Here is a 72,089-nt window from a genome sequence, read left to right on the forward strand (position 1 = left end):
AGCCAAGGAGGGAGACCTCAGGAAAAACCAACCCTGCCGACACTTTGATCTTGGGCTTCTAGCCCCCAGAACTGTGAGAAAAGAAATGTCTGTTATTTAAGCCACCCAGTCTGCCATATTTTGTTATGGCAGCCCTAGCAAACTGATACAGACATCTTCTCTTCTCTGTTTTCAGTGTCTATATTCATCATCTTTCTGATTTCATCTAGTCGTATGGCTCTAAATACCATCTACTTGCTGACAAGCCCCAAATTTATATCACTAGCCTACCCATTTCTTATAGCCAACTATCTATGCCACATCTCCAGTTGGAGGTCCAAGAGGGATCTTTAACTTAACCTGGCAGAAACAATATTTTCTTACTCCAAGACCCATGCTTTTAACCATTGTATTAAATTAGAGCTATTTCCTCATACACCTCTATTAATGTGAGCTGTGACTGCATTATTAGTTTTTCCTTTGGTCTATTTGTTTTTGTTCTTATCAAAATACTGGTGACTCACACTATACTTGAGATATTTTTCACTTGGAGTGCTGTCAGGGCAAATATTCCTCGTGATGTACTTTGGCAATTGACTTTTTAAAACGTAAATGCAGTTCTTTCACTTTATCCTTGTTAAATTTCATCTTCTTGGTTTTGACCTATCCTTATAGCATGTCAAGATTTTGAAACTCAGTTCTGTCATCCGTTATGTTACACTCTCCCTTATCTTTGTGTTATTTACAAGCTTGACAAACACAACTATTTTCATCCAAGTCTTAAAAAAACAAGTTGAACGGTGCAAGATCAAGAAGAGAGCTCTAGGGCGCTCTAATAGAGAGCCTTCCTCCAAGTTGTCCTCCATTGAATATTGTACACTCTGGCCATAGCTACCTAAGCAGTTGTAGATATAGCTAACTAAACCACCATTTAGCCCTTATATCACCGTCTTGTTCTCTAGGATGTCATATGAAACCTTGTCCAAATGCCCTGCTGGAACCAAAGTATCACCAAATGATGGCAGAGGGTAGCAGTGAGAAAGAAGAGAGATGAGATCTCTCAAAAGAACATGAATTTGATGGCACTTGGGTATGAGGAGAGAGAAGAGACATTCAAGCACAGTGCAGGGCTTGCACCTTAACACCTCATGGATTGCAAATGTGGGTTTTACTTTTTGTTCTACACAGAGATCTTTAAAAATGTGATAGGTTGCCTGACAACACGAATAACTCTCAATAGCATTATGCTGAGTACAAAAGAGTATATACTGTATGAGTCTATGTACATGAAATTCTAGAATATGAAAATTAATCTATGGTGGAAAAAAATCAGATCAGTGCTTATCTTGGGTGGAGAGATTTGACTAGGAAGAAGCACAAAGGAACTTTCCGAGGTGATGGAAATGTTTTATATCTTCTGCAAATATCTTCTCTCATTCAGTAGGCGGCCTTTTCATTTTGTTGATAGTTTCCTTCGCTGTGCAAAAGCTTTTCAGTTTGATGTAACCCCATTTGTTTATTTTTGCTTTTGTTCCTTTGCCTGAGGAGACATATCCAAAAAAATATTGCTAAGAGCATACTGCCTACATTTTCTTCTAGAAGTTTCATGGTTTCAGAGCTTACATTTAACTATTGAATCCATTTTGAGTTTATTTTTGTATGTGGTATGAGAGAGGAGTCTGGTTTGATTTTTTTTTTTTTTTGCACATAGTCAAGTTCTTAATAAATAATAGAGTTCATTCTCAAGGGCTTGAGTGAAAGTTGTCGTCAAGATCAGTAGTGTTGATGAATGGTAAACAGGAGAACAGTGCTAACCTTGACAGACACAGGGAAGTTGAACTGGGATTTGGGGAAAAGAGTAGTCAGAGAGTAAGATGTGTCCAGTTGTAGGCAAGTAGAGTAGAGGTAATGGCTGGACATTTGAGTTGCAGCATGTACTAGGCATCTGAAGACAGGAAAGTGAAGTTTACAGCAGACGTCAGGGCTGGACAAAGTTTAGAAGAGTCCCCTTTCAATGGGTGATAGGTGGAACCATAAGAGTGGGTGAGAACCTTGAAGCAGATAGTAGAGAGGTGAGCAGATGTTCAAGGCGTGAACCTCAAAGACTCTCCACAAGTTGGAAAGAAGAGAAAAAAGATATAGAGAAGTAGGAGTATGTCCCCCAAAACAGGAGAAGAGAGTGTTTTAAGGGAGAGAGGTGTGAATAAACAAAAGCTTGTGGAAGTATAATGTAGAAAAGTGGTCTCCATCTGTTTGTTGAGCCATAGAGAGACCATGAGATGCAAGCAAGGGCTTATGGCAGCCTTCCTTTGACCTGTTTGCTCCTCCGCAGGCAGGTTTTTATATGGCAATCAGGCCACAGTCTATCATGTGTAAACCAAGTGTCGTGTTCTTTAGGTGACAGAATCATCTGGTTGCAATCATAGTTCCGGTAGTCCTACTGTGGTTGAAGCAAAATATACTATCATAGGAAAGACAAATAAAATGTCTTCTTCATACCAGGCAATATTAGACCCTGGGGGAACTGGGAGGGGAGATAAGTGGTAAGCTTTTATTTTTTCATTTTTTTATTTTATTTATTTATTTTTGGCTGTTTTGGGTCTTCCTCGCTATGCGCGGGCTTTCTCTAGTTGCGGCGAGTGGGGGTTACTCTTCGTTGTGGTGCGCGGGCTTCTCATTGCAGTGGCTTCTCTTGTTGCAGAGCACGGGCTCTAGACTTGCAGGCTTCAGTAGTTGTGGTGTGCGGGCTCAGTAGTTGTGGCTTGAGGGTCTAGAGCGCAGGCTCAGTAGTTGTGGCGCATGGGCTTAGTTGCTCCGCGGCATGTCCGGGATCTTCCCGGACCAGGGCTCGAACCCGTGTCCCCTACATTGGCAGGCGGATTCTTAACCACTGCACCACCAAGGAAGCCCAAGTGATAAGCTTTTAAACTTTTCATATTTCTTTTCATTGTGACTTGGTATGACACTGAATTTGAAATCAATATTATATTTGACATTAATTTATAAATATGGGACTCAAATAATATTTAGTCATATTATATTATATTATATTGCTAAAATCCATGGCTGAGTTACATTAAATCTCCCAACATTCCACAGTAAATGAAAATGGTCTAAAACAAGGTAGCACTATGATTTAAAAACTGTTTATTTTCAATTTTTTATTTTTTTAAATTGAAGTATAGTTGATTTACAATGTTATGTTAAAAACTGTTTTATTTTAAATCACTACTTTAAGACAATGTTATACTGGAGACATATCGTTACTTTTTATACTCATATATTAATGTGAATAGTTGTACTGGGAAAAAATAGGATCCTTATCTTAGCTCAGTGTCAAATTTCTGTTTGACACTAGTTGTACATTGATATTAAAGAAATGGGTAAGAAAATGCACTCTTAATCTTTAAAAAAGCTACAATATTAATTCCCCAATCATCATTATTTCCCAAAATTTCTCTTAAAAATGCTCTTAGCAAATGTATTTCCAGAAACTCATGAAATTGCACTTGGGATTTCCTCTGTTCATAAATTTAGCAAGCTACTGGTTTATCCGCTTAGCAAATAAAGCCACAGGAAGGGTTTTGCAAGTTTCATCTATTTCTGCTGTTACCATTTTCCACTAGGCTGCCTAGCTTGCTTCTTTAAGCCTAACTTAAATGTTCCAAATGTTAGCAGTTTTCATTTACAGCTTCCAAGTGATAAGATCTACAAAAATTTCGGAATTCATATATGGAATCAAATTCTTAAGACGCACCCAGAGACCAAGCTATTCAACTTTTCCAAATGCCAGGCACAAGGATCTGTTTACTCACTGACAAATTTCAGTCAATTGTCCAGGTATCTTTTGTTTTCCTTCTAAAAGGTGGGTAAATATACCATGAGACAAAGAAAATCTGTGCCTTAATCACTAATGTGCTTACACTTTATTTCTCCTGGGCACTATTTTAGAACTGAAAGTAACCGGTTGTATTTAAATAAATAAAATTGATCATTGTTACAAACAGTATGTCTTGAGATAGACCAGAATTCTCCTTCAGCATGTTTCAAAATTAGTTATAAACTAGTAAATGATGGGGGATGAAAAGAAGTAACAAAACATCAAAAAGCTTCATCACAAACCTGAGTCCTGCCACCGAAGTATTTTGACGTGAGCTGACAACTTTTTCATCTTGAATAGTATTAAAAATTGTTTAATTAGGATCGCACAGTTTGCTTCAAATTGAAATCCAGTGAAGCTCTTGTTGTATATAACTTGTAAAAGATTTTCACAAGGTAAGCTGTAATCACCCGATCTTGAAAAGGAAGAGATTTCAAGTGAGTCTTCTATTCTCGAATGAAAACATAAATTATATTCTTTTGTATTTGAATCACCCATCTTCTTTTAAACTTCATTTATGACACACTCTCTAACCTACTGTACTAGTTAAATCTTTCATAGACGTCTTTGTTTTCACGTACAGTCAACTCTTGATTACCTCAGTTCAACAATACAATTGAACAAATATTTATTGAACATCTGTAAATGGTACAGCTAATCTAAAACAGCAAACCATTTAAAAAATAATTCATATTTGGTTTAGGAATATGTTATGATTTTATTGTAAAAATACCTTGATTTGTATAGTGCTTTATAATTTTCAGAGTACTTTCACATACATTATCTCATTTGATTTTATGCAGATTCACCTCCCTACTTAGGAGAGGCTGACTTGGCTTAGGCTGATTGATATTAATATTAATTTGCATTCACTAAGCACATACTGGCTGAACAGCAGGAGCAGGCGGCTGCTGGAGTGCGCTGGGGAGAAGGGGCAGCTCGTCTGCGATCACAGCTCTGAGGCGGACAATGGCACTGATGCACATAACAAGGCGGTAATGACCACACATACACACTGGCATATATGCTTTAATTTATTTTTCCATTGCTATTAACCACTGAAACAGGCATTTTGGAGGTTTAAAATGGATAGGTAATTATGATGGGCAAATAGGATGGCATAATCATTGTGTTTGGATGAGTCACTCACTCGAGATCTAGTAGTTGAGGAAACCTTTGTGACTCTCAGTATTGACTCCGGAAAAAGAATTTAAATGGAAATGAACGAAGTAACCACAGATAAGACTTCCGCATCAGCTCAGAAAGTGGGGGCTGATGGCAGCAAATCCATTAGCAGAGGAGCTTTAGATACTGATTTTAGCCAAACAACGAGCAGCAGCCATTTTACCTTTGGTTTCACTGGGAGGGCAATACGAGGTGTGCAGAGAATATAAGCACTGACTTTGAAGATTGGGTTTGAATCCCAGCTCTTGTACTTGTTAACTATGAAATTCAGCTGTACTAGCTGTAAAAACAAACAAACAAACAAAAAAGCAGTCACCTCCAACCCCAGAAGCCTAGAATGGCAGGAGAGGACCACAGGGGTCTAGGCATGGAGAAAAGAAATTTTTAAAAGGATCCAAAGCAGCAAGGCAGTCTGACTTGACTGATCAGGGCTTCTTTCAGGAGAGGAACACACACAGGCGACATGGACCACACATATGGCCTCTATCAGGAGAGGAACACACACGGGTCTCTTAGAAACAAAGAGGCCATTACGACCAGAAAAAATGGCACATGCAGCGGTCATTCTGGATTAATGCAATGCCTTCTGAACAGAGACAAAACATGATGGGGTTAGTTCAAGTTTCTTCAGATGGCAAAGTTCCTGTTAGTCTCTTCATGGCCACAGATTCTTTTGGAAATCCAATGAAAGCTATGTATTCTCCCAGGAAAGAAGCAGATGTACTCCTACCCACAAAATGTTACATGCAATTTCAAGGGGTTTATGGACCACATTAAGCTCAGATTAAGAATCTCTGCTATCCAAGGAGATAGGTTAGAGTGGAATTGGTATCACAAGATGTGCTGGGAGTTCCAAATCTCAAGAGATAACAAAATAGCTGTCCAGTGTTTAGCTCAGTATTGAATGAAATGGGAAGCAGCCAGTTAAACTTCCTCATCAGTACCTGGGGCCTAATCGTCCCAAGCAACAGTGCTATTTCATTACCAAACAACCCCTAGTTTCCACCAAAGGAACCATATTATCTCTAGTGAATGCCTCGTGGGTCCTAAAGGCCATTCTAATAAGGAGGCATAAAAGAAGAGTGAAACTCCAGAAAAGTCATCTTCCCTGTTGGGCGAGAGATGGTTTCAGAATTTCAGCTCACAATCTGTCATTTACCTCTTTATATCTCCACAATTTGCACTAAGAAGAATTAGTATTGGGCCCCAGAGCCACTATTTATTTTATCTACTACCTTTTCCTTCCTCAGCGCTGCCGCCAGCAGACTCTATGGGAAAGATGAAAGAGACTAGTTGAGCACTTCAATGGTCACAAATGGAGTCACCACCATAAATAATGGAATATTTCTTGTTTGGACACTTTCAAGTTCTACAACTCCAGAAATAGCAGTTTGAATGACTTAATTTTCTTCTCCATTGACTTTAATGAAGATTTCCTTCGATTCAGCCATCCGGCAAACGTAAACTCTCAAATAGTACTGTGAGTGTTTGACTTAGGCCAGGAATGTCTGAGCAATGGACTTTGGTTATGCAACTGAAATGTGAATTTGGATTAAAAGCTCTCAGGACAAAGCCCTAAAAGGTTAGGTGCTCATTTTAAAAGTTAGCACACTCCAATACAACTGTAGTGGCATTTCAAATGCTGCAGCTGATGGACCTAAAGCCCACGGACATTTACACTTCTTTTGATTTTGTTTTATTGTTCCCTCAAGGACGCCTTTAGCATCCAACTATCACCCTAGGATGCTTGGATACTGGACCTCTCCCCTTCTCTCTCTTGCCCCTGGTGGCCGAGCAAACCAAACACAGCCTTAAGTGAGTCTTGATAGGCGTCATGTCTGAGTGCCAGCACTGGGGAGACCCTGGAGACCCTCTCAGCCACATGACCTCATTTTATGCTGGAGGACACCTGAGCTCGGAAATGGGAAGCACAGACCTTGAGAAATCTGGAGGCTGGACATGAAAGGGCAAGGCTAAACAAGGGTAGGAGAAAGATGAGGGTGGGTGTCAGAAAGCACCCAGGACATAGAAATGCAAGTTCTCATCCCAGAATCACAGCCTGATTTTAGATTAAGATGAGGACGTCAGTTTTCTTGGCTTGAAGACATCGATAGCTTAATAATCCAAAATTGCCTGGGATGGGCATGAGCTTTGTTAAAGGCACCTTCCTTTCTTTGCATTTCCTGTGTTTTCTATGTTGACCTTAAGATGACATTAACAAAACCTTGTCGTGTATTTAAATGTAAGGACAATTTAGATTAACTATTGTTAAATATTCTCCTTTAGTAATTGTAAAATGAATTGTCGTTTAATCACAAGTTTGTCCTGGGGCTAACCTAATAATTATCATACCCTGAAAATCCCCCTCACTTGCAGGCGTTCTCAGGACATTAAGCCACCAGTTTCAAAATTAATCTCCCTGACCGGTGTCAACAAGAGTGACATAATTGTCAGCATGGGCCAGCACCAGTATACCCTGACACATCGAGATTAAACTCAGAAGAGCCCAAATGTCTTGTCTGGGTAGGAATGGTCTGGAACACCCAGAGAGAATGAGGTGAGACCAAACACAGACTTGCGTACTTTCAGGCTCAAAACAGAACCCCCTTTTGTGCATTGAACTGATACCTTGACTCCTGTGAGTCTGCGGGCTTTTGATTTGGCCATGCTTATTCTACTGCTCTATTCACCTCTCCCACTACAAACACTTGAGTGGTTACACACTGTTTGATTTTTTTTTTAAGCAAAAAGACAAGAAGATCCAATGATGTGTACAATAGCTTATGTTTACTCAGCCCTTACTGTATGTTGGGCACTGTTCTGCTTGCTCTACATGCTCACATCATTTAATCCTCGCAATAACTCTTTGAAGTACGTACTGTTATGACCCTCATTTTACAGCTAAGAGGCACCAAGGTTGTCACCAGTCCAGGGTTATGCACTTAGTAAGGGGCAGACCCAGGGTGTGAATGTGGATCTGGCTGGCCCCCCAGGCTCAGGTGGCAGGGTCTTCTGCCTCCTAATCCACAAGTGTATATATAAGTGTTGCCTTGATAGGTTCATGTCAGCTCTCACGATAACAGAGCATCACAATACTAGGAGGTCACTGGCCTGAGCATATGGTGATCCCAAGGGCTTAGAATTTGAATGCTCATCCCCGTTTTACACCATCTACCTTTTTTGTCCTCACCCTCATGCTTGTGCCCCTCTGACTGAAGTGTCTTCATTTAGGATCTGGAAAATCCAGTCCACCAGTCTTGAGGCTTTTCTTCCCTTATGAGCTGGGGGGTGTGGTGTGGGAGAGAAGAGAAAGAAGACAGGGCCCAGTCTTTGCACATGAAAACTCATGTTCTGTCTTGTCTGGATTCTGTGAAAGCCCAATGGGTTGATTGTAGAAGCCTGTCTCCAACACCACTGGATAGCTGTACATAAGAGTCTGCAGGAACAGGGCAAAGTGAAAGAAGTTTGAAACAGATGAACTATAGAGTCAGCGGCCCAGAGACAGCCCAAGGTCATGCAGTGAAAGGCACCGAATCGAACTTGACTGTTTAAAAGCTTTTTATTTTTTAAAAAAATAAAGGGTATAGGGATTTTTGCCTTCTCCTTCTAGTCCACACAATTAGACAATTTAAGCATCTTGTCCGCATGCTTAAAACCATCAAATAGGTCCTTTGCTAATTGTTATGTTTTAAGATGTGGAGATGAGCCTCAAGAGAAAGTGTGGGTCTTGGAAACTTGGTCACAAGTCAAATATTCCCCCAAAATGTCTGTAGCTAATCAGAGAAATTCAAGTACAGCCCTTGCTGATTGATAGGCGTGACCAAGCAATTCCCCACACTCTATAAAGCAGCCTCCATGCAACCACCCACATATATGCTGATACCTGGGAGAAGCACAATATAGTTCAAGCTCTGATGGAAGTGAGAGAAAGCTTTGAAAAGGCTGTTTTTTCCACTCCAGAAATAATATATTGCCCATGATCATCATTTCTCTATCTCCCTAAAGAATCAGCCTTCAAAGATTTAAATAACTACAAGGGGATTTAGAAAGTCAGACCAGAAAGAGCCACAGGCAAAGATTAGTGTCAGGAAGGCTGACAGGTAAATTGTCATTATGGTGTGCTAGGTGGAGAGAAATGTGTGTAGCCCGTCACGAATTTCCCTCACTAATTTCCCCTAACGATGGGGTGGCCCAACTCACATGATCCAACTCCACGGATTAGGAAGAGGGCAAAAATTATAATAATGAGTATAAATCAAGCTTGCTGCGTCACCAAACATATGATTATTTAACACTTAATGAGCACCCACAGTATTCTGGAAGTGGGTTCATCTCAACAATAGCAGCTTATTTTTTTATTCATAACACTTCATGGAAAGAGAGTAGCACAACATAAGAGTTCAAGTTCACTTCAGGTTTCCAGTTCCTCAGAGGTAGGGAATGATGTTATTGGGGCCAGGCCAGATTTGTAAAGCCAATGAAAAAATCATTCCTTTTGGCTGATCTTTGCTTTGTTGTGACTAAAAAAGAAAAGAAGGAAAACAAGAAAAAAAGAAGAAGCAAGCCTGCCACAGAGCAAAGCAGATCAGGGGAAATGCATACCACATTCAGAAGTGGGGAAAACCACCCCCATAAAGAAAAATAAGGCAAATGCTTTGATTCTGTGTGGAGAAATGTTCATCCAGTGATCATGCCTCTGTCTCTGACACTTGTATCAGGACAAGTGTAGAACGGCGGTCCTGAATGGAGGAGTTCCACCATTTCTGCCCCCAGGGAGCCATGCTGCTCTCGCATCCCCACTGTGCCCACATGCCTGCCATCCCTGAATTTTCACTGCTCCAAGCCCAGCACAGGGTCTGGCCTGCAGTGGGAGCTCGCGGGATTGCTGTTTACATATCTCCTACTTAGACCGCGAGCAGACCCAAGATGTGTACAGAATCTGAAAATAGGCAATATCATTGGGTTTGGGGGCTGGTTTTAATAAGTGTGGGAAGGAGAGGCTAGAAACCATGGAGTGGGGAGCCAATACCTCTGAAAATGGAGAATAGTCACCTGCAATTCCATCCAGAAATCACCACTCTTCACATTTTAGAATAGTCTTTGTTTTTCTCTTGATTTTGATGGTCCATTGGACCATATCTGTCTTTTTTCACTTCTCCCTTTTTCATGGGACAGTGCATCAAGACTCCACAGGAATAAAGGAGCACCCATTTCTTTAACATCTCATAGAACGTCTAGAATCCTCAGAGTGGGAAATGACCTAAGAGGTCATGTCATCCAACTCTGTAATATTTCAAATGAGAAAACTGAGGGCCAGAGGGTGGGAAGTGACCTCCCAAGGGTGCACAGCTAGTAAGTGGCACACCCAGTATTTGAGGCCAGGTCAGGCCAAGTTCAAAGTCAGATGCTTAGCCACTACACTGTACATATGGAATAGGTCTCCTTCCTTTCTCAGGGGAAACAAGACCTGTTTATGAAAATATGACTTCTAGTATTACACAGTAGCACATAAATTTAATGGAGAGAGAGAGAGAAGGGCCAGTCAGGGAGAGCTTGGGCCTGGCAGGTTGGGGATGAGTTAGTCCATCCATTTAATGGGCAGGTGTTTTCTGAGCCAGGTAGTGCAAGTATAAAGCCATTGGGCTGAGACATTTCAGACAGGGAATGAGGTAGAGGAAAGGCAGAAGTGGATATGATAAGCCTGTGTTTTTGTAGGGCAGAGTGAAGGTGGGTTGGCTGAAAGACAGTATAAATTGGTAAGTAGGAGCATTCATGTCCTCACTCCCTCATTCAACTCACACTTATTGAGCAGCTATTATGTCTAAGGCACTGTAATAGTCAGTGGTGAGCAAAAACACACACTTTTCAGCCTTCAGGGAGCTTACAATCTTGTGGGAAAGACAAATTTCAGACAAGCAATCCCATTAATGTAATAATACCTTGAGATAGCTGCTCTAATGGGGAAGAACACACAGCTTTATGAGATCTGGCTGATGACAGGGGAACAGACAAGGAAGACTGCCAGAGGAGACTGATGCTTGACCTGAGATCTGAGAATGAGTAGTCCTCCTCTGGCTTCCACAGTCACCTGGCTTACCTCTGTCCTAGCATCGGGTTGCAATTGCCTGTTTACTTCTCTGGCTCTCCAGCTAGATGGGAAGCTCCTGGAGAGGAGGGACCAGGTCTGTTGTGTTTGCTGTTTTATTCTCACTCCTAAGAATATCTGCTCAGTAAATTGCTCAGTAAATACTGGTCCAGTGAATTTGTGTCTGTACACACATGTGCAAATACACAAGTGCATATGCATGTAGGGGATGGCAGTTGGTAAGAAGAGCCTGGAGGAAGGGCTGGATGGTTACGGGAGTATTTACACATCTCCATAAACTACCGTGCCCTCCTAAGATGCTACACTGAATAATAATGATAAGAGCTACCATTTGCTGAGCACCTACTCTGTGCCTGGTACTTGGTGTATGTGTCATCTTTAATTCTCATGAAAACCCTTTGGAATAGGCATCCCAATTTTATACATAAAGAAATAACTAGGTTCAGAAAGATTAAGTAACATGTTCAAAGTCATTTAGCTAATAAATTGCAAAGATAGGACTTTTGAACAAAATCTGCCTGAGTCGAAAGCCTGAGCTTATAGCCACCATGCTAAAAAATGCTGTGCTTACTTTAAGTTGGGTGCTTATTGCTTTTTGGCAGTCTCTCTGACGCCTATTCCAAATGTCCCTGTGATCCAGCCACACCCGGCAGAAGCAAGAGAAGTCTGGACGCAGGAGCCAAGGAAGGACAGAGGTACGCCTGCCTCCCTGCTGAAGGACCACACCTCAATGGTAGAACTTCAACACACTGGTGTTTTGATCTTTTTCTAGAATTTCTTCTAAACCCTCTATAACCATGGTTCTCACACGTTTCTGTCTCAGGATCCCTTTACACTCTTAAAAATTATTAAGAACCTCCAAAGTGTTTTGGTTTTTGTGGGTCGTATTTATTGCTATGTATCAGATTATAAATTAAAGTTGAAAAATTGAAAAATATTTATTATTTCATTTACGAAGAAGAAGATCAGAAGTCCATCACAAATATTTTTATGGGAAATAATTATATTTTCCAAAACCACACTAAATTTAGTGAGAAGAGTGGTATTCACTTACGTTTGCAAAGCTCTTTAATGTCTGGCTTAACGGAAGACGGCTGGGTTCTCATATCTGCTTCTACATTCAGTCTGCAGCTATGTTGTTTGGGATGCAATATATGTTGGAAAACCTATCACACACAGGTATGTAGCTGGGAAAAGGAGGAAAGCATCTCAGGGATCCCCAGGGTTCCTCCAATCCCACTTTGAGAACCCAGACTTTGAGACTTGCTCTTCTAAAGTCTCCTTGTTACCTGGAAACATTATATTAGGGCCACATCTATGCCAAAGGAAAACAAAAGAGTGCCGGCCTTTTCAGGAAGAAAAACATTTCAGAACTGCCAGACCACCACAAAAATAGACTTGGCTCCATTGACATATATACACAACCAAATGTAAAATAGATAGCTAGTGGGAAGCAGCCGCATAGCACAGGGAGATCAGCTCGGTGCTCTGTGACCACCTAGAGGGGTGGGATAGGGAGGGTGGGAGGGAGACGCAAGAGGGAGGGGATATGGGAACATATGTATACGTATAGCTGATTCACTTTGTTATAAAGCAGAAAATAACACACCATTGTAAAGCAATTATACTCCAATAAAGATGTTTCTTTTAAAAAAAAAAGAATAGCCCTCCATGAACTGAATCAGTCCAGGAAGCTAAACAGCCTGATTGCCCAGGCTCAGAATGGGCTAATTTAAGGACTGGCAGAGGGACATATAATGCTGCTCGGGAATTGGTGGCACAGCTAAATTCTTCCCAAAGTGCCCAGCTGGAGAGGGCCTTCCTTAGCAGTCTTTTTTTTTTATCTCAGATTTTGAGAATGGCAGGGCCAATTAAACACCCACTCCAGTGTTCCAGGCTAACTCATTACGTTTCCATTCATGCGTCATTATTATTAAAGGTAATTGTAGGCAGATGAGAAGAATCCAAAAATGCCCGTTGAGGCCCTCACGCCTTTTTTAGAGAGAACAGAATACATTTTGACAGGAGAGAACCTTGCTGAGTTCTGGGATTCTGAAATTGGAGGTCGGGGGCGGGTGTTCATTTATGAGTTGGCAAAGTACAACCTCCTGACTCCTAGCAAGTAGAGGAAGTTTTCTCCACACTGATTACAAAATAACACTGAATCTGACTGCCAAGAAAATCCAACAGCTGTTTAAGATTCTCTATGATTGGTGGGTTCAGAGTGGGTTGGGTGGTGGGGAAGCATGGTAGCTCCTGAAGGCCCAGGTTTGGAGGGAGTTTAAGGCCTTGCTCCCAAATCTGGGAAACCCAATCATCCACTTCTAATGTCATTGTCAACTGATGTCTGGAGTCCTGTTTTAAAAGGATAAAATGTGAAATATGACCTGAAAAACAATGGCACTTAAAAGCAAACAGGAGAGAGAGAGGGGGAAGGTGGTGGAAGAGTAAGACGCGGAGATCACCTTCCTCCCCACAGATACATCAGAAATATATCTACACGTTGAACAACTCCTACAGAACACCTACTGAACACTGGCAGAGACCTTAGATCTCCCAAAAAGCAAGAAACTCCCCACGTACCTAGGTAGGGCAAAAGAAAAAAGAATAAACAGAGACAAAAGAATAGGGACGGGACCTGCACCAGTGGGAGGTAGCCATGAAGGAGGAAAGGTTTCTACACACCAGAAGCCCCTTTGCGGGCGTAGACTGCGGGTGGCGGAGCGGGGGAGCTTTGGCGCTGCAGAGGAGAGCGCAGCAACAGGTGTGCGGAGGGCAAAGCGGAGAGATTCCCAAACAGAGGGTCAGGGCCGACCGGCACTCACCAGCCCGAGAGGCTTGTCTGCTCACCCGCCAGGGCGGGCGGGGCTGGGAGCTGAGGATCGGGCTTTGACTGGGGTTGGCGCTGTGAACACAGCCTGCAGGGGGTTAGTGAACCACGGCTAGCCAGGAGGGAGTCCGGGGAAAACTCTGGACCTGCCAAAGAGGCAAGAGACTTTTTCTTCCCTCTTTGTTTCCTGGTGCGTGAGGAGAGGGGATTAAGAGCGCCGCTTAAAGGAGCTCCAGAGACGGGCGCGAGCCGTGGCTAAAAGCGCGAACCCCAGAGACGGGCGCGAGCCGCGGCTAACAGCACGGACCCCAGAGACGGGCATGAGATGCTAAGGCTTCTGCTGCCACCACCAAGAAGCCTGTGTGCGAGCACAGGTCACTATCCACACCCCACTTCTGGGGAGCCTGTACAGCCCGCCACTGCCAGGGTCCTGGGATCCAGGGACAACTTACCCGGGAGAACGCACGGCGCGCGTCTAGCTGGTGCAACGTCACGCTGCCATCTGCCGTCGCAGGTTTGCCCCGCACTCCGTACCCCTCCCTCCCCCCGGCCTGAGTGAGCCAGAGCCCCCGAATCAGCGGCTCCTTTAACCCTGTCCTGTCTGAGCGAAGAACAGATGCCCTCCGGCGACCTACATGCAGAGGTGGGGCCAAATCCAAAGGTGAACCCCAGGAGCTGTGCGAACAAAGAAGAGAAAGGGAAATCTCTCCCAGCAGCCTCAGGAGCAGCAGATTAAAGCTCCACAATCAACTTGATGTACCCTGCATCTGTGGAATACCTGAATAGACAACGACTCATCCCAAAATGAGGAGGTGGACTTTGAGAGCAAGATTTATTATATTTTCCCCTTTTCTTCTTTTTGTGAGTGTGTATGTGTATGCTTCTGTGTGAGTTTCTGTCTGTATAGCTTTGCTTTCACCATTTGTCCTAGGGTTCTATCTGTCCGTTTTTTTCTTTTAATTTTTTCTTAATAATTATATTTTTATTTTAATAACTTTATTTTATTTTACCTTACTTTACCTTATTTTATCCTCTTTCTTTCTTTCTACTTTTTCTCCCTTTTATTCTGAGCCGTGTGGATGAAAGGCTCTTGGTGCTACAGCCAGGAGTCAGTGCTGTGCCTCTGAGGTGGGAGAACCAACTTCAGGACACTGGTCCACAAGAGACTTCCCAGCTCCACATAATATCAAATGGCGAAAATCTCCCAGAGATCTCCATCTCAACATCAACATCCAGCTTCACTCAATGAAGAGCAAGCGACAGTGCTGGACACCCTATGCCAAACAACTAGCAAGACAGGAACATAACCCCAACCATTAGCAGAGAGGCTGCCTAAAATCACAATAAGTCCACAGGCACCCCAAAACACACCACCAGACGTGGACCTGTCCACCAGAAAGACAAGATCCAGCCTCATCCACAAGAACAGAGGCACTAGTCCCCTCCACCAGGAAGCCTACACAACCCACTAAACCAACCTTAGCCACTGGGGACAGACACCAAACACAACGGGAACTACGAACCTACAGCCTGCAAAAAGGAGACCCCAAACACAGTAAGATAAACAAAATGAGAAGACAGAAAAACACACAGCAGATAAAGGAGCAAGATAAAAATGCACCAGACCTAACAAATGAAGAGGAAATAGGCAGTCTACCTGAAAAAGAATTCAGAATAATGATAGTAAAGATGATCCAAAATCTTGGAAATAGAATAGACAAAATGCAAGAAACATTTAAAAAGGACCTAGAAGAACTAAAGATGAAACAAGCAATGATGAACAACACAATAAATGAAATTAAAAATACTCTAGAAGGGATCAATAGCAGAATAACTGAGGCAGAAGAACGGATAAGTGACCTGGAAGATAAAATAGTGGAAGTAACTACTGCAGAGCAGAATAAAGAAAAAAGAATGAAAAGAACTGAGGACAGTCTCAGAGACCTCTGGGAAAACATTAAACACAACAGCATTCGAATTACAGGGGCTCCAGAAGAAGAAGAGAAAAAGAAAGGGACTGAGAAAATATTTGAAGAGATTATAGTTGAAAACTTCCCTAATATGGGAAAGGAAATAGTTAATCAAGTCCAGGAAGCACAGAGAGCCCCATACAGGATAAATCCAAGGAGAAACACGCCAAGACACATATTAATCAAACTGTCAAAAATTAAATACAAAGAAAACATATTAAAAGCAGCAAGGGGAAAATAACACACAAGGGAATCCCCATAAGGTTAACAGCTGATCTTTCAGCAGAAACTCTGCAAGCCAGAAGGGACTGGCAGGACATATTTAAAGTGATGAAGGAGAAAAACCTACCACCAAGATTACTCTACCCAGCAAAGATCTCATTCAGATTGGATGGAGAAATTAAAATCTTTACAGACAAGAAAAAGCTGAAGAGAGTTCAGCACCACCAAAACAGCTTTACAACAAATGCTAAAGGATCTTCTCTAGGCAAGAAACACAAGAGAAGGAAAAGACCTACAATAACAAACCCAAAACAATTAAGAAAATGGGAATAGGAATATACATATCGATAATTACCTTAAACGTAAATGCATTAAATGCTCCCACCAAAAGAGACTGGCTGAATGGATACAAAAACAAGACCCATATATATATGCTGTCTACAAGACACGCACTTCAGACCTAGACACACATACAGACTGAAAGTGAAGGGATGGAAAAAGATATTCCATGCAAATGGAAACCAAAAGAAAGCTGGAGTAGCAATTTTCGTATCAGACAAAACAGACTTTAAAATAAAGACTATTAGAAGAGACAAAGAAGGACACTACATAATGATCAAGGGATAGATCCAAGAAGAAGATATAACAATTATAAATATTTATGCACCCAACATAGGAGCACCTCAATACCTAAGGCAAATACTAACAGCCATAAAAGGGGAAATCGACAGTAACACATTCATAGTAGGGGACTTTAACACCCCACTTTCACCAATGAACAGATCATCCAAAATGAAAATAAATAAGGAAACACAAGCTTTAAATGACACATTAAACAAGATGGACTTAATTGATATTTATACGACATTCCATCCAAAAACAACAGAATACACATTTTTCTCAAGTGCTCATGGAACATTCTCCAGGATAGATCATATCTTGGGTCACAAATCAAGCCTTGGTAAATTTAACAAAATTGAAATTGTATCACGTATCTCTTCCTACCACAACGCTATGAGACTACATATCAATTACAGGAAAAGATCTGTAAAAAATATAAACACATGGAGGCTAAACAATACACTACTTAATAATGAAGTGATCACTGAAGAAATCAAAGAGGAAATCAAAAAGTACCTAGAAACAAATGACAATGGAGACACGACGACCCAAAACCTAAGGGATGCAGCAAAAGCAGTTCTGAGAGGGAAGTTTACAGCAATACAGTGCTACCTTAAGAAACAGGAAGCATCTTGAATAAACAACCTAACCTTGTACCTAAAGCAATTAGAGAAAGAAGAACAAAAAACCCCAAAGTTAGCAGAGTGAAAGAAATCATAAAGATCAGATCAGAAATAAATGAAAAAGAAATGAAGGAAAATGATAGCAAAGATCAATAAAACTAAAAGCTGGTTCTTTGAGAAGATAAAAAAATTAATAAACCATTAGCCAGACTCATCAAGAAGAAAAGGGGGAAGACTCAAATCAATAGAATTAGAAATGAAAAAGGAGAAGTAACAACTGACACTGCAGAAATACAAAAGATCATGAGCGATTACTACAAGCAACTCTATGCCAATAAAATGGACAACCTGGAGGAAATGGAAAAATTCTTAGAAATGCACAGCCTGCAAAGACTGAATCAGGAAGAAATAGAAAATATGAACAGACAAATCACAAGCACTGAATTTGAAACTGTGAGTAAAAATCTTCCAACAGGTCTTCGCTGGTGGCGCAGTGGTTGAGAGTCTGCCTGCCGATGCAGGGGACATGGGTTCGTGCCCCAGTCCGGGAAGATCCCACATGCCGTGAAGTGGCGAGGCCTGTGAGCCATGGCCACTGAGCCTGCGTGTCCGGAGCCTGTGCTCCTCAACGGGAGAGGCCACAACAGTGAGAGGCCCGCATACCCAAGAACAACAAAAAAAATCTTCCAACAAACAAAAGCCCAGGACCAGATGGCTTCACAGGGGAATTCTATCAAACATTTAGAGGAGAGCTAACACCTATCCTTCTCAAAATCTTCCAAAATATAGCAGAGGGAGGAACACTCCCAAACTCATTCTACGAGGCCACCATCACCATGATACCAAAACCAGACAAGGATGTCACAAAGAAAGAAAACTACAGGCCAATATCACTGATGAACATAGATGCAAAAATCCTGAAAATAATACTAGCAAACAGAATCCAACAGCACATTAAAAGGATCATACACCATGATCAAGGGGGGTTTATTCCAGGAATGCAAGGATTCTTCAATATACACAAGTCAATCAATGTGATACACCATTAACAAATTGAAGGAGAAAAACCACACGGTCATCTCAATAGATGCAGGGAAAGCTTTCGACAAAATTCAACACCCATTTATGATAAAAACCCTGCAGAAAGTAGGCATAGAGGGAACTTTCCTCAACATAATAAAGGCCATATATGACAAACCCACAGCCAACATCGTCCTCAATGGTGAAAAACTGAAAGCATTTCCACTAAGATCAGGAAGAACACAAGGTTGCCCACTCTCACCACTCTTATTCAACATAACTGTGGAAGTTTTAGCCACAGCAATCAGAGAAGAAAAGGAAATAAAAGGAATCCAAATCGGAAAAGAAGTAAAGCTGTCACTGTTTGCAGATGACATGATACTATACATAGAGAATCCTAAAGATGCTACCAGAAAACTACGAGAGCTAATCAATGAATTTGTTAAAGTAGCAGGATACAAAATTAATGCACAGAAATCTCTGGCATTCCTATACACTAATGATGAAAAATCTGAAAGTGAAATCAAGAAAACACTCCCATTTACCACTGCAACAAAAAGAAAAAAATATCTAGGAATAAACCTACCTAAGGAGACAAAAGACCTGTATGCAGAAAATTATAAGACACTGATGAAAGAAAGTAAAGACAACACAAATAGATGGAGAGAGATACCATGTTCTTGGATTGGAAGAATCAACACTGTGAAAATGACTCTACTACCCAAAGCTGTCTACAGATTCAATGCAATCCCTATCAAACTACCACTGGCATTTTTCACAGAACTAGAACAAAAAATTTCACAATTTGTATGGAAACACAAAAGACCCCAAATAGCCAAAGCAATTTTGAGAATGAAAAATGGAGGTGGAGGAATCAGGCTCCCTGACTTCAGACTATACTACAAAGCTACAGTAATCAAGACAGTATGGTACTGGCACAAAAAAACAGAAATATAGATCAATGGAAAAGGATAGAAAGCCAAGAGATAAACCCACGCACATATGGTCACCTTATCTTTGATAAAGGAGGCAAGAATATACAGTGGAGAAAGGACAGCCTCTTCAGTAAGTGGTGCTGTGAAAACTGGACAAGTACATGTAAAAGAATGAGAATAGAACACTCCCTAACACCATACACAAAAATAAGCTCAAAATGGATTAAAGACCACCTAAATGTAAGGCCAGAAACTATCAAACTCTTAGACGAAAACATAGGCAGAACACTCTATGACATAAAGCACAGCAAGATACTTTTTGACCTACCTCCTAGAGAAATGGAAATAAAAACAAAAATAAACAAATGGGACCTAATGAAAGTTCAAAGCTTTTGCACAGCAAAGGAAACCATAAACAAGACCAAAAGACAACCCTCAGAATGGGAGAATATATTTGCAAATGAAGCAACTGAGAAAGGATTAATCTACAAAATTTACAAGCAGCTCATGCAGCTCAATAACAAAAAAACAAACAACCCATTCCAAAAATGGGCAGAAAACCTAAATAGACATTTTTCCAAAGATGATATACAGATTGCCAATGAACACATGAAAGAATGCTCAACATCATTAATCATTAGAGCAATGCAAATCAAAACTACAATGAGATATCATCTCACACCAGTTAGAATGGCCATCATCAAAAAATCTACAAACAATAAATTCTGGAGAGGGTGTGGAGAAAAGGGAACCCTTTTGCATTTTTGGTAGCAATGTAAATTGATACAGCCACTACGGAGAACAGTATGGAGGTTCCTTAAAAAACTAAATATAGAACTACCATTCGACTCAGCAATCCCTCTCCTGACATATACCCTGAGAAAACCATAATTCAAAAAGAGTCATGTAGCAAAATGTTCATTGCAGCTCTATTTACAATAGCCAGGAGATGGAAGCAACCTAAGTGTCCATCAACAGATGAACAGATAAAGAAGATGTGGCACATATATACAATGGAATATTACTCAGCCATAAAAAGAAACGAAATTGAGCTATTTGTAATGAGGTGGATAGACCTAGAGTCTGTCATACAGAGTGAAGTAAGTCAGAAAGAGAGAGACAAATACCGTATGCTAACACATATATATGGAATTTAAGAAAAAAACAATGTCATGAAGAACCTAGGGGTTAGACAGGAATAAAGACACAGACCTACTAGAGAATGGACTTGAGGATATGGGGAGGGAGAAGGGTAAGCTGTGACAAAGTGAGAGAGTGGCATGGACATATATACACTACCAAAGGTAAAATAGATAGCTAGTGGGAAGCAGCCGCATAGCACAGGGAGCTCAGCTCGGTGCTTTGTGACCACCTAGAGGGGTGGGATAGGGAGGGTGGGAGGGAGACACAAGAGGGAAGAGATATGGGAACATATGTATACGTATAGCTGATTCACTTTGTTATAAAGCAGAAACTAACACATCATCGTGAAGCAATTATACTCGAATAAAGATGTTAAAAAAAAAAAAAAGAAAGCGAACAGGAGCTGTCTTTTTTTTTTTTTCCAAATTCGCCAAGGGGTCCAGAAAGTGGACGGGAGCTTTGGGAGAGAGGCAGGCTCTGCTTTGCCTGTTCTTTGAGGGGTGGGGATCCAGCTGCAGAATTGCCTTGTACTGACAGTAACCACCTTTCCTGCTCAGCAGTGCCTGGGTCCTTCTTTGGCAACATTCTTTCTCCTGCTAGTGCCATCTCTAGGAATACCTGCTGACTTGCTGAGAAGCAGAGAAGAAAAACACGTGAACATGTAAATTGCATGTTCTTCTGCTCTACAATGGCTGCAAGGGCTTTGTGCAGACAATGCAGGGAAATCATTAAAGGAGGGAGAGGTTCAACTATAAAATGTGCAACTCTCTGCCTTCTTCTTGTCTCCCACCCTCCTCCCCATCCCATACATGCAGATGCTTCCCCACCAGGGGTTGTGCGATGATATTTTGGAAGGTGGCAAAACTAGGTAGTCGCGTAAACACGAGTGAGCTCAGCTAGGACGTTTTTGTGGTGAGACAAAATTTCATGTTTTATCTAAGCATCTGTAATTTGGAAGCTCATTGTTGTTCAGGCTTTCTGGTTAGGGATGGCAGAAGGAAGGTCAGAAGAGTCTTCTGAAGATCTGGGAACTCTCTAATGGATGGTCTGCATGGAGAAGTTGTCCTCCGAGTGAGGATTATGGCATTTCTGGGACCGTTGAAGTGCTCTGTGACATTCGCACTGACCTGCTTGGGCCGCCAAAGTGCTACCTGGATACATTCTGTTCCTCTCTGCCTATGTATCTCTCTGTCTCTGTCTTTCTCCTTTTCTCCACCTCGGTTTCACTCTCTCTGTCACCCCACACCCTGCATTTCAGCACCAGGGAGCTCTGTAGAGGGTGGTATCTACCCCACCCATCTGCCTACTTCTGTCCTTGGATCCTCTGTATCTTGGCCGCCATTCACCCTGCAGAATCTCTTGCCTGGCCTGGTTATCCTGGGGTCTGAAGCCCTGCTCTCTCAGCTCCTCTGCTTGGCTTCTTTTCCACTCTCCCTATCAGGCCCAGTCACTCCTTGGCATTCACAATTGCTAACCCAGCCCCTTTCACATGGCCTGGGCCTCTGAGAAGTTCTCCATTGGCCCAGATCTGGCAGATTTCGCCAGATGCTCTAAGCTTGTGATGGCTTCAGCTCAGTCACATCAGAGGTGTGAACAGGGCTCAAACTTCAAAATGGCTTCTTCGAGCAGCAAGATTGTTCACATAAGAATGTAACAGGTTGTGTAAAGGAGAAAGCATGTTTCTTGGAGGCTGCATGGTGTAATAGTTTTAGACTCTCCTAGACCTCTTAGTCCCCGCTTGGACACTCACTAGCTGCGTGATTTGGGGCATATTATTTAACTCTCTCATGCTTCGGTTTCCTCACTTTACAATGGGGGAAATATCCACCTCTACCTCCCAGAGTTGGTGAGAGGACTAGAAGAGATAATGTGTGTTGATTGCCAGGCACATAATAAGTGCTGAAAATGATGCTAGTTTTCTTCTCCTTGCGGCTGAATGTCTCCAAGGACACTTCTATTTTCTACTTGCTTTCTTGATCTGGAAGCAGTATTCCAATTTTCCTGATTCATTAACCATGAAACATAAGCCAACCTGCATATAATGAAGACATGCTCAAGAAATTCAAAGTCTGGAAATTTCCCAGTTTCCTCATTCAATTTAAACAAAACCAAACCCCAAACAATAAACAATCAAAATTATGATGAAGAATCTCTCATTCAACTTTAAGAGCACCAACACACATGTAAATTTTCATATATATACTGTACTAATAGAAACCCCTTAGTTCCCAAAGCTCTATGACCTCTAAGTGTACTTACTTTGAATGGAGGCCAAATGCACAGTAGATGATGGGATTCCAGATCCCAGAAACCCATGTTCCAGCTAGCGGAACATACTGCCCCCAGTGCACTATGAAGGAATGGTGTATGTTGGGGTGGGTGTGGTGGGCAGGAAGGAAAAGTCAAAGGTATTTCAGTAAATCAAAGGCAGAGACAAGACCAGAGCCCTCATGACTGAAGCCCTTGCCATTAGATTTCACCTGTCCCTCCAACAGTCTTTATAGGATCTGCCTTTGTCTTAGGAAGGCTGCCAGAGATGACGACAGCAGTAAATAACCAAATCCCTGTGGCCATTCTTTATCTACTGAGCATGCTTCTAATCTTGTCTCCCTCCTTTAAGCAGCAGTAGCTGCCTTGTCTTCCCACTCTTCTCTTATTTCAGGCTTTCCCCTTCTCCAGGCCTCATAGTGTCCCTGTAAACACTCATCCAGGAAGCCCCAACCTGGCTTGGGGCCTGGAGTTGAACTCCCAGTCCTCAGTTGTGTGACATCTTGTCAGCTTTGGCACTGAGGCCTAGGGTGGGAGAGAGAACTGGATTCAGTGTGCTCTTAGGACAAGAAGCAACCTAATGAGCAGAACAAATGGGAATGACTTTGAAGTCACTGGCCCAGGGTCCTCAAGAGGAAGTGGCTTCAGTTGACTCTGTATAATCCCAGAAGTAGCCAGAGCGGGCATTTTGGGCACCTTAGTGAGGCCAAGGACAGATTCTGTGATAAAGTCAGGGAACCAGCATTCTTAAAGTGCTAGAGGAAAAGCGAGGCGGCTGAGACTGATGAAAGGATGAGGGCAGTATGTATGACGTTTACGCACATCGGTCTCCTTTCCCCAATAATTCATCAGCTAATCACAATGTGGTATTAGCCTCAAGTGTCTCACAATTAACTGCTAATTCTCAATGAAGCTGATATTATAGGATAATAGCTCAAGTCAGAGTCCAGGATATCTCAATGTGAAGTAAAAGCTATTTAATACGTTAAAGAGGACAATCATCAGATAATGTCCATTTCCAATGAATTGATTCCTGCCGCATTAGTCATACCAGTGAAAACACTTTCTTTCCAAAACAATTCAGACGACTTCCGCAGTCATAAACACATCAGTGATACATTACTGATAAAGAACAATTCTTTTATCTCAAAAACACAAAGTATGAGTAAGGAAGGTAACCAGTGGATTCTACTACGTTTACTATTTACTACGTTTACTATTTACTATTTACCACACCCACCCCAACATAAACCATTCCTTCATAGTGCACTGGGGGCAGTATGTTCCACTAGCTGGAACATGGGTTCAGGTCTGAAAGATGATAGTTATACTAAAGTACTTCCTAAATTTCTACACAGATTATTTTTATTTATCACACCCCTCCCTAGCTAGAAAAGATTTCTACATAACAATGATCCATGTTAACAGTGATTATAGTTGTCATTATCCATCATGAACATAATTCTTTGCCCAACAGTTTCACAATATTTTTAGCAGTATTTTTAGAAGTCGCCCTTTTATGGACTGAATGTTTGTGCCCCTACAGAATTCATATGTTGAAGCTCTAACCCCCAACGTAATTTTATTTGGAGACAGGGCCTTTAGGGAAGTAATTAAGGTTAAATCAGGTTATAAGGCTGGGGCATTAATCCGATAGGACTGATGTCCTAACAAGAAGAGAAAACAAAGACCTCTCTCTCTCTCTCTCTCTCTCTCTCTCTCTCTCTCTCCATACATACACACAGAGGAAAGCCCATGTGAGCATATAGGGAGAAGGTAGCCAAACGCATGTCAGGAAGAGAGCTCTTACCAGAACTATAATTTACTTCTTAGTAATAAAGTGGTCAACTCACCAAGAACATTATCAATCTTAAAAACTTATGCAGTTAATAACAGAGCTTCAAAATACACAAAGCAAAGTCAGAACTGCAGGGGGAAATAAATTAATCCACAATATTTGGAGATTTTGATACCTCTTTTTCAACAACTGGTAGAACAACTAGACAGAAAATCTACAGTGATATAGAAGAATTCAACAACCCCATCAACCAAAATGATTTAACTGGCATTTACAGAACACACTACCCAATGGCAGAAGAATCCACATTCTTTTCAAGAGTACATGAAACATTTATACAAAATATGTCCTCTGAGCACAAAGGAATTAAATTAGAAATCAATAACAGAAAGATATTTGGAAAACTCTCAAATATTTGGAAATTAAATAACATACTTCTAAATAATCCATGGGTCAAAGTCCTAGCAAACTAGAACTAGAAGGCAACTTCCTCAACCTGATAAAGGCTATCTACAAAAACCCCACAGCTAACCCCCCATACTTAATGATGAAAGCCTGTATGCTTTCCCCAAAGTTCAGGAAAAATACATGGATATCTTTCATCAGTTCTATTCAACATTATACTGGAGGTTCTAGCCAGTGCAATAAGGTAACAAAAAGGGGGGGGGGCGCATCTAGATTGGAAAGGAAGAAGTAGAACTATCTCTATTCATAGATGACATTGGTTTTTTTTTTGTTTGTTTTTTGTGGTACGCGTGCCTCTCACTGCCGTGGCCTCTCCGATTGCGGAGCACAGGCTCCAGAAGCACAGGCCCAGCAGCCATGGCTCACCAGCCCAGCCGCTCCGCGGCACGTGGGATCCTCCTGGACCAGAGCATGAACCTGTGTCCCCTGCCTCAGCAGGCGGACTCCCAACCACTGCACCACCAGGGAAGCCCCTGAGTTAATTTTTTATATGGTACACTTTGTTTTATATTGATTGACGTTTTATTTATTTATTTATTTGCATGTAGAATTGTTCCAAATTGAACAATTTCAATTTGAACAAATGAACAATCCAAAATTGAAATTAATAAAATAATTGAGTTTTCAATAGCATCAAAAATAATAAAATACTTAGGAACACATTTTAGAAAAGAAGTGCAAGACCTGCATACTAAAAACTACAAAATATTGCTGAGAGAAATTAAACAAAATCTCAATAAATGGGGATATTTATCTTGTTCATCAGTTGAAAGACATAATATTGTTAAAATGTAAATTCTCCCAAAATGATCTATAGATTCAATACACTCCCAATCAAAATCCCAGTAGGCTTTTGTTGAACCCAACAATCAGATCTCACATTTCATATGGGAGTACAAAAAAACCTAGAATAGCAACACAAAACACTTTTGAAAATTAACAAAGTTGGGGAATTTCAAGACTTACTATAAAATGTCAGTAATCAAGTCCGTGTGGTATTGGCATCAAAATAGACAAATCAACAGAATAGAGACTCCAGAAATAGACCCATCTAAATAGGGACAACTGATTTTTGACAAAGGTGCAAATGAAATTCATGTAGAAAGGATAATCCTTTCAACAAATGGTTCTGGAACAATTCTACATGCAAATAAATAAATAAATAAAACATCAATCGATATAAAAAAATTGTACCATATAAAAAATTAACTCGGGCTTCCCTGGTGGTGCAGTGGTTGAGAATCTGCCTGCCAATGCAGGGGACACGGGTTCGAGCCCTGGTCTGGGAGGATCCCACATGCCGCAGAGCAACTGGGCCCGTGAGCCACAACTACTGAGCCTGCTCGTCTGGAGCCTGTGCTCCACAACAAGAGAGGCCGCGATAGTGAGAGGCCCACGCACTGTGATGAAGAGTGGCCCCTGCTTGCCGCAACTAGAGAAAGCCCTCTCACAGAAACAAAGACCCAACACAGCCAAAAATAAATTAATTAATTAAAAAAAATTAACTCAAAGTGGATCACAGACCTGAGTGAAACCTAAAACTATAAAACTTATAGATGAAAATGTAGGAGAAAAATCTTTGTGACTTTCGGTTAAGCAAAGATTTCTTAGACATGGCACCAAAAGAATGATCTATCAAAGAAAATAACTGATAAACTGAACTGCGTCAAAAGTAAACACTACTGCTCTTCAAAAGACACTAACACGAAAATTAAAAGGCAGCTACAGTCAGGGAGTAAATATTTGCAAATCACATATTGGATAAAGGACTTGTATCCAGAATAAATAACTAACTATCAAAACACAATAAGAAAAGATAATCCATTAAAAATGGACAAAATATTTGAAAAGACGTTTCACCAGAGAAGATATACACATGGGAAATAAGTACATGAGAAGGTGCTCAAAATCATTAATCATTACAGAAATACAAATTAAAAGCACAATAAAAATACAATTATATACCTATTAGAATGGCAAAACTTTAAAAGACTAACCATTCCAAGTGTTGGCCAGGAAGAAGAACTGGGACCCTCTTATATTGCTGGTAAGAATGTAAAATGACACAATCACTTTGTAAAACTACTTGGCAGTTTCTTAAAAATCTAAACACATACCTATCATATGGGCCAACCTTTTTATTCCTAGGTATTTACCCAAGATAAAAGAAAGCAACTGTTCAGAATATGGCCAAAATGGTGGAGTAGGAAGACCTTGAGCCTACCTCTTCTTGTGGACAGACAAAAATTACAGCTGTTTACAGAGCAATTACCTATGAGAATGAGCTGAAGATTTGCAGAAAAGATTCCCCACAACTAAAGATATAAAGAAGGAACTACAATGAGATGGGTAGGAGGAGTGGAGATGCAGTATGGTCAAGACCCACACCCCAGGCAGGCAACCCACAAATGGGAGGATAATCACAACTGCAGAGGTTTTCTCCAAGGAGTGAGGGGTTCAAGGCCCACATTGGGCTCCTCAGCCTAGGGGTCCTGCACCCGGAAAACAAGCCCCCAGAATGTCTGGCTTTGAAGGCCAGCAGGGCTTGCATACAGAAGAGCTAGAGGACTGTAAATTGTGTGCACAAAATTTCACATGCTCCATATCCAGCACAGAGGCAGTAATTTGAAAGGAGCTTGGGTCAGACCCACTTGCTGATCTTGGAGAGCCTCCTGGAGAGGTAGGAGGCAACTGGGAATCCCACTGGGGACACAGATGCGAGAGGCAGTAATTTGAAAGGAGCTTGGGTCAGACCCACTTGCTGATCTTGGAGAGCCTCCTGGAGAGGTAGGAGGCAACTGGGACTCCCACTGGGGACACAGATGCTAGAGGCAGTAATTTGAAAGGAGCTTGGGTCAGACCCACTTGCTGATCTTGGAGAGCCTCCCCGAGAGGCAAGAGGCAACTGGGACTCCCACTGGGGACACAGATGCTGGAGGCAGCCATTTTGGGGAGCTTATTCTACCATGAGGACACTGGTGCTAATAAGTGCCATCTTGGAGCCCTCCCTCTAGCCTATTAGCACCCAGGGCTTACCACCCACCAACAGGTCAGCACCAGTCCCATGACCCCCCACCCCAGGCCCCACAGCCAGCCATCCTGGGACCCAGTGCTGTCCACTGGCAGTCTGGCATCAGTCCTGGGACCTCATGGACCCTGCAGCCACTCACCCCAGGACCTAGCCCTGCATACCAGCAGGCCAGCACCCATACTATTGGCAGTCTTAGCCACAGCAATCAGACAAGAAAAATAAATAAAGGAATCCAGATTGGAAAGGAAGAAGTAAAAGTGTCACTGTTTGCAAATATCATGATACTATACATCGAAAATCCTAAAGATGCCACCAAAAAACTATTAGAACTAATAAGTGAATTCAGTAATGTTTCAGGATACAAAATTAACATACAGAAATGCTGCATTTCTATACACTAACAGTGAACTATCAGAAAGAGAAATTAAGAAACAATCCCGGGAGGCGGAGTCAAGATGGCCATGTGGGAAGATGCTGAGTTAGCGTCTCCCCACAACTAGGGTGCCTGCCACTGCTGGTGGGGGACTCTAATGCCCAAGGAGACAGGAGGAACCCCAGCGTGAACTGGTAGGACACAGGGGGACTGAGGGGGGAGGAGAAGTGGAGGCCAGACAGGATCGGTGTCCCTGAGGCCAGGGAGATCAGGAGAGGCAGGTGGGATGGACTCTCCAGGAAGAGCGAGAGAGGAGCAGAGGGCTCAGGCTGGGGAGCCTGCTGAGCTCCCCAGCCAGTTCCCCCGACTCCAAAGCCCCATCCAGGCTGCGTGGGTCCTGGGGGCATAGGAGGGAGGCCAGGGAGATCAGGAGTGGCACGCGAGAGGAGCCATCCAGGAGGAGTGGGAGAGGAGTGGAGGGCGATTGCCCTACCCACTGGGGCCCGGGGAGCCTGCTGATCTCCCAGGCCTGTCCCCTGCAATCCAAAGCCCCCTCCAGGCCATGTGGGTCCTGGAGGCATAGGAGGGAGGCCGGGGAGATCAGGAGAGGCAGGCAGGAGGGGCCCTGAAGGAGGAGCAGGAGAGGAGCAGAGGGCGTTTGCCCCACCCACTTGGGCACAGGGAACCTGCTGAGCTCCCAGGCCGGTCCCCTGCTCTCCAAGTCCCCTCGGACAGCCGCATTGGTCTGGGGGACATAGGAGGGAGACCAGGGAGATCAGGAGAGGCAGGTGGGAGGGGCCCTCCCAGACCCCAGACTGAAGGAGCAGGACAGGAGACGAGGGCATTTGCCCCACCCCCTCGAGCCCAGGAAGCCTGCTGTGCTCACAGATGAAGTCCCATGCCCTCTGAGACCAGGGGTGGGGGGCACGCCTGGGCCCCTTCTGTTCCTTGAGCCTAAGCCCCACCCCCCACAGTCCCCAGGGCCTTTTCCAGCCCTGTGGGTCCTGAGCATTGGCCCCACCCACCACCCAAACCTCGCCCTTGCTTAGGCCCTGCCCTCCACAGCCAAGGCCTCTCCCCTCCCTTTTTTTTCTTTTCCCTCCTCCTCGTTTTTAACACTGGTACTAAAGTAACTTCTGGCTGTTGATTCATCTATATTTTTATTTTTACATTCTTTCTAACATATCTGTTAGTTAGTTTCCTAGTCTACTTTTTTTTACTTTGTTATTGTTCTCTTTTTTTTTTTTTTGCCACCCCACGAGGCTTGCAGGATCTTGGTTTGCGAGCCTGGGGTTGGGCAGAAGCTCCTGCGGTGGGAGCTCTAAGTCCGAACCACTGGACTAACAGAGAACCTCAGACCCCAGGGAATATTCATAGGAGTGAGGTCTCACAGAGAGGTCTCACAGAGGTCCTCGTCTCAGCACCAAGACCCAGATCTACCCAATAGCCTACAAACTCCAATGTTGGAAGCCTCAGGCCAAACAACCAGTAAAACAGGAGCACAAACTCATAAAAAAAATGAGATGGCAAAAAAATACGTCACAGATGAAGGAGCAAGGTAAAAATCTACAAAACCAAATAAATGAAGAGGAAATAGGCAATCTACCTGATAAAGAATTCAGAGTAATGATAGTAAAGATGATCCAGAATCTCGGAAATAGAATGGAAGCACGAATTGAGAAAATACAAGAAATGTTTAACAAAGATCTAGAATAACTAAAGAACAAACAAACAGAGATGAACAACACAATAACTGAAATGAAAAATACACTAGAAGGAATCAATAACAGAATAACTGAGGCAGAAGAACAAATAAGTGACCTGGAAGTCACAATGGTGGAAATAACTGCCAAGGAGTAGAACAAAGAAAAAAGAATGAAAAGAATTGAGGACAATCTCAGAGACATCTGGGACAACACTAAACGCAACAACATTCGAATTATAGGGATCCCAAAAGAAGAAAAGAAAAAGAAAGGGTCTGAGAAAATACTTCAAGAAATTATAGTTGAAAACTTCCCTAACATGGGAAAGGAAATAGTCACCCAAGTCCAGGAAGCACAGATAGTCCCATACAGGATAAACCCTAGGAAAAACACACCAAGACACATATTAATCAAAATAACAAAAATTAAATTCAAAGAAAAAATATTACAAGCAGCAAGGGAAAAACAAAAAATAACATACAAAGGAATCCCCAAAAGGTTATCAGCTGGTTTTTCAGTGGAAACTCTGCAGGCCAGAAGAGAGTGGCAGGATATACTTAAAGTGATGAAAGAGAAAAACCTACAACCAAGACTACTGTACCCAGCAAGGATCTCATTCAGACCCAATGGAGAAGTCAAAAGCTTTTCAGACAAGCAAAAGCTAAGATAATTCACCAACACCAAACCAGCTTTGCAACCAATGCTAAAGGAACTTCTCTAGGCAGGAAATACAAGAGAAGGAAAAGACCTACAATAACAAACCCAAAACTATTAAGAAAATGGTAGTAGGAACATACATATCGATAATAACCTTGAATGTAAATGGATTAAATGAGCCAACCAAAAGACACAGACTGGCTGAATGGATACAAAAACAAGACCCATATATATGCTCTCTACAAGAGACCCAATTCAGACCCAGGGACACATACAGACTGAAAGTGAGGGGATGGAAAAAGATATTCCATGCAAATGGAAATCAAAAGAAAGCTGGAGTAGCAATACTTGTATCAGATAAAATAGACTTTAAAGTAAAGACTGTTACAAGAGATAATGCGGGACACTACATAATGATCAAAGGATCAATCCAAGAAGAAGATATAACAATTATAAATGTTTATGCACACAACATAGGAGCACCTCAATGCATAAGGCAAATGCTAACAACCATGAAAGGAGAAATCAACAGTGACACAATAATAGTAGGGGACTTTATCACCCCACTTACACCAATGGACAGATCATCCAAACAGAAAATAAATAAGGAACTCAAGCTTTAAATGACACAATAGACAAGAGAGATCTAATTGATATTTATAGAACATTCCACCCAAAAGTGGCAGAATACACTTTCTTCTCAAGTGCACACAGAACATTCTCCAGGATAGATCACACCTTGGGGCACAAATCAAGCCTCGGAAAATTTAAGAAAATTGAAATTGTATCAAGCATCTTTTCTGACCACAGTGCTATGAGATTGGAAATCAATTACAAGAAAAAAACTGTAAAAAACACAAATAAATGGAGGCTAAGCAGTACACTACTAAATAACCAAGAGATCACTGAAGAAATCAAAGAAGAAATTAAAAAATACATAGAAAAATATGACAATGAAAACACGATGACCCAAAACCTATGGGACACAGCAAAAGCAGTTCTAAGAGGGAAGTTTACGGCAATTCAATCTCACCTCAAGAAACAAGAAAAACCTCAAATAAACAATCTAACACTACACTTAAAACAACTAGAGAAAGAAGAACAAAGAAAACCCAGTCAGTAGAAGGAAAGAAATCATAAAGATCAGAGCAGAAATAAATGAAATAGAAACAAGGAAAACAATAGCAAAGATCAATAAAACTAAAAGCTGGTTCTTTGAGAAGATAAAGAAAATTGATAAACCCTTAGCCAGACTCATCAAGAAAAAAAGGGGGAGGACACAAATCAATAAAATTATAAATGAAAAAGGAGAAATCACAACTGACACTGCAGAAATACAAAGGATTATAAGAGAGTACTGCAAACAACTATATGCCAATGAAATGGACAACCACGAAGAAATGGACAAATTCTTGGAAAGGTACAATTTTCCAAGACTGAACCAGGAAGAATTAGAAAATATAAACAGACCTATCACAAGTAATGAAATTGAAACCATAATTAAAAATCTTCCAACAAACAAAAGTCCACGACCAGATGGCTTCACAGGTGAATTCTACCAAACATTTAGAGAAGAGCTAACACCAATCCTTCTCAAACTCTTCCAAAAAATTGCGGAGGGAGAAACACTCCCAAATTCATTCTACAAAGCCACCATCACCCTGATACCAAAACCAGAAAAAGATATCACAAAAAAAGAAACTTATAGATCAATATCACTGATGAACATCCATGTAAAAATCCTGAACAAAATACTAGCAAACAGAATCCAACAGCACGTTAAAAGGATCATACACCATGATCAAGTGGGATTTATCCCAGGGATGCAAGAATTCTTCAATATACACAAATCAATCAATGTGACACACCACATTAACAAATGAAGGAATAAAAACCATATGATCATCTCAATAGATGCAGAAAAAGCTTTTGACAAAATTCAACACCCATTTATGATAAAAACTCTCCAGAAAAATGGGCATAGAGGGAACCTACCTCAACATAACAAAGGCCATATATGACAAACCCACAGCAAGCATCATACTCAATGGTGAAAAACTGAAACCATTTCCACTAAGATCAGGAACAAGACAAGGATGTCCACTCTCGTCACTCTTATTCAACATAGTTTTGGAAGTCCTAGCCACAGCAATCAGAGAAGCAAAAGAAATAAAAGGAATACAAATTGGAAAAGAAGAAGTAAAACTGTCACTGTTTGCCAATAACATGATACTATACAGAGAAAATCCTAAAGATGCCACCAGAAAACTACTAGAACTAATCAATAAATTTGGTAAGGTTGCAGGATACAAAATTAATGCACAGAAATCTCTGGTATTCCTGTACACCAACAATGAAAAATCAGAAAGAGAAATTAAGGAAACACTCCCATTTACCATTGCAACAAAAAGAATCAAATACCTAGGAATAAACGCACCTAAGGAGGCAAAAGACTTGTACTCAGAAAACTATAAAACACTGATGAAAGAAATCAAAGATGACATAAACAGATGGAGAAATATACCATGTTCTTGGATTGGAAGAATCAACATTGTGAAAATGACTATACTATCCAAAGCACTCTACAGATTCAATGCAATCCCTATCAAACTACCAATGGCATTCTTCACAGAATTAGAACAAAAAATCTTACAATTCTTATGGAAACACAAGAGACCCCAAATAGCTAAAGCAATCTTGAGAAAGAAAAACGGAGTTGGAGGAGTCAGGCTCCCCGACTTCAAACTATACCACAAAGCTACAGTAATCAAGACAGTATGGTACTGGCACAAAAACAGAAATAGAGATCAATGGTACAGGATAGAATGCCCAGAGATAAACCCACACACATATGGGCACCTAATTTATGACAAAGGAGGCAAGAACATACAATGGAGAAAAGACAGCCTCTTCAATAAGTGGTGCTGGGAAAACTGGACAGCTACATATAAAAGAATGAAATTAGAACACTTCCTAACACCATACACAAAAATAAACTCCAAATGGTTTAAAGACTTAAATGTAAGACCAGACACTATGAAACTCTTAGAGGAAAACATAGGAAAAACACTCTTTAACATAAACCACAGCAAGATCTTTTTTGACCCACCTCCTAGAGTAACAGAAATAAAAACAAAAATATACAAATTGGACTTAATTAAACTTAAACGCTTTTGCACAGCAAAGGAAGCCATAAACAAGACAAAAAGACAACCCTCAGAATGGGAGAAAATATTTGCAAATGAAACAACAGACAAAGGATTTATCTCCAAAATATATAAACAGCTCATGGAGCTCAATATCAAAAAAACAAACAATCCAGTTAAAAGATGGGTGGAATGGGCTTCCCTGGTGGCGCAGTGCTTGAGAGTCCGCCTGCCGATGCAGGGGACACGGGTTCGTGCCCCGGTCCGGGAAGATCCCACATGCCGCGGAGCGGCTGGGCCCGTGAGCCATGGCCGCTGAGCCTGCGCATCCGGAGCCTGTGCTCCGCATTGGGAGAGGCCACAGCAGTGAGAGGCCCGCGTACAGAAAAAAAAAAAAAAAAAAAAAAAAGATGGGTGGAAGACCTAAATAGACATTTCACCAAGGAAGACATATAGACGGCCAAGAGGCACATGAAAAGCTGCTCAACATCACGAATTATTAGAGAAATGCAAATGAAAACTACAATGAGGTATCACCTCACGCCAGTCAGAATGGCCATTATCAAAAAAGCTAGAAACAATAAATGCTGGAAAGGGTGTGGTGAAAAGGGAACCCTGCTACACTGTTGGTGGGAATGTAAATTGATATAACCACTATGGAAAACAATATGGAGGTTCCTTAAAAAAACTAAAAATAGAACTACCGTATGACCCAGCAATCCCACTACTGGACATATACCCTGAGAAAACCATAATTCAAAAAGAGTCATGTACCACAATGTTCATTACAGCTCTATTTACAATAGCCAGGACATGGAAGCAACCTAAGTGTCCATCGACAGATGAATGGATAAAGAAGATGTGGCACATATATACAATGGAATATTAAGAAATTGAGTTATCTGTACTGAGGTGAATGGACCTAGAGTCTGTCATACAGAGTGAAGTAAGTCAGAAAGCAACTTTGCAAATCAACTATACTTCAATAAAAATATATTAAAAATTAATATACAGAAATGTTGCATTTCTATACACTAATAGCGGACTATCAGAAAGAGAAATTAAGAAAACAATCCCATTTACAATTGCATCAAAAAGAATAAAATACCTAGGGATAAATCTAACCAAGGAGGTAAAAGACTTGCACTTGGAAAACTATAAGCCATTGATAAAGGAAATTGGAGATGACATAAACAGGTGAACAGATAAACCATGTTCATGGACTGGAAGAATTAATATTGTTAAAATGACCATATTACCCAAGGCAATCTACAGATATAATCCAACCCGTATCAAAATACCAATGGCATTTTTCACAGAACTAGAGTACATAATTCAAAAATTTGATTGGAAACACAAAAAACCCTCAACTATCTAAAACAATGTTGAGAAGCAGGAACAAAGTTGGAGGTGTGATGGTCCCTGATTTCAAACTATACTACAAAGATACAATAATCAAAACAGTATGTTACTGGCACAAACACATATATCAATGGAACATAATAGAGAGCTAGAAACGAATCCACACTTGCAAGGTCAATTAATCTATGACAAAGGAGTCAAGAATATACAAGGGAGAAAAGACAGCTTCTTCAATAAATGGTGTTGGAAAAACTAGACAACTACATGCAAAAGAATCAAGCTGGACTACTTTCTCACAACACATACCAAAATAAAATGGATTAAATAATTATATGTAAGATGTGAAACCATAAAACTCCTAGAAGAAAACATAGGCAGTATTCTCTTTGACATCGGACTTAGCAATATTTGTTTGGATATGTCTCTTCAGGCAAAGGAAACAAAAGCAAAAATAAACAAGTGGGTCTACATCAAACTAAAAAGCTTTTGCACAGCAAAGGAAACCATAAACAAAACAAAAAGGCCACATACTGAAGGAAAGGGAAGGAAATTTTGGGGGTGCTAATGTGTTCATTATATTAATTGTAGTGATGGTTTCCTGAGTGTATATATACATCAACAGTTATCAAAGTGTACAATATTGAGTATGTTCCCTTTATTGAATGCCAATAAAGCTGTTTTAGAGAGAGAAGAGAGAGGAAAGAGAGAAGGGGGGGGGAGAGACAGAGAGGCAGAGAGAAACAGAGAGAGAGAGAGAAAGCATGGAATTGGAGCCAGGATGTCCCTTCCACCTGAAAGCAGAGGTCCAAATCTAGCACCAGAATAAATTTCCCACTCACTCAGTCTGTGAGCAAATTCCAGGTTTAGGCTTTTATCAACCTGTGTTTACTTTTACTTTCACTGGCACTGCTGAGGATTAGGGGCCTCCTTTTGCAAGGAACTTCCTTGGGGAAAAATAGCCCTGAGCCTGTTACCTTTCTCACATCCAAGTCCATCCTCAAGAACAACTGCATCAGTCTTGGGTGTACAGATGCATTATTGTAGGTGTGAGACTGATCAGGGTGCATGTCACATGACAAGCAGACCAGCATGTCCATGCAATACATGGTCTGGTATCCAGACTCATCCAGTGGGTGGGAGACAAGTCAGATTTTGGACCATTTCGTCCTGCTCTTTGAAGACTCAACCGGGTAAGCTCTGGCCCTGGTTGCTGGGACAACTGCACTCTCTTCTGATTCTTTGGTCCCTTCAGCCCCTCAAGGAAGCAGATTCCCATAGGTAGGTTTCCAAGTTATGAACTGTAGCCCAGAAAAAATGCTCCAAGCACCCAGGTCCCCTGTAATGACAAGTCCCAGCTAGGTCCTAGCATTCATAGACTGTACTTGGTGAAGAAAGCTTCTATAGCCTTGATTCTTGGCAAACAGGGCAAAATTTATTGACAGAATGAATAAAGTAATGATAACAAATGTTTTCTTTTACTTGTACCTTGTCAGGCATTTTTGTGGTGATGCATACACAGTATACAGAGCTCCTTTACATACATTATCTCATTGGATTGTTGCACGAACCCTTTAGAAAGCCATCATTGTTTGTCCTATTTTACAGATGAGAAATGTGAGACTTGGAGTACATGAAGTTATTTGCCCAAATGAACAAAGCTAGTGAGTGATAGACCCATGACTCACATCTAGGTTGGCCAATTCCAGCAAAGTGTGCTTTTGAGACTAGAGAAGACAGTGTTTATAAAATGTTTAGTGCAAGGTCTGGCCTGGCTCTCAGATTCCTCCCCTCCAAACTCCAGGTGTTTCCTACTATACCTACCATTAGTGAAGGGAGAGGATATTACCTCTCTCTCTCTTATCTCTTAGTCTTCCTCTCTCCACCCACATCCCCACATGTGGGTCCCAATTCTCATCTTTTATTTAACTGGTCCTATACCATCCACCTTCATGAGACATATGATTTTTGCTTCCTCAGCACTTATCAACCCTTCAAAGTGACACCTTGCTTAGGTTGCATATATAAACGTCGCCATTTATCAGGATATCTATAGACTGCATCTTATTGATTAGAATTTCCTATTTATCTCTGTGCCTTAACATCAAATATCCTAACAAGAAAATACTTATTGACTCTACTCAAAACTATATCCCTTACTTCAATAAGAACCTGAGCAGTATCAGAAATCCAATTCATAATACTTCTGATGGGCTGGATCTGGGAAGACTTCACAGTAGAATTATCATTTGGGTTGGATCTTTGGGGAAGGCGGAGTTCAACAGGTAAAGCTGGGGGAAGGTGAGGCTTTAGAGGCAATCTGAGCAGAACAAGAGGGGGAAGCTGGAAAATAGGGATAAATTTGGGGCGGGGGACTAACCCTACTAACTAGAATTACAGGAGGAAGGGAAGAGGTGGTAGCAATTGAGGCGAAGGTGGTGGTGGTAGTGGAGAAAGAGAAAATGCTGAAAAGCTAGCCTAGGGCCAGATAATGAGGAGGGTTCGTAAAAAATTATTCTCTAGGTAATGGAGGAGCCATCAAGACTTACCAAAGTTTTCTAATGGAAAGCTAGAATCTAAAATACTTCTATAAATGGTGATCACATATTACTAAGGAAGATCATAGTCACATTTATCGTGGCCATGACCAGACATCCTGCCTCTCACCAGGGAATGTGACATCATGTATCTTTCACTTGGAGGACTACAGGAAAACAGTTGCCCACCCTCCCCAAAGAAAAACTAGCTTACAGAGTGTGTCATTATTACAAAGTATTCAAACCAGCAGGTGTTTTTTTTTTTTTACTATATAATTTCACCACAGATGAAATCTTTTCACTTTGAGTGGGAGAACAGACTCTTTGATGTTGGGAGTAAAATGTAGGGTCCTTTGGCAGGGTGTGTTTGTTTTCCACTCGAGGTTGTGGCTCTGTGCCTTCCCTTCTTCCCCAAAATCCTTCTCCCAACTTCCCTACACTCGATTAACTGCAAACTTTCTCTGCACAGCCTTCCACAAGCTGGCAGTATATTTCTACAACAGAAATACTTCTTTGATTCATGAATCAATCTCAGTATGCAGCACAGTGACGGCAGTCATTGTCTCTGGATGGTGAGATTACAGATGATTCTTTTTTTTTCTTTTTTGCTTATCTGTATTGTCTGGTTTTGCTGCAGTGAGTGTGCATTACCAAATGAACAGAAACATCATAAAAGCAGTTCTAAAGAAGATTCAATTTCATTATAACGTCAAATAAATGGAGCTGGGTACAAAACTGCATGAGCAGTATAACCTCAACTTAGTGAAATAGATAAATGATTAGAAGAACAGACTGGAAGGAAATGTACCAAAATGTTAACGGTTATGTCCGGATCAGGATTCTGTGTGCTAGGGGCTCCTCGGGTGAGAAACGGAAGCACTAAGGGTGCAAGATATAAGGAGGCACTCACTCTCAGGGTCATGGGAGTGCAGCTTTGGCACCTGACAGTGAGTGCATCTTACGTTTGGACCCTAGACACTTTGCTTGCCTCATCCTAGTCTGGGCCCTGCCAGGGTGGCTGAGATGTGAAGGTTTCAACTCTTTAAATAACCCTTTTTCAAATGACTATTGGATTGTGTACTTGTAGGGAGAAATGTAGTCATTATATTATCCATTTTCCCTAGTCTATCAGTAACCAGATAGCTTTATGACTTCTCTCTCCAGTCTTGTTTCTAAGTTAGCTTGCTTTGCAACTATTCTTTACCAATACTCTGAACTCATTTGGCATCTGGTAAATAACTCTTCCCATGGATCAAGCCAACCATCTGCTTCTCTGCTCCTATATAAGAGCAGCTTCCGGCCTCCACTGGGGCTTTCCCTCAACACTGCCCAGCAATCCTGTCAATGTCTCTTATCAGCCCCTTCTTTCGTTCTCCATGAAAGTTACTCCAAACCGCATTCCTTCTTCTTAAACTACTTCTCACATCATTTCCCTCATTCTCGCTAAATGACTTTGCCTCCTCTATCAGTCTGGGTCCTTGCAGGCATCAGATGTCATATGCAAACTGGATAGTGAAAATTAATTTAATGAAGGGATCATTTAGAAAGGTGGGGGCAGAATTTCAGGAAACCAATATGACAGAGCACAGACTCTGGGGCTAGCAACAGTGTGAAGTGTTAAATGTCTGTGTGTTCAGGGGCTAGGAAAACAAGCAGTCACCAGAACTTGGGAGGGCAACTGACGGGTGCTATGGACTTTCGTAGAGAGAAATAGTTGGCCTGAAGCAACCCAGTAAGGGAGGAACTAGGGGAACAAATACCCAGGACTCACTCTTCTCGCATTCTTCTGTCTCCTGCTAGTCACTTCCACTGACCAAACTCAACCTGAAGTGTCATGGAGGTCAGCCTCTTGCTTACAGAGCACGATGGAAAAGGGTGGAGTGTGGATCTGGAGGCATAGATCTCCTATTTCACAGACAGTAGAGACCATTGGGTAGGAGTTCCCTCAAAACCTGCAATTATTTCCTGAATCCTCATGTAGCCCTTCCTCTTTCTTCCCCATCCCAATGGAAGTGGTGACCACAGTCATCTCTGGAGTCAGTCCATGGGTGAACTCATCCAAACCACTGCATTAATTATATCTATATGCTATCGACTGCCCATCTCTATTATCCATCCTAACCTCACTCCTCTGCTCAAGACTGTTTATTGGATATAGCCACATGAACGTCCCACTGGCATCGCAAACTCCACATGTTTTAAATCACACTCATAGTCTTCCTGTCATCTTTTCATCAGTGCTCCTCTTCCAGTGCTCCTTATCTCAGGAAACAGCATCAAATGCTCTCATGGCTTTCTGCACAAGCCAGAAAGGTAGGCTCCATTCTTTTTTTTTTTTTTTTTTTTTTTTGCAGTACGCAGGCCTCTCACTGCTGTGGCCTCTCCCGTTGCGGAGCACAGGCTCCGGACGCGCAGGCTCAGCGGCCATGGCTCACGGGCCCAGCCGCTCCGCGGCATGTGGGATCCTCCCGAACCGGGGCACGAACCCGCATCCCCTGCATCGGCAGGCGGACCCCCAACCACTGCGCCACCAGGGAAGCCCTAGGCTCCATTCTTGATGCACTCCTCTCCTTAAACTGCCCTCTCTCAATTCAATCAATCCATCTCCTGCTGTCGAGTCTAGTTCTTCATGTATTTTGAATTCCTCTACTTCTCATCACTACAGCAATTACTTTGTTCACACTCATTATGTCTTACAAGATCACTATAATTGTTCCCTAACTGCTACCAGTCTGCTGTGACACATCCCCACATCCCTCATCCTCACCTGCCAGAGTGCCCATTCAAAAATGTGACTCTCATAACGCAACTATTCCCCATGGTCTGCAAGATAAAGTTTAGACTCCTTAACTCAACAAATAAAGTTCGTCGTGGTCTGGCTCCTGCATATTTGTTCATATCTCTCCAGGTTTATCTACTACCTCTCCCCTAGCAACTACTGTACACTCAAGCTATACCAACTATTTTCAGGTCCACCAATTCTCCAGGTTTACCTAATAGCTATTGCTGCCGTTTTCTTTCTCCTTGGAAGATCTATCCTCCATCTGTGCCCCCACCCCATGCCTCTCCTGGCTAGCTGCTACACAGTCTGCAAGATCCAGCTTAGACTTCCCTGCTTCCAGAATGCGCTGCCTGACCTATCATTGCACCCACCGTGGTTTAATGTAATCTTTGATTTACTTCAATAGTCTACACCAGGAATCAGCAAGCTAGGGCCTGGCTTCTGTTTTTTGGTTTTCTTGCGGTACGCGGGCCTCTCACTGCTGTGGCCTCTCCCGTTGCGGAGCACAGGCTCTGGACGCGCAGGCTCAGCGGCCATGGCTCACGGGCCCAGCCACTCCGCGGCACGTGGGGTCTTCCCGGACCGGGGCACGAACCCGTGTCCCCTGCATCGTAGGTGGACTCTCAACCACTGCGCCACCAGGGAAGCCCCTGGCTTCTGTTTTGTAGATAAAGTTTAATTGGAACACAGCCACGCCCATTCATTTACATACTGTCTATGGCTACTTTTGTGCTTCAGCCACAGAGTTCAGTAGTTGCAATAGAGAGTACATGGCCCACAAAGTCAAAAGTATTTACTCTCTGGTCCTTTCCAAAAAACATTTGCCAACTGCTACTCTGGATCAGTGGTTCTCAACCCTGGCCACATAGTCATATCACCTGAAAACATCCTGATGCCCAGGTCACACACACCCAGATATTCTGATTTAATTGCATTGACAGTTTTAAAAGCCCTTCAGGTGAATCTAATGTGCAAGTTTGAGGACCTCTGCTGTAGACTGTCAACTCCTTGAGTGCAGGAACTGGGTCTTTGCCTTTCATCTCTCTAAGTTCTATCACAATGAGGAGCTCATGGTAGGTAGTCAATGAATGATTGTTGCATGAGTAATAGTAAAAGCAATAATAGGCAACATTCACTGAGTACTTACTGTGCTCCAGGACTTATGCCAAGTGTTTTATATACATTATCTCTTGTAATCCTCACTATAAACCTGCAAGGTAACACTATTATTGTCCCCATTTTACAGATGAGAAAATTGAGGTTCAAACAGGTTGGCTGCCTTATCTAAAGTCACACAGCTAGTAAGGAATAGAACTGTGACTTGAAGTTAAGCTGCTGTGATTTCAGAATCTCCGTTCTTAAACCAATGTACTTTAAAGAGTCTCAAGCAACTCGTTAGGGAAGAAAGTAAGTTGGTTTGTTGAGAATGAAGGAGTTGAGATTGTGGGTAGAGGAGCCTTTTTTTTTAAAGCAGGGACATGGGAAGATCATAATATAACACTACATAATACATCAGAGAGCGCTGATGCTGGATTATCATGGCAGCACTGATTAAATAAGGTCTTTCTTGCCCCCTTACTTGTCTGTCTCTGCTTTGACATCTGAGGAGGTCAGAAGCCATAGTTAGCTAAGCAAGGGTGGGGAGTAGAAGTGCAAGGCATGGAACTTGAGAATAAGATGACCACTATCTCCCTTTCCACTGCAGGCTCTATTTGAGGGAATGGAGACAGTTTTGCTTTAAATGAAGATAGGGATTTTGACTTTTTTTTAATTTTAAAATTTATTTTGTTTCCAGCTTTATTGAGATATACTTGACATATAGCACTGTGTACATTTAAGGTGTACAATGTGATGATTTGACAGACATACGTATTGTGAAATGATTACCACAATAAAGTACTTATATTTCTCTAACTTATTATTTATATACTTAGCATACTACCCTCAAGGTCCGTCCATGTTGTTGCAAATGACAGGATTTCCTTCTTTCTCATGGCTGAATAATATTCCTGTGTGCGTGTGCGTGTGTGTGTGTGTATCTCACATTTTCTTTATCCATTCATCTGTTGATGGACATTTAGATTGTTGGGATTTTAATCTTAAGTGGGACCGGACTGGACTCTTTACTGAAAATGGGATATATTTTGGGACCAGAAGTGACGAGAGAACTTTTCATTATCCAAGAGTGACCAGAAAAGTCACAGAACTAGCCCTGGTTTTCATCCAGGGGAGGAATAAAGCATAGGTCCCACAGAGTGGATCTGAATGGCCAGCGGGGGAGTTCCACTTATTCAATGGGACAGATACACATAGTACACACTCCCAGGTAGTAGAGTAGGGAGAACACTGCTCTGAGAGGCTGAGAATAGGGATCACTGTCCAGACTCCCACTTCTGGTGACTATGTGACATTGGACAGGCCATTTTACATTCCAGAGCCTCAACTTCCTGTCTGAAACTTGGTGGCTTTATCTGCCTCACAAAGGTGTTAGGACAAGACGAGGTAGCAAATGTGAAAGAGCTTTGCTGTACATGTGTAAGAGATTATTAACATGTAAAATGCACAAACTTTACAGAAAAACAAAACCTCAGAATCAAGGGAAAAGCTAAGCTACTAAGGCTTATTTCAGGATGACTCTAATATATATTAATATAAATATATATCCCTCTCAGTCTCTCTCTCTTTATATATATATGTGTGTGTGTGTATATATATATATATATATATATATATATATATATGGAATGAGGTGCAAATGAACAAATCATTACTGTAGTTGTCAGACAGTTCATAAGAAAACCCTTAGTTGGTTTTTTAATTGTTGTTTAGTTTTTCCAAAATCCAATTGCTTTTTATAGTTACACATAACCAGAGATGCTGTTTCCATGGCTTCTTGATTCCTCATGCTGTTTGACATGATTCTAGAAGCAATGCTAGTGTCTCTCTCCTTATTATAAAACACAAAAAGAGATATAATCATATGAGTACGTACATTTAAACAACAGTGATGTGTGTGTGCGTGAAAGAGAGAGAGAGTGAGAGAGAGGTTTTGAGCTGGACTTTACCAATAATTGGCTATTGCCAATACTTCTGAAGCCTGGACCATTTGTTTCATGGGCCCTGCTGCTACAGTATTACTGCAGGAACCCATTTCCAGGTACTCAACAAGAAATTTTTAATCTTTGGCCTTCAAAAATAATGAATGGCCCATTTTTTCCCCAGAGCCTCTTTCCTTTCCAGGTCGCATTTTCCTCCATTCTTGCAGGAGACTCCCATCCAGACCCAAATTCTGTTTCAGACTTGAGTTGTGGGAATGTTATACGCCTATGATTTCTCATCACCAAAACCCAAGATGGTTGCAGCTAAATCATGAAAGTCATAACAAAGAACCATCCCATTTCGTCTCAATCTTGGCTAATGTTAAGCAGGGAACTGAGCTACTGGTCACCTGCCAATTGCTAAATCTCTCTTGAAAAACAATTACCAAAGAGCAGAGGTTTCAGGGAGTTAACTAATGTTCCCTGAGACATTGTGACTCAGGCATGGAAATGGGTACAACACAGGCAGATCTAAGTTCACACCTGAGAGTGACATCTCATACCCCTTATCTTTGCCTCTTGAAGCCCTAAGGTATAGTTTTGCACATCTTTTATCTTCTCTCCTAGATCCTGTTCGACCCATCTGTGTAGCCTAAAGTGTCTAGCACAGTGTTTAGCACAAGAATAAATAATAGTTGAATAAATGAATGAATGATATCTTGATATTGGCCAGTTCTTGGAATCTGCTGGGCTGGAGAAGTTCGTTTACCAGAATAGCTTTGCTTTCCTCTAAAGGACTTCACAGGCTGCTAAAGTACCCGGAAAGTCACTAGAATCACTGTGTCTTGTGACTGTATCTTCAGTTTAAGCTGCAGTTGGTAATTCACACAGTCAGTTCCATTCAATTTAGTTCATCTTCATTTCCCTTTGGAGAATGAATGGAACATAGCAGTTTGTGTCAACTCTGATTGGCTGGTAGTGGCTGCCTGGAGCACCTTGGTCAGAAGGGTTCTGAGAGCAAATTTGGGCCCAAGGGGAAAAGACTGCTGGCAATGTTCTCATAGATGCAGTGGGGAGAAGTAAGCATAGGTGACCCACATTCCCCATCTCCTTTTTAGAGTTTTCTTTCCCTCAGGGCCTTCCCCCACACACAAAATATCACTGTCCCACAGACAGGATATCAGTTCATAATGGATCACAGTATACTGCAGAATCAAAAGTTTGTGCATTTCTGCTTAACCTCTTATTTCTCACGAGCAATTGATATCCACAAGACTTTTTGTCAAATGGGACATCCATGAGGTTCCAATGTGATAATGGATGTGAACGGGACTGGCAAAAGTAAACAACACTCTACAGGTGGAAAGGGCTGTTATTCCTTCACTTTATTCTAAGGCAGCGGTCCTCCAAGGTCTCCCTGGAACGGCAGTACTAGCATCACCTGGGAACTTGTCGGAAATGCAAATTTTCAGGCTGCATCCAAAACCTACTGAATCAGAAACCGCTGTTCCAGGCCCCCTAAATAACTCAGATAGCTAAACATCTGATTAGCCCTGGATTCTGCCTTTTCCTTAAAGGAAGGAGGTACTTTATTGCCAGGATTAGGCCCCCAAATAGGAACTCCATTTGGGGCAGGCATCTTTCAGTCCTCTAAGGAAGTACTTACTCTTAAAACAAAACCAAAACAACCCCTCTAATTCTTTTCCCAATCCACCCAACCAAAATATCACTAACCCATTGGGAAAAGCATAACATTTTATTATGACTAACATGGTATTTAACGTGAAGCTTTTGTCCAAACATGGTCCTAACACAGACCTACCTTTGGTTTTACAGAACGATAATTTTATCCCCCTGCTAAGTGATGAGGGTCTTTGGAATGTGGTGCTCACACAGGAGTGCTTATTTTCATCAGCAAAGCAGTATAACGTTGACTGTCTGCCAAGGCATGGGAATAACTTCATGATGACCACAATATCAAGTTAGGCATGAAAATACTCTTGTTCAAAGAGAATTCTACTTGTGATATAAACAGCTAGCATTTATTGTTATACTACTAAGCATGTGCTAAGGGCTTTCCATGAATTCTCTCATTTAATCTTAATGACCATCCTTGGGGAAGTTACTATTATCATCCCCATGTTTCAGATGAGGAAACTGAAGCTCAGAGGGGTTAAATAACTTGCTACCTAAAATCAGACAGTGGAGTTTGAAGTTGAAACAGAGTCCATATTTTTGAAAGCCTAAGCTCTATTTCTTAACCACTCTGCTCTAGGAAAACTTTGATTCAGATTCTCTGGCGTAGCCCATTTTCCTTCCCTACTTCAGCCAGGGCAAACAATCTCTTCTCCATTCTCCAGTCCATTAAACACACACACACACACACACACACACACACACACACACACACACACACACACACACACACACACACACACACACACACACACACACACACCCGGAAAGAAGGAAAAAGGAAGTGGCCTGACTTCCTGGGGATCCCATTAGCATTTGGAAATAGACAAGTCGAGCATGAGGGATTTTAATAATCCTTATTGTCTTCCTGCTATCTTATCTAACTCTGAATCAAGTTACTGAGGAAGGTTGTGGAATCTCGTTTTCCCTGATGACTCTTAAACATTAAAGAGCTAATCTTTTCTTACTGGAATGCTTGAGTTCAGCCTTCCCTCAGGGTTCACCTAAGTCTAAGAATCTGGATGAATGAAAGAATTATCCATCATCGAATATTGCTTATCTTTTGAAAAATGTCATGATAAAATTAATATTTCCTTTTGAGAGAACAAAACACATGGAATCTTAGTAACAAGAAAAAAATATCTGCCCTCAAGAAGACTACAATTGAGATGAAGAAGACAGATTAATTCTTCATTTCTACCATTAACAAACACTGATAGAGTTCCTATTATGCGTCAGGCACTGTGCAAGGAAATGTGGGAGATAAGGATGTGAAATTCTCAATAGGGATGTTTTCCTAGACTCATTTGGACATGGGTGCATTTTCTTCCTATTTTATCAAAGTGTCAGCACCAAAAAGCTGCATCAGAATGTCCCGTGCACCTTTAAAATATGCTTTCTGCTACCAGGAAGCTTAGAATCATGAAAGAGTAATAGTATCCATGTGTTGGTGCTTCGTATGCAATATCGCTAAACTTCACCACGACACTGCAGCATGGATACCATTCCCTTTTATAGAAGAGGAAACTGAGGCTGAGACTTATGTAATTTGCCCAAGGTCACACAACAGGTAAGTGACTGAGCCAGTGTTTGAATCCAGGTCAGTCTATTTTGTTGGACCAAACCAAATGGAATGGTGGGGGGCAGTGGCTAGATTGCAGTGGATGGGGGAGATATTCGTAAGCAAGGAGACGAAGAAGGGGAATACAGATGATTCTTTTCCAAGCCCAGCTATCAAGTTTGGGAGAGAAAAGTGTAAGAAATATGAGGATTGGGGGAAGTTTGTTGTTCTGACTTACTTTGTGAGTGGGAGTCATAAAAGAAAATGCAGTGCCTGCCTTCTAGGCATTTACAGAGAGAAGCACTCCTCAAAGTTGTCGTACAGAAAACCACTCCCAAAGACCTGATATAGACACTAACTGGTCCAACTGACTTTATTTGGTATTCAGTAATGTAAAGAAGGGAGAGCCATCATCAGAAAACAATGAAGGAAGCAGGTATGGGAGGCTCAGAATAGGAAAACTGCACCTTCCAGATCTCTCCACCATGGTTTTGTAGCATGTACAGCTTGCCATTCTCAAGGACTAGCTTGACATCCACCTCTGGTAAGTAAGCTCCTAAAATTGCCCTTAAGATGTCTGCCCCCAGTGTACATGCCCTCCATGAACCTTAAGTGTGAGTGGAATCTGTGGCTATAGTGAGATATCATTCCCACATTTATGTTGCATTATATGGCAAGGGGAGATTATCCTCCATGGGTCTGATTTAATCAGGTGGACCCTTTAAAAGCAAAGTTTCCTTCAGCTGGTTGCAGAGGAGGAAGTCAGAGATTTGAAGCTTGAGAAGAATTTGAAACACGACTATTGCTTTGAACGTGGAGGAGACCACGTGGCAAGGAACGTGGGCAGCCCTAGGAGCTGACTGTGATCCCTGGCTGACATTCAGCAAGGACACAGGGACTTCAGTCCTGCAATCTCAATGAACTGAATTCAGCCAATAACCTGAATAAGCTTGGAAGCAGATTGTTCCCGGATTATCCACATGAAAACTCAGCCCAGCCAACACCTTGGTTTCAGATTCGTGATACGCTGAGCAGAGAAGTCACTTGAGCTCTACCCTACAGGAGTGCACGCTAACAAATGGGTGTGATTTGAAGTCACTATATATATGGTAATTTGTTGAAAATGAACATACCACCTCTTCTGACAAGGCTTCCCTAACTAATCCCAGTTTAATATGGTCTGCTGAGAACAGGGACATGCCTTATACATCACTATGCCCCTCACTGTGCTGCACGCAGGCCTTCACACAATGAACAGCACTGAGCAGATGAAAGCTGGTGACTAGAAAGATCCGAGAGTAAACATTCCCTTTAAACAGTAATTCTTGCTTTATCAAACCACAGGAGGAGTGCTCCATGGGAATGAATGAGTGAGTGAATGAATTAGTGAGTACCTCTTGCCCTTAAAGTGACTGAATGTCTACATATCTAGTCACGAGAACTCATCCATTATGCAGAGTGAGGCACACCTGTAAGTATACACCAATTACCAAGTCCAAACAGTACCCAAATCTGTGATGGCAGCTCTGCTTCCTACACCACTTAGACCTACTTGATTTACCTTGGCTTCAGTCATCCTTGTCCTTCACTTGTAACCCTGAGACATGCAGATCACCTATTCCCCTTTGTCTTCTTCATCTGTCCACAATTATACAGATGTGGCAGCTAATTGCCCTTACACTGACATAGAATTTGGGGATATATATCCAAAGGGAGTAATAACAATATATAAACGCTGTGGGAGGAATAAGGCTTTATGTTCTTTGGAGAACACATGACTGCTAATGATTTATTTTATACATGCATACCTACATACATAGGTGTATATATGTACGCACACACACAAACACACACACACACACAAAGCCTCACACACTTTATAGTTTACAAAGGTCTTCCACGGCCATTGGGCCATTTGAACCTCACAACTCCCTGAGGCAGACAGGGCAAAGATTCGTATCTTCTTTTTTAAATGAAGAAACTGAGGCTCAGTGAAATCATTTGCCCAAGTTCCCACAGCAAATTAGGAGAATTGCTGAGAGAGCTGGCTCACCCATGTCTACAGGTGTTGCCTGTAACAATTACTTAAGGACGCTTCTGATGAGCTTTTCATGAACACCTAGAAATGCTCATGAGGACCAGCTTACAGTTCTTGGCTAACTAAAAGTCCTTTACAGAGATTTTAAAGTCAAATAATCTCCTAATCGAAGATGTGAGAATCTGACTTCATCTCACCTCACTCTTTCATTCAACAAATGTTTATTGACCACCTACAGTGGGCATTGTTCCTGATTCAGGAGATACAGTGCTGAACAAGGCAGTCATGGTCCCTTCCTTATGAAGTTTGCATGGTCAAGTCACTCACTGAACTACACAGAAATACTGCCATTGACTTCAGTTAAGGAGCCCATGTTCTTCCCTTTTTGACTCCCTTAGGTAGAAGTAGCTTCCATCTGCTGAAAGGGAGAAACACTCCCTGGGCATACAGAGGGCTTTAAATGTTCTTTGTGCCTCACCTGTTTTTCAGAAAGCTGTAAGGGAATGCTTCCAGGGTATGTCACTGCAAACTCAGTTCTTCTCAACTGCTGGTATTAATTCTTCCCACATCCAAATCAGACTAAGAGTGTTCCTGGCAACTGACAGACAACATATAAATCCCAAGCATAAATGAACAACAGCATCCCTAGAGCAATGCAGACATGACACCAGCCTCTCTTGTGTTGGGCTGGTGGTCCAGGATGTCAGCCTTGTCAGACTAGGGCAATTAATACTAGCTGCTGCAATCTACACATTCTTCCCATCCCCTTAATCTGTGTTTTAGCTCAACAAACGTCATGTTACAGTCTGATGAAGGTTAATCAGATCTCCTTGGCAGTTTTCCTCCAACAAGTGACTCAGAGATCCTGGCTACTTCTATACTGCAATGCCGCCATCTCAGGGATTTTACCTTCCAGCTGCACGGATGAGGAGCAGAGCAAGAGAGATCACACCATTTTGAACTACCTTGGGGACTTCCCTGGTGGTCCAGTGGTTAAGAATCCGCCTTCCAATGCAGGGGACGCGTGTTCGATCCCTGGCCGGGGAACTAAGATCCCACATCCCACGAGGCAATAACTAGAGAGAAGCGCATGTACCACAGTGAAAGATCCCGCATGCCGCAATGAAGATCCCGCGTGCCGCAATTAAGACCCGACACAGCCAAATTAATTAATTAATTTAAAAATATGTGAAAAATAACTACCTTGGACTGGAAATGACACATCACTTCAGCTTACATTCCCACTGGTAAGAACTTACAGTAGCCCTCTAAGAAAGGCTGCCAAATGTACTCTTCCTGCTAAAGGAAGAGGAAATAGGGTGGCGAACATGGCATTGTCTTTGCCACATGGTCCAGGGGAAGAAGTGACTCTCCCACTTTCCCTTGTGTACTGGTATTAGTCAGGGCTCTTTTCCTATGTGGTAAGCCCACTCAAGTTACTCCCAAGGGAAATGGAGAGAGTCTTGCTGCTTGGATTGGAACTGGCCTCAAAGATGCCAAGCACAGAGACAGCTACTTTCTCTGGGGATCACTCAGAGGCTGCTGTTTCTCCTCTTGGGCATGCCTGTTTCACAGCTGCCTGTGTGCTTCATCCACCTTTTTAGCCATCTGATTTCATAACAATTCTACCTTGTACATAGCCTACAATGGCCACTCCAGCCCTCATCTCCCTGATGACTTTCCGGCTCAGCTGTCCCAGCACAGATTCTCAGTTCCCCATACTAAGTTCCTGAGGACAGAAATCTACTGGCTCAGCTCCTGTTTTCAAACCAGGCCATCTGAGCCACTTGGGTCCCTGGCCAGCCTATATATATGAGACACAATTGGGCCAACGGCCCATCCTGGTCACATAGGGTACAGAAAGGAGACCAGGCCACACAATCCACTGACCAGTCAACAAGGCTATGGGACAGGAAGTTTCTCTTGAAGTTTCTCCTGCTGTGGGCAGAGTGGAAAATGACTGACATATTTCGTACAATTACATCTTTAGGACAATGTGTCCATCTGACCACGGGGCAGGAAGCTCCTAAGTGCCATGGCTGTGCAAGGCCAGCAGACTATCCCAGAATCGGCTTGTAGGGATGTCGCATTTTAGCTCACTCAGTCTCCATCCCACCCTCCTACTTTCAGAGGTTGGAAAGCTAGAAACTACATTTCCCATTCTCTCTTGCAACTGGGGCTCTGAATGCAAAATAGATACTACCAATTGGATGCACTTGTTTGGTTTTTTTGAAGACAAAAGTGAAATGGAGGCCATCTCTCTGCCCTTTTAGTTGTGTTCTGCTAGCAAGCATGGTCTCAGAGATGCGAGATTTTTCTGTACTGGTGGCCTTCTGTCCATTTTCTAGCTTCCTGGATGTTGGGAAGCAGTTGCAGCCGAGGCACCTGCCAGAGTGCATGGTCTAGTGCCCAGCCACCATTTCCGTGTGGGCCTAGAGGCAGTTGGGGTAGAAATGGTGGCCGTAGCAGCTTCCTAATTTCATCTTCCTGATTCCAGGATAACAGCAACAGCAGTGTGTTCTTGAATTTGATGAGTCCATTGGTGGCCTTGTTCTGGGAGTCATTTTTTTTTTTTTTTTTTTACAATTTCTTGCTATATTTATTTCCCAGGATTTTTTATTCAATAGGGTTTAAGAGTTTCCTCCTCTTCCTCTACTCTTTACTTTTTTATTTTTTAATTAATTTTTAGTGGAGTATAGTTGATTTACAATGTTGTGTTAGTTTCAGGTGTACAGCAAAGTGAATCAGTTTTATATATATATATATATATATATATATATATATATATATATATATATACACCCTCTTTTTTAGATTCTTTTCCCATATAGGTCATTACAGAGTATTGAGTAGAGTTCCCTGTGCTATACAGTCAGTCCTTATTAGTTATCTATTTTATATATAGTAGTGATACATGACAATCCCAATCTCTGGGAGTCATTTTTGGATGCCCAGCAAAGAGTCCCCTCCTTTAGCCCTTCAAGTAGTTTTTCAGTATGAATTCCCTGTATAAATTTCTGATTGGTATACCTTGAGTGGTTTCTGTTTCTTGCCCTGAACCCTGACTGATATACCAACTGTGTACTGCACCCATATGGAATGGAAAACAGGGCAGACTGAAAACAAAACTGCATTCATCAACTTTGGTTTTTTGCATGTAAGATGCTGATGAAAGTCTATAATTGGAAGATGCTTATGCATCACATTCCCCCGCCCCCCCTCCCAGATCTTAACTCTGAAAATATAAACAATTTCATTAATCAGTAAAGAAACTTTATCCAAATATGCTACAGCAAATTTCCAAGTTAAAAAATTTTTATTTTAGATTCAACTCAGCAAAGAGTGATTGAGTGCCTTCTCTGTGCCAGGCACTGCACAACAGGTAGCTGATGCAAAGATAAGTAAAAGCTGGTCTGTGTTCTCTGAGAGTATACTGCCTCTGTGTTGGGGAGAATGACTTTACTACAAGGCAACACTTGATAAATACCAAGGAAGAGTTCTAGTCAAAATGCAATGGGAACACGGTGGAGGAAGAAAGAGATAAACTCTGCCTGAGGTGGGACAGAGAATGAGTCCTAGATGAGGTGTCAACTAAGCTGGTCTTGAAAGATGAGTAGGATTTTGTCAAGAAGAACAACACTGCCCTTCCAGCAATCCACTAAGTTCTATCTTCACTTTTTTTTTCACTTCCAAGTGAGCATATTTTTCATCATGGCTTTTTTTTCTACCTTTACTTTTCTACGGAAACTACATGTGAGCCATGCATGCATCTTGGGGCAAGCAGGAAGTGAAAAATCATGGAGATGAATGGTACTGTGGGATGTGTGAGCGGGTGCTGGCAGTCTGCATTGGCGGCAACCATTAGAGCTAAGCACTTGCTGAAATTACTTTCTATCAGGCAGACAAGATGTAATCAAGTTAAAGGATACAGGCCTTGGGCAAAACAACAAAGAAAGAAACCAAGTGTGGAAATTATTTTCTAGGGGCCTCACAGCAAATCAGGAGAAATTCTAGGAAGAGCAGGACGATATAGTTGAAGGAGCAGGGTAGGGAGGGCAAGGGAACGTGAGTTCTGGTCCTGATTCTGTGACTTTGAACAGGCCACTTTCCCTATCTATAATTTGATGATCTGTTTATTTGCCTTTGGATAACAGAACAGGGAGTAAGAGCAGTCAGCAAACACTCAGCTAGATTCTAGAAGCCTAAAAACTGAGCAACTAAAGAGGCCTTAAAATGAATTTACGTTAATCCCAGTCCTCACCATTCCTACCTTGCCTAAAACAAGAACGGCCCAGGAATTCCTTTTACAAAACTTTTCCCCATTGAAACCCTGGCCTGGAGAATTCAGTGTTTGGATTAACCCCAATTAGACTCTATCTGCTTATGTAAACAAGTCAAACTCTTTGGAATTTCATGTCTTTAATTGTTAAATGGCAACAGAAACATAGCCATGGAAAATGGCATCTTCAGAGAGATCTAATGACTTAGCTAAAGTCGAACAGCTAGTAAGTGTCAGAACTCAAGTCTACCTCACTCCAGAGCCCATGTTCTTATCACTACCCAAATAATGCTGAAATGGCTAAAGCACTTACTACCTGAATCTTTTCAACCTCTTCTTGAGGTGTGACTAAGCATTCCTGTTTTTTTTTAGAGGAGATAAGTAAGGCTCATGAACTTCGTATTTGTTTTCTATTGCTATGTAACAAATTACCACTAACACAGTGGCTTAAAACAACACCCATGTATTATTGCACAGCTTTCATGGCTCAGGAATCTGGGGACAGTGTGGCTGGGTCCTCTGCTCAGGCTTTCACAAAGCTGTAATCAAGCTGGGGCCAGGATCTCATCTAAGGCTCCAGGTCCTCTTCCATGGTCACATGGTTGTTGGCCAAATTCATTCTCTTGCTGCAGAAAAACTCATGGCAGCTTCCTCTTCAGGGCCAGCAGGAGAGAGTCTGTCTTCTTCGAGTCTCTTTTTTCAGGGAAGGCCTGGAACCTCTTTTAAAGGGCTTACCTGATTAGGTCAAGCCCACCCAAGATAATCTTCTTTTAATTAACTCAAAGTTAACTGACTAGAGGCCTTATATACATCCGCAAAATCCCACCACCTTTGCATATTCTATTGGTCAGAAGCAAGTAACAAGCTCCACCTACATTCAAGGGGAGGGGCTTATATAAGACTGTAGGTATCAGAGTATGGGAATTATTAGGGCCCTCTTAGAATTTTGCCTATCACAAAGTTTAAGCAAATTTTCCAACTGATCTTTTCCATGTTTCTATCAGGGGTACCCAAATTATTTACTATCTCTGGAGCTACAATTATAATAAATGTTTCTTAGTACCTTTTTACCTATAGCTGTGTTCTGATTGCCATTTAACAATTTAAGACATGAAGTTAGAAAAGCAAGTGGTAACAGAAACACTGCCTATCTTTCAGGGCTGCTGACAGGATTAAATTCAATAAAGTATGCTAAATGCCTCACACATAGTAGTACAAAGTAGGTGCTCAATGAGTAGTGGCTATGGTAAGGAAGAGTGAAGAGGCCCACCCTGCTACTGGAGACTTCCCAGGTCTCTGGGAAGATCCGTTATGGAGGCCCATATCCACTACTTCTTTTTTTCTGGAAACACAAAATGAGTTGGTTATGCTGAGTCCAGGGGACTGTTGGGGGAAGAGTCGTAAGAAAAGATCTAAAAGCCTTTGGAAAACATAATGCTAAATGGTAAAAATAAAAATAATACATCATCCCTTTGAAGACAAGGTGTGAGATATATGCTATTTGCTTCTGTCAGACAATTTGAATATAAAAAGCGTGTTTTGTTCCTGCATTTATCTTCTTTAAAGTGAATAAGGTAGATAATAAGATCCCTTTTGTTTGCATAATAAAAGCAGTTTTTTTAGTGTGTGTGTATGTGTGTGTGTGTGTGTGTGTGTGTGTGTGTGTGTGTGTGTTTTGGTGAAGAGTAATGGAATGACCCTCAGGCCTTTAATTATTCTTACCTATTCTCTCCTTTTTTTCTTATTCTTCTTCTCTTGGGTGCATGACCACTTCCCAGCTCTATATTATTTGGTTGTCCCAAAGGGTGTGCAAAGCGAGTGGTATGGATGAATATTTCAAGTAACAAAGAGAACTTTTGAAGAAGCATGTTATAATCTTTTTTGCTGTTATATGTTCAGTTACTATAACAGAGCGGAGAAAACAGAGCTGTTATATGTTCAGTTACTATAACAGAGCGGAGAAAAAGAGACTCTAGCAGAGGACACAGTCCATAAGCCAAACCCAGTAGGTAAATTTCCATTACATGAGTAAATGTTAGTGAAACAAAATTTAGTCAGATGAATTTTAGGTGTTTTCTTGGCTAAAGCCAAAACAAAATTATATTACCATTATTATTTCCAAAGTCTTTCTGGACAGTACAATGGTTGGATGTTATCACAGCAGATAAAGTGATGACACTTTCCATTAACTGTGCATCCTGGCTTATAACCAGTCAAATGTAAGGGCCTGACCTAAATGTTCACGGTTCTTGTAACTGGTAAACCCAATCATGTGGAGCTGCTGCGTGTTCTCTTAGCTTAACCTGCAGTGTCTGATGAATGGGTCGACCTCCAGGAAAGTTCAGCCCAGACACTGTACTCCATGGTACAAACTCATATGAGGGTCGGCAGTTATCTGGCTAATTCCATCAATGCCAAGAGGCAGTCTCAATAATCCAGATATTATAGCATTTACTTCAAGGATTCAGTTATTTAGTCACCCAAAACTGTACCTCAAGAAGCATAATTATCCATACTTATACGTCTCTATTGATATAATAGTGCATAAAACTTGCCCATTTCTACTCTCCCTCGAACACAGCAGACAGAATACTCACAGTCATGTACAGCTTTGGGTTTTCTCTTTTAAACCAGAATAGGAAGATAGCTAGGAATCTGACTTGAAAAGAATTTCCTTTTCCCCCCAAATGGTCATTTAGCAAGGTGTCCTTCAATATTCCATACGATCTCATCACCTCCCCTTTTATCAGACTGTTAAATAAAGTCCTAAGGAACAAGTCTGTAAAATGAAATGCTTTCCTTCCTCTTCATATCACATCACTAGGGCACCAAGATGGGGGTTTCAGTGATGCCATAACCAACTCCATTTCAAGGGGGAAAATCAGAAAAGGAGGCTGTATTCAGCATAGTCACCCACATAGTTCTAATAGCAACTCTTTCATTATTTCAGGGAATGCATGTGTGCTTGAGGAATGGAGTGACCCATGTTATCAAAATTCCTGGGGCAAAGTTTATATACAATGTAATACACCATAAGTAAGTCCCAACTGAAGAAGAAATGAAAGGCCTAGAAAGGTTACTATTCTTAACCATATTTAACAGTACCTAATTCTAATATTAATAAGGAACCCAATGACCGTGAATATTAAAAAGATGAGACTAAGCATTAGGAATATTTCTCCTTTCTCTGTAACTTATTAGCACTTAATTCTATTATTCACTAATGTCCCATAGGGAGGAGACTATCAGGATTGATCTAGATTGAGAAAATGAAAGAGACTTTTTCTATTTTAAAGCAATTTGGCATATTGGGGTAGCTAAAACAGTGACTTTCTTCTGAGCTGTTCTGGAGACAGCCCTTCCCAAGAGAAGAGTGCTCAGTAAGGGGAGATGCATCTTTAAGCCTCTATGCACATATATCTATGGACTCTTTCCTCAGAGGATGCCCTGATCGCTGTCTCCTCCTAAAGTATAAGGATGCAGGATGAAAAGGAATGGACACAAGAGAATCTAGGGAGTTGTGAGGAGAACCTAGGAGGAAAGAAGAGAGTAGAAGGAGTTGAGCACAGGTATTTTCCTAACACGCTGACTGGGCATGTGGCTGTCAGTGCGATTGTTTCCTTGCCTTTAAGTAGGCCAGGGAAGTTCCACGATGCAAGGTGGAGAAGCAGAGTTCCACGGCACCATTGTCTCCTGCAGTGGGAGAACTGCAAAGAACCTGAGAGGTCATGTGTGAGTCCCCACACTTGATAGATGAAGAAACTGATGTACAAGCACAGTAACGGGCTTGCTTGGGGTCACAGAGCAGATGAGGGGCAGAGCTGGGGCTTGAACTAAATTGAGAGCTTATGAGGCCAGAGAACACATGATCTCTGCAGTCTCCACTGGACTATGTGTGGTGCTTTGCCCATGGAAGGCCAGTGAACAGCTGTTGAGTTGCGCTGACTTCAGATGTCTTGACACTCAATGACTCTCATGAGTCCCTGTGTCACTCTCCTTCAAAGTTGACTCTGTGAACTACACATCAAAGTGATGACCAACAAGTAACATATACTAGAAATCTGTGGGGAGTGGGGACAAAGGAAACTGACGGTCTAGACATATTAACCATAGTTTTTCAGGAAAATCTTTTAAAGGAAAAAGTAGAGGAAAAATGTATAGGAATAAAGTAGTGATACTCAACCGGAAGGGGTGCAGGTAGGAAGGGGTATATGCTTTTCATGTCAAATGCCCCCAAGGCATGTTGTTTTTTTCAAATGTCCAAAGGTCATCTTAAAAATTTTTCTGGCTGGGCTTCCCTGGTGGCACAGTGGTTGAGAATCTGCCTGCTAATGCAGGGGACACGGGTTCGAGCCCTGGTCTGGGAGGATCCCACGTGCCGCGGAGCAACTAGGCCCGTGAGCCACAACTACTGAGCCTGCGCGTCTGGAGCCTGTGCTCCGCAACAAGAGAGGCCGCGATAGTGAGAGGCCCGCGAACTGCGATGAAGAGTGGCCCCCGCTTGCCACAACTAGAGAAAGCCCTCGCACAGAAACGAAGACCCAACACAGCCAAAAATAAATAATAAAATTAATTAATAAAATCCCCCAACATCTTTAAAAAAAAAATTCTTCTGGCTGATATGTGGAGAATGGACTCTAGGGAGGCACGAGTGGATGTGGGGAGAAAAATAGAAATAAATTATGAAATGAAAGGCAGTTGCTCACTGGCTTAAGGAAAACAGCTGAAAAAATACAGCTCCTTTCATGATATATAAATATATTGAAAAGTATTTTTCTCAATTGATTTGAGGGCATAAAATTTCAGTGGTTTAATAGGTGTGTTTTGTTATACCAGCAATTGATGGACCTTAAAAAGTGATGCTTGGGGGCTTCCCTGGTGGCGCAGTGGTTGAGAGTCCGCCTGCCGATGCAGGGGACACGGGTTCGTGCCCCGGTCCGGGAAGATCCCACATGCCGCGGAGCAGCTAGGCCCACAAGCCATGGCCGCTGAGCCAGCACGTCCGGAGCCTGTGCTCCGCAACGAGAGAGGCCACGACAGTGAGAGGCCCACATAACGCAAAAAAAAAAAGAAAAAAAAAAAGTGATGCTTGGGGATGCTGCTACCAGTGGGCATCATTTGGAGACAGAAATTCCAGAATGCCATTCTAGCATATTCCTTTACAAAAATAACCTTGCCCATTTTCTATTCACTTGCCCACACCCCTTCCAAAAGATTGCAATGCAGTCCATCCTCAGAAAGCTTCTTATTTGAATTTATTGAGAAAACACCCCCTTATGAATTAGACTAGCCTACATTTCCTTCCCCAGTGATCTGCTGGAGCCAGAGTCTTTCTATACATTTTAAGGATTTGGCTTTCCATTCACCTGTTATTTTCCAGTGCAATAGTTTGCGAATGGTGGCCATGAACCTAAGTGTTCAGAGCAACTGCTTCAGGAGTTCTGCAAATATTTGACTCTGAGGCTTTCTGTGTGTGAATGTACATATATATATATATATGAAAATAAATAATATAAAATTATATTAAAATTTATAGCAAATTTAGCCTAGGCACTCAGATGTTGTCTACACCGAGTTTTAACATTTTGGCTTTTACCAATGCTTTAGCTTAAGCTACCAGGTTGACTATTTCTGTGCATTTCTTATAGTAAAGCCTGTTCTACCATCTTTGTTTTTTTCTAATTGAAATATATTTGACATATAACGTTGTGTGAATTTAAGGTGTACAACATGTTAATTTGATAAATTTCACGTTGTAATGTGATGGCCATGTAGCTACAATTAGCACCCCTGTCATGTTATATAATTATCCTTTCTTTTCAGTGGTTGGAATAGTTGAGTTTTAGTCTCTCAGCAAGTTTGATGATTATAACACAACACTGCTGTCTTTTCACTGCACTGTGCATTAGATCTCTAGGGCTTAGTCACTACTTATTGCAAGTTTGTATGCTTAAACAACATCTGTCCCATCCCCCCTACCCCCCAATCCCTGATAACCACCATTTTACTCTCTGTTTCAATGAGTTTGGCCTTTTTGGATTCCACCTGCCATCTTTGTTGACTGAAGCATATCTCCATATTGCAAGGCAAGCTATGGTTATCAGTCAGGTCAGGCTGCCATAACAAAATACCATAGACTGGTGGCTTAAACAACAGAAATTATTTCTCATAATTTCAGAGGCTGGGAAGTACACGATCGAAGTGCTGGCTGATTTGATTTCTGATGAGAATGCTCATTCTGGCTTACAGACGGCTGCCTTCTTGCTGCATCCTCACATGGTGGAGAGACAGAGAAAAAAGAGAGAATATCTTCCTCTCCTAATAAGGTCACAGTCCTATCAGATTAGGGCTCTACCCTTATAACCTCATTTAACCTTAATTACCACCTAAAGACCCTACCTCCAAATACAATCACATTGGGGTTAGGACCTCAACATAAGAATTGCGGCAGAGGGGGGCACACACAATTCAGCCCAGAGCAGCTATTAAAAGATTTCCCCATTTTTAGCTAGTTTACTATGAGTCACCTCTTTCCTGACATTGAAGAATGGAAACATAATTCAGAACTAAAATGAGCACTACTATTATTCCCATTTTACAGGCAAGGAAACTAAGGCTCAGAGAGATAAAGTGACTTGTCCAAAGTAGCATAGCTAGTAAGTCAGAATTTGCAGTTGATTTTGTCTGACTTCAAAACTACCTCTTGTTGCCCTCCCCTGCACTCTTCTCCCTCCGGATAGGGGCCTACCGCATGAGCCCAGGAGCTGCCCAAGGGTCTCATCTATGAAGCACTTCCAGCACCTAGTGAAGGGCCTGGGATGAAGGAGGAGGTTTGTTTATTTAACTACCGATGGTCTGACAGCTTGATCCCCAAAATTATGCACGGGGATGGACATAAAGACTTTTAAACATACCCCTCTCCCCAAAATCCTATCTGTCCTGAAAGGAAAAAAATAAACACCACCTTTGAGGAAATACAAAAGAGTGTACAAGGCCATTGCCCTGGCTGGGGAGGAGAGCATCAGTGACTTTGAAGGGCACAGGTTGATAGGGAAATGCAGGAGAGAGACCTGAGGAGCCTAGACCCCCTCAGTCAAAGGCGAGGGCCTCTGCCGGAGGTAAGGGGAGTGGTGAGGCCTGGGTTTGCAGAGAGCAGAGAGCGGAGGCGGCATCCACGAGAGGGAAAGTGCCGGAGGGCAGCGCAAGGGGCAGAGGTGCAGCCCGGCAGCCTGGGTGGAGCCGTGGATCAGCAGGGCTGTCCCACTGGAAGTTCAGACAGGAGAGTTTCTAGAATCGGGGCCAGTGTAGCTGAAATGGCCTACACTAGAAGTTTGATCCATTGTCTGGAAGAAGAGGAATGTTGGAGGGAACCAGGGCAAGTGGAGAGTGAAAGGGACGTGAAACAAGAGCAGCTTCAGTAGCAGAGGTGGGAGGAGACGAGGGGATCGTGAATGAGCAGGAGAAACTGCGGAGTTTGAGATCATGCGGGTGGTGGCAGCAGTTCTGAGAGATGCTGAGGCCTTTGCTGCGGTCCTATGGTCCAAGGGAAGGGAAGGGGGAGGTCATTGAACATAAGAAGGTCAAGGAACTCAGAGACTTGGGTGTTTGCAGGGTCATCACAAGAGACACAGAAGTCCCCAAAGATTCTGGCAAAGGCAAGTGTAGACAGACTATGACCCAGAAGCCAAAGCCCTAGAGACTGGAGGCAGTGGGCAAGCTCCGGAGGCTTTTCAAAGGTGGCCAGGATGTCAGGTGGCTGGGGACAGGGTTGAGCAGATCTCAGTATCAAGGAAGCACTGCTCTTTTCAGTTAGAGTAACAGAGACAAAGAAAGTGGGATTCAAATTGCGCCTTCTCTAGTCTCTGGGAAATGTCTGTCTGGAAGGCTGGTGGGGTGCTGGCTGGGCAGGTTAAGGGCCACCCACCCACATGTCCCCAGATCAGAGGCTGAAACCCTCTGCACCCTGGCATTTACACCCTGCCTATGGCTCCCCCTTTGCTTCCCAGAGTTGGGGGCTGGGTCCTGGGGAACGGACAGGAAGCGTCCAGTTCCACAGCCAGCTCCAGTTTGAGGATCCACTTGTGGCTCACCAAGAAGCCCTCTGTGGCCAAAGGCAGTACAGTGTAGGAGTCGCGTGTTAGAGCTCTAAGAACAGACTGCTTTGTGTTCGGATCCCAACCGTGTGGTGTAAAGCAAATTAAAATGAGTTCTCTGTACCTCTGGCTGTAAAGTGGGCATCATAAATAACAGCTACCTCGTGGGATCCTCCATTTATTCAGCAAATATTTATTGTGTGCCTACTATGTACCAGGCATGGTGCTAGGCTCTGAGGATACAGCAGAGAATAAAGCAGACAGAAATCTTGGTCCTCAGGGAGACAGACAAATAACAAGATAATAAGTAAATATGTACCATGTTACATGGTGATAAATGCTATGCATGTATGAGAGGGGGCTAGAGTGTTATGGTGGGAAGTGGGGATTGCAATTTTAAATAGAGCAGTCGGGGAAGGCCTTATTGAAAAGTTGATCTGAAGCAAGCCATGTGGATGCCTGCGGAAAGGACGTGCCAGGCAGAGGTTCACCGCAAGTGCAAAGGCTCTAGGGTGGGAACCTGCTGACAGGTGTGGGGACAGCAAGGAAGCCAGTAAGAGTGGAAAGCGCTGAGTGAGGGGATGCTTGGGAGGATTAGATGAGGTGATGTGTGTGAAGCATGCAGCAGGGGCCCGGCACTAAGCGGTCCCTCTGCACCCTGGGGTGTGGCAGGGAAGAGAAGCACTAAGAGGACCACAGGCAGCTGCCCATTTGGCTGCACAGACTAGATCTGAGTCCCCTGGCGGAGGTGGCAGGGTCACTCTCCTGCTGTCTGAGAAGAACACAGTCTGGTTTGGGTCCAGTGAGGACTCAAGGGATGTCAGTGCCGTTTTCACCTGGAAGCTGGCACCTAGGCTGATGGCCCCCTCACACATAAGTCACACTAAGGATGCCGGCAGGGAGGAAAGGGAGTGGCCTTGGAGCGACTTGCCAGGCCGTGTGGGGCAGAGTGACGTGGGGTCTCACTTTCACTCTTTGGGTAGGGACCCTCAGGGCCTTTCAGGTGCACAGATAACTACCAGAACCATGACTCAGGCCTGGGCTGCCTGGAATCCTCATCGTTCTATGAGGTAGAGGCTGCCATCCTTCCTAGTTTACAGCAGAGAAATCAAACTCAATGAGGTCAAGTACTCTGTCCAAGATCTGCCAGGTGACGAGAGGTGGTGCCAGGGGAGGAGCCCCACTCTCTTGGAGTCCCCATTCTTAGCTACTTGGCGCTGTCACGTGCTATGAACTACTCCTAGAATGAGAAGCGACTGAGAGTTTTCAGGCAACTGAGTGGCTGTGTAACCTTGGGCAAATCACCTTGCTTCTGTTCTCTGGGTTTCTCTCCAACTGCTAGATGTGGGGAGCTGGACGATGACCACAGCAGACTCCTCAGGGTTGACTATAGACGGATATGGGGCTGCACGCCACAAAGATGAGCCCACGGGGTACCCAGGCAGACCAGGTAATGATGGTATGAAAATCCGGAAAGGGACTTCCCTGGTGGTCCAGTGGTTAAGACTCTGCGCTCCCAATGCAGGAAGCCCGGGTTCGATCCCTGGTCAGGGAACCAGATCCCTCATGCTGCAACTAACACCCGGCACAGCCAAATAAATAAATATTAAAAAAAGAAAAGGAAAGAAAATCCAGAAGGCCCAGATGGTCTCTTATGCTGGACACCCACTTGGCAACTCCTGGGCTGCCAGGCTGACCCTGCTGAGGAGAAAAAAAATGGTCTATCTTCTTGTCCAAAAAAATACAAAATAAAAAACCCATAAGCCCTGCTTTCGGCCCAACTCACATAAGTATGAGGAAGATGAATGGAAAATGAATGAGTGAAAAATTCGACCAAATGCTTGGTCATCTGGTAACTGATCCTTATAGCTCCGGGGCAGCGTTGCCACTGTTGGAAGCGGGAATGGAATGGATGGAGAGGATAGAGCTGCTGGTGGGGTGGAGGAAGAGGGCCCCAAAGATGGCGGGGGCTTTGCAGCAAGAGTGTCTGTTGTGGGTGCCTTTGTGCCAAGCTCGAGCTTTGTCTCTTGTACCTTCAGGGTCCACTGCTGGACTGCTGAGTGCAGTCAGGTGAAATCATCATCATCGAGCACTCTTCTAAGCATTCTCCAAACGGTGCCTCATTTAGTCCTCCCAACAACCCCGTGAGGTAGGATCTATCTTTCACTATTTTACAGATGAGGAAATAGAGGCATAAAGATGTTAAATGACTTGCATAAGATCCTGCCCTTACTAAGTGGCAGAACTGGAATTCACACCCAGGGCTGCCTGATGCTCGTACCTGGACTTTTCACCAAAGCCTCCTTCCTGTCTTAAGGGGCTGAGGTGGACTGCAAGATTGCTGAAGACCCTATCTGCACCCCACTATTCATTCCCCTTGGTTCCTAGGGACACAAAGCTTGGGCTGGCTGGGAGCTGGGTTCTGGGAGGCCAAGGCTGTGGCAGGGAGTCCTGATCTGAGACAATGGGGAAGGAGCGTTGAGGCCAAAACAAGGACCAAAGCTGAAAAGTACACAGGATGGCTAAGAGCCAAAGTGCCAGGAATGTGTTCAGAGGGCTTTTGCACACAAGGGAGCCAGAGGTGGGTATGCAGGTTGGGATACGGGACGAGGAGATGGATGTATCAGTAACACAAGCTGGCTGGGAGCCAGGAGGGGTGGGGGAAGAGAGAGGCTCCCACTGGCTGTTCCATTATTTAAGGAGCACTGACCACCCCTCAGGCAGCACACGAAGGGATGGATGGCACGACCTCATTTCACCCTGACAGCAATCCAGAAAGGTAGGCACGTCATATCCCCACTTTGTCAGAGGGGAAACTGAGGCTCAGAGAGATTAAGTGACTTGGCCAAAGCCACATAGCAGAGCTGGAAATCAACTCAGATCTGGCTGACTCCAGATTCCAGGCTTCTGGTGGCCAATCCTTCTGACCTATGTGCGGTAAGTACAGTTGACCTTTGAACAATACAGATCTGAACAGCGTGGGTCCACTTACACATGGAAATTTTTTCAGTAGTAAAGACTATAGTACTACACGGTCCACAGTTGGTTGAATCCGCAGATACAGAGGAACTGCATATATATGTAGGGACAACTATATGTTATACGCAGATTTTCGGCTGCGTGGAGGGGCAATGCCCCAACCCCTGCCTTGTTCAAGGGTCAACTCTATATACTGGTGAGTGGCCACCTTGAAGGCCCAGAGGCAGAGGGGCCAGACCTTTCCAGCCCTGAGAATAAAGGATCTGATGCCTGTAATACCTGCAGCAGACAGGTCAGGATTTTTTGTCCTTTGCCAACATATCTCCAGGCAATTAAGTTCAATCTCCCAGAGGACAAGAAAAATTCCCATTTCTGATTCTAATTTATCAGCAACTAAAACTTTCAGAAAAATCTATAGAGTTTAGTTCTCATTTTGCATAAGTGGATAAGTATAGCCTGTAGGCAGACTATAGAGATTTTATTAATTTATCCCCTATATTAATTCACTTATGGCCTGTGGAAAGTATAATTAAAAATGAGATGTCACAAAAAACAATGAAAAGAATTGAGCAATGATAGAGAGATTTTACTTTTCAAACCCATTGACAAGGGGAAAAAAAACTGTCAGAAGTTCTAAGACCAAATGAAAATAACAAGTACCTGGCCAATCACTAAATGCACCATGAGGTTAAGTTGTTCACAAGCACGAAAGTGGCAGGAAATGAGCCTGGAATCACTAAAAGCCCTATTTTCAGCCTAGCACTGGTCTTGCTAGATGACCTTGGGAAGGTAGCCCTGCTAGATGTTCTCCATTTGTCCCTCCAGATCTGCTCTCCACCCTTCTCCATCCTGCTCTGTGCCCCAAGAGGCAGACCCAAGAGGACTGCACCTGGGTTCCCTAGCCCTCTGGCTTCTGGTTGGATTTGGTCAATGAAAAGCTCTGGCAGAAGACTGAATGGCTGAAGGCGAGAGAAAATGGGGTATTTATTTCCCTGGCTCCCTTACTGTCTGGGTACTATAGACTGAATGTTTGTGTCCCCCTTCCCCCCAAATTCCTAAATTGAAACCTAATCCCCAATGTGATGGTATTTGGAGATGGGGCCCTTGGGAGGTGAATAGGTCATGAGAGCAGAGTCCTTAGGAATGGGATTAGTGCCCTTATAAAAGAGACCCCGGAGAGTTCCTTCACCCCTTCCCTCATGTGAAGACACAGCAGAAAGACCACAGTCTGTGAACGAGGAAGCAGGTCCTCACTAGACACTGAATCTGCCAGCGCCTTGATCTTGGGCTTCCCAGCTTCCAGAACTGAGAAATAAATTTGTCTATAAGCCACCCAGTTTATGATATTTTGTAATAGCAGCCTGAATAGACTAAGACACTGGGCCACAGGTTGGCAGAGCTTGCAATCTTTCACCAAAAGCCACATCTTCTGCTACGTACTCCCCCTCCCACAGCTACAGCTTTCATTGGGTTCTATGTCTACTCCCTCCCATTGCTCCTTCTGGCTAGGGGTGGGAACAGCACCCTGCTCTGCCTAGACCCAGGGTTTTTCACCATCCCTTGTGGGTTCCCTTTACCCAGCTAACAAACACTTTTGTAAGTAGTCCCCTCCTTAGACTCTCCTCAAGTTACCCCTTTAGGTACACCGTCTCATTCCTCCCAGTGCCCTGATAAATGCACCACTCATGTAACATCTGTTGGCCTCAAAGTCTCTGTTTGGGTAATGGAATTTTGTTTTCCAACCATCCCAAAGAGATTCAGTAATTTACCAAATATTTATGGAATGCTAGTATGTGCCAGATGCTCAGAGGAGAAATGAGAAAGGCAGTGATGCCCTTGGTCCTACGAATATGAGATGCTATTTCAGTCTCCGGAGGGAACGGTGCTTCATTCCATCCCACTCCTCTCCAGCATTTCCAGCAGGGAGCTCGGAACCGGGGATGGGCTGGACTCACTCAGCAAGGAGCACCTGCCCTCCTAAGGTAGAGTTCCTGCCCAATAAACCCTGAATTCTGGGATAATAGGTTGAGGGCCAGGTGTAGAATAGAGGTGCTGCAAAGGCTGGAGATAAACTTCTTTTATAGGACCTTTATGTGATAATAACTATAATTAAATGTGAAAAATAAATGCACAGTTTTGGAATCCAGAAAACTTGAGTTACAAGCCCAGCACTCTCACTTGCATGAAGAATGTCTCTAGAGACCGAAGTATAGGACCTGGCATACAGTAAATACTCTGTTGATGATAACAACAATGGCAACAACAATAATAGCAGGGACAACAGCTAATAGTTATACGGTGATTTCAATATGAATATGACATGCACTGTTTGAAAGTCATTTGCATGTATTAACCCCATGAATCCTTACAACAACCGTATGAAATGGATCTTATTATTAACTCTATTTTCCAAGTGAGGAAACTGAGGCATGGAGAGTATATTAGCCATTTCCTATGGCTGCTGTAACAAAGTACCTCAAACTTGTTGGCTTAAAACAAAAGGAAATGATCTCTCACAGAATAATTCTGGAGGCCAGAAGTCCAAAACCAGTACTATAGGGTGGAAATCAAGGTGTCAGCTGAGCCACTCCTCAGAAGGCTCTGCAGGGGAATCCATTCTTTGCCACTTCCAGCTTTGGTAGCTGCCAGAACTCCTTGGCTTTTGGCCAAATCACCCTAATCTGCCATTACTCCACGATCACATTGCCTTCTCCTCTTCTGTTTATGTCAAATCTCCCTCTGCCCCTCTCTTACAAGGATACATGTGATTGCATTTAGGACCCACCTAGATCATCCAAGATAATCTTCTCATCTCAAGGTCCTTAATTTAATCACATGGGCAAAGTCCCTTTTTCCACATAAGGTAATATATACAGACCCAGGGATAAGAACCTAGATATTTTGGGGGCCATTATTCAACCTATCATGGAGAGGTTAAGTAACCAGCCCAAGATCACACAGATACCTATTATTTTTTAAAATGTATTTATTTAATTTATTTATTTTTGGCTGCATTGGGTCTTCATTGCTGCACGCAGGCTTTCTCTAGTTGCGGCGAGCGGGGGCTACTCTTCGTTGCGGTGTGCGGGCTTCTCATTGCGGTGGCTTCTCTTGCTACGGAGCACGGGCTTTAGGCATGCAGGCTTCAGTAGTTGTGGCACGTGGGCTCAGTAGTTGTGGCTTGCGGGCTCTAGAGCACAGGCTCAGTAGTTGTGGTGCACGGGCTTAGTTGCTCCGTGGCATGTGGGATCTTCCCGGACCAGGGCTCGAACCCCAGTCCCCTGCATTGGCAGGCGGATTCTTAACCACTGCGCCACCAGGGAAGTCCCAGATACCTATTATTATTAATTCTGTATTACTATATGATTTTGGATATATTACTTAACCTCATCTGTGAAATGGCAGTGAAAATCTCTAGCCTGTGGTACAGAAAGACATAATTATTAAGATCTTCAGGGAGAATGTGAAGGTACAAAGGCAGAGCCTCTGTCTATTTCAGCTTAGTGTCTACCCCAGCCCATAATAATCATCTAGGACAAGTTTGCTGAAGGAACTAATGAATTCATTAATGAGAGCATAGTGCATTCCCACTGACCTCAGTTTACAAAGTCCTTTTCATTCATCATCTCATTTGACCTCACAATAAGCCTGTGAGAGAGATAGTGTGGGCCCTACTATCCCATTTTTATCCGGGTGAAACAGGCTCAGGGAGGCTAATAACAATAATAATACCAGCTAGCATTATGGAGTGCTGGCTGTGTGCTAGGTTCTGTGTAAGCCCTTGCTCAAGGTTGCATGGCTAGTAAAGTTATGTGATGGTAAATGATAGAGTGAACAAGTTAAAAAATAACCTGGGCCTCTCAGAGCCCAGGCTGTGCAGGGAGGTGGTGACCAAAGGCCCTGAATTTTCCTCCTGGAGATGTCTGATGAACCCCATGTTTGTGGAATGTTAGGCCATGTGTTCTGATTTGGGGTTAGGAACTTTAGTGTCAGAGAGACCTTGGTTCAAATGTGGGCTCCGTGGCCTGACCTGGGCTAGACTCCTTTGCCTCTCTAAACCTCAGTTTCCTCACCTGTAAAATAAGGATGGTAATGGTTCCCACTTCACTGGGCTGTTGAGAGGACAAAACAAGGTAGTCTGTGTAGGCACTTAGTGCAGGGCCAGGCTATGATGTTCATCAACTGCTAACTACTATTACTGTTGTCATTGTTATTAGTATCGTCACTATCCATTATATTATAAAGCCAACTAGGGTTTGGAGATTTCCCCTGCCTGAGTGATCTTGGGTAAAGGATGTGGTATCCCTATCAAAACTCAAATGTCCTGGTACTCGGTACCCCAAGCTATTCTTCCATCCTTTCTTTCCCTTTCAAGGTTGCCTTTATGGCTGTTCACTCGAACCATTTTCCCTGGGTTTAGATGTCTTCCTGAATCGGAGACAAAGTGGTAGCACACAGAGGTGCTCCAACACTGGGCTGACTCTCTCCTCTCCGTGTCCTTGGCCTCCTCTAGGTCCAACATCTTCCCGTTGCCTACCCAGTCTGCCACCTAGACACCACCCAGGGTCCCACAGTGCTCTGGGTTATGCCTTCCCCTGGCAAAGAGCTGTCTTGGAAGCCTGGAAGTCTTTTCTTTTAGTGAAAAGAGAGATAAGTCATCCCTGGAGCCCACGTGCCTTCTTCCTGAGGATAGGCCTGTAGCCAGCCACCTGTACAATACTTGGATATTTGGCATGGCCATCGCTCTGGGGGGCCTTATTTACATCTTGCTCAGCATCCCTGCCCCCACCCCTGCTGTTTCACAGGAGATGAGGCTTCTACTGGGACAAGTGAGTCACCTTGCTCGTCACCCTACACCGTCACCAGGCTGGCTAGGGACCGGGCCAGATGTACAATCTGGGAAGCTTTCCAATTCTATCTTTTAATAAAAACCCAAGTTTCAAACTCCAAGCTGGCTGCAGGGGAAGGGGCCGCCTGTTCAAAGCTACCTTTGAAGCTCATTCTAATTTTTTCTTAGAAATCTAGTATTCTGTATATTATATTTTATATAATATAAATAATATTATGTATCAATATTACTAATAACTAGTTATTTAAGACTTGCTATATATAAGACACTGAAATAAACATATATTATACACATGCTCTTATTTAATGTTCATAAGGACCTTGTGAGCCATTTTACAGATGAGAAAATGGAGGCACTTCTCCAAGGTCACACAGCTAGTAAAAGGCTGAGCTAGAATGCAAACCCAGGCCTGTGGGATTCCAGAATATGTGCTCTTGACGCTTAACCGCTGACACGAGCTGAGATGATTGAGTCAATCTCTTTTTATTACCTCTCCTTAAATGGCTTTTTAAAAGCCAATTTGCAAAAGAAGTCCAGTTTCTACCAGAGGCAGGCACTGTATCTCCTGGGGCTCTGTTGCTTTCTCATCACTCTTCCTCTCACCTCGCTAACAAATTTTCCCTCAGAATCAGGGCTGTGGCTTATAGTTGTGCAATTTGTGAGTGTACAAGGCCATGTGGCTAGAGAGTAAGACATGAGTTGAGAGAATTGAGCCGATCTCTCTTTACTCCATCTCCTTAAATGGTTTTTTAAAAGCCAACTTGTAAAAGTTGAGGGGACACTTTTCTACAATTCACATGAAGGCACTACATGGGCTAGCCCTGTTCTTATTCAGATCAAAGTTGTACCATAAACAGTTTCCACTGGACTTGCTTACTTCTTTGGGTTTTTAGGATTTTAAAAAGTATGAAGGAGGGGGCTTCCCTGATGGCACAGTGGTTGAGAATCTGCCTGCTAATGCAGGGGACACGGGTTCGAGCCCTGGTCTGGGAGGATCCCACATGCTGCGGAGCATCTAGGCCCGTGAGCCACAACTACTGAGCCTGCGCGTCTGGAGCCTGTGCTCCGCAACAAGAGAGGCCGCGATAGTGAGAGGCCCGCGCACCGCGATGAAGAGTGGCCCCCACTTGCCACAACTAGAGAAAGCCCTCGCACAGAAACGAAGACCCAACACAGCAAAAAAAAAAAATTAATTAATTAATAAACTCCTGCCCCCAACATCTAAAAAAAAAAAGTATGAAGGAGTCACACAACATCGCTATCTAAGAAGGGTGCATTAACCTCGTCTAGGGAATACAGATAGGCCACAGAGGAAAACCTCCATTGAATACAAATGCTTTAACATTAAATAGAGAGTGGCAGATCAGTCTATGGTGGTAGGGCATCCATTCATTCAACAAGTATTTACTGAGCTCCTACTATGTACCACGTGTTGTGCTGGATGCCAGGAATACATGGGTAAGACAAAAACAGCTACTACCCCCATAGAGTACAGTCTAGTGGAAGAGACATGCAATAAAAGTAAACAAACAAATGAATACATAATTACAAATCATTATAAGTTGTGCTAAGGGGAATAGTAGAGAATAATAGGAGGGGAAAACAGGGAGGCCCTACTTCAACTGAGTGTTCAAGGAAGGCCTCACTAAAGGAGGAATATTTAAACTGAGATTAAAGGGTGAACAGGATATATCTACATGATGAATTGGGAGAACAGTAGTCTAATTAGGGATGACACTGTGTATGAAGTAGGGTGACCAACTGTCCTGGTGTGTCCAGGATTGAGGGATTCCTGAAATATGGGACTTTCAGTGCTAAAACTAGAAAACCCTGGGAAACTGGCATGTCACAACCTGAAGTGTGAAGGCCCTATAGTGCGAAAGAGTATGATGTAGTCAAGAAATTGAAAGACACAAACAAGGTTGATAGCTTAGGGGAAAAATGAGTTGAGGCAATTAGGCAGGCAGGGGCAAGATTATAAAGGGCCTGGAGCACCATGGGAAGAGCTTGGCTTTTCTCCAAAGGACAACAGAAAAGCCACTAAAAGTTTTTAAGCAGTTGGATCACCTCATTTGAAGAGCATTTCTAAAAGATCCACTGTGTGGAGAATGGATTATAGGAGGGCAAGAATGGAGTCAGGAGTAACAGGAGATTATGACAGTAATTCAGGTGAGAGACGACGGTGGCTTGGATCAGGATGATGGCAGTAGGGTGGTGAGAAGTGCTGGGATTCAGGATACAGACTAAAGAGAGCACCAGCTGGACTCAAGTATGCCTAGAGCAAGTAGTTTTTTTCCCAGGGCTATTTGTCAAAAACAATCAGCAGCAATTGTTTAACAAAACAGCTTCCTGAGGCAGTATATAAAAGCTGGGGCAAACAAAAGACTAACTAAAAAGCTTAAAAGGAAAATCTGGGAAATGAGATGTCCATAAGGGCCTTTGAAGAGACCTGACTTACTCCTGGGAATCTAGAAGGCCATGTGCATGTGTAGGACTGTGCACATGAACACAAGGTTGTGCACATACTCACACCTGAGAAGGCCCTAACCTCTCACCTGAGAAAGCCCTAATCTCTCACCTCTGGACAACTCTGAAGCTATATGAAAGCAGGAAGTGAAGGCTAAGGCAGAGTTGACAACTGCCTGTCAGAATGTAGGCGATGTGCCCCAACATGTACACATAGCCCCTCAAAAAGATTAGGGGACTTACCATTTCCAGACGTTTAAAGACATCTCTGTCCAACCATTAGCTGACCACTAAACTAACCCAAACGAGACTTCAGTGGTCACACATGACAAAGAATAAAGACTTTACAGATTTCGTTCAGAAAAGTCACTGAAAAAACAATAACAACAATAAAAAGCAACAACAGTGAACTGTGGCAAGAGTTGCTGGAGGGAAACCAGAAGATTCCATAGTATATG

This window comes from Tursiops truncatus, chromosome X (assembly GCF_011762595.2).
Source record: "Tursiops truncatus isolate mTurTru1 chromosome X, mTurTru1.mat.Y, whole genome shotgun sequence".
In the NCBI taxonomy this organism is placed as follows: Eukaryota; Metazoa; Chordata; class Mammalia; order Artiodactyla; family Delphinidae; genus Tursiops; species Tursiops truncatus.